Genomic DNA, 72,089 nt, shown 5'->3' with positions numbered 1-72,089 from the left:
AACAAGAATATTCCTATATCTTGAATCATGTTTGTGTTAAAAATAGTATAATATCACTTCAGTTAAGATAAAACGTTAGCTTTCCAAATTAATGCTTATGTTTATGGTATTAGATTCAAGCAAAGCAATCAAATGATTATGTTCTACAAACATCTCAATTTATGCCTTTCAAAATTTATCTAGTAAATAAGGAATTATAAAATTTTGGACAATGTGTGATCCATCCGAAGCAATAATCACAACAAAATTTACATGAAAATTGCAGACTCGGTTTGATTGAGTCTGTACATGAGGGATAATGTAAAAGTGCAACATCCCTCACGCCCCTAGCACCGGCTGAAGTTTGCCTAACAAAACGTCAATTGCTATAAATATTGGAAATCCTTACCCTACAAAATACCTTACATTTACTTGTCATTCATCATTCTAGAGAACAATTGAAAATGTTTACTGACAGAATAGCGAACAGTTCAGACCATGGTCAATGACAATGCATTTCACATTCGTCGGTACAAGCTACCTTTCGTGTAAAAATACATTGTTTAACGTGTCTTTGCCCTGTCCTTTTTATGTTTGGGATCCACCTGGGCTCCTTGCCATTGGGTTCTTGTTGCTTGGTCATATGGGGGTTGCGTTCATTGAACGCCGCCATTCCTTGTTGATCTTGTTTACCATATTCCAATTATAAAACTTATGTTTGCCCTATTGTTTCTGAGGCATAATCAAAATGCCTTTAAGAAAAACAAAACATGCTTGCCTCAGCCTCATTCACCTCATCAGAAACAATATTTACTCCTTTCTTTGAACTAATCTTGTAAAGTCTTGTCCCTGATAAGATTCACGCTTTATTTAATGGCATACATCACGAACATAGCAAGATAGTTACTAAAACAGCATTTTACGAGGGCGTTAAATGTCTAATGAGAGATCATGTAAAGTCTTAAAAGTGCCGTGTTAACGTGATTTATCGCAAAAAATGTTTAAGATGTAGGATATTTTCATTTTATAATTGGAAGCAAGACACAACATGAACATTAATAACATTTCCTCTGATGCTGTTTCACCGAGATTTTGATGTAAACATGTTTATTTGAAAGAGGCGGTTCAAAATCTACACACATTCATCAGTCTACCTTTCTTCTGCCATTGTTACAAAAAAAACCTGCAGTAAAGTTCTCCTAGACTAGAGTCCTTAATGTTTCTTGTTTTCTGAAGTATTCATAACTTCAACGTTTGGGACAAAGGTTTTAGGAGTGGGTATTAAAATTACGCACCTGCGGAAAATCAATTAATACGAGTAAAGACAGACAAAGAAGATGAATGATTTTAAATGTTAACCGTGATATATATGTAACCAAGTTTTTGTTATTTTCCGAGAAAGACTACTCTGTCGACCTTGTTTGATTTTTCTCTTAACTTTGTGTCATTATGTCCCCTTGACCAATTGGTATTTGTATGTTTTATTCATTTGTTTTATAAGTTTCAATGTCAACATAATTAAGCTTTGTTTTCAATTAAAACAGTTTTGGATTTATTAAAAGTTATTTTGGTAAATTTGTATTGTCCTTGAGTATTAGAATTCAAGATTGGACAGCATACTTTCTTGTCTTGCAGTTATTTCTAGAAATCACTTTTTCTATTTTTTGTAATTTACAGTAATTGCAGTACAAAGCTTATTTCACAGTGCGAGTGACAGAGGTATAGTTACAGAGTCTGGTCCCCAATTGGTATATTATATTATATTTATATGTAATTGTTAATTTATTTTCGGAGCTACATGTATATTTCTAAGTTCAGCATAATTATATTGTTTTATATTGTTTTATAAGTAAATGATTAAGTGGACACTAGATGCATGTTCAATATTATGTTAATACATTTAAGTATGTATTTTATGTGTACTTGGTTTTTTAGGAAATATTTAATGAATGGACTATTCATATAGACTGATCTATTGATAGAATAGATTAATGATATTTAAGGAATTGTAATGTATGTATATAACCAAATATTTCATGATAGTATGGAATGTTCAATATTTATACTTTCAGAGCTTGATGTATGATGTATTGTGTATCCTGTTTAGTTAGAACTATTTTGACTGTCCACTACAAATTAAATCTACGAACCAGTAACCCTCAGTTTTGTTTTTTTATTATTAATGGGAAAAAATATCGGGTCACATATATGGAACTGTTTTATCATTACGTAGTAAAAATATGCCATGCAACTAATAGCTGTGTATGGTTCCGAAATAAAATAATAATTGTGTCAAAAATTGAAAACGAAAACAAAAGACAAAAACAATCGGTGAAACTCAATTTAATAATTTAAGGGTAAGCCTCTATATTACATAGACATAATAGATAAAAAGAAGAAGAAAAAAGAACTAAATAACGTCCACAACATTATTGAAATTTTGTAGGCTCGGTTTGAAAGGGCTTGTTAGCTATCGTACACGCGTCTTGCACCGGCTTAAGCGGATCTGAAGTAAACATTTAACATGAAATGGTAAAATATCTACAGATGTGTTCATATGACGGCGGCTATCACCGACTCTCCAATGTGATACGCAGGTTAAAGAATGCGTGTATATACATATCAAGAAAGAAATGGGCGAAACTAAATAAAATTGAATTTCCAAAAGGAAACAGGGCTTCAAAAAAGTCTTCAGACTGTAGTTTTCAAAACTAGGCAACATATCCTAAGGGTGAGTTTTAAAATGTTTAAACTGAAATAACTTAGATACCACAAACACAACTTAATTTCATACTGAACGATTTCACCACAAAGAATTTCTACTTGTTTGCCTTGTCAGAAAATGCATTGGAATGGACATAAACTGATTCCCTTAGAACGCCAAAGCGACAAAATTGACAATTTTTTAGGCTCGGATTGATTAAGTCTGTTCCTGGACAGTACTGGAAAGTGCTGGCGCCATATCTGTAACATTAACGAGATTGATTATTCCATTGTCTGTCACAGTAAAATTTGAATTTAGTGTTTTTACTGTCAAACTACTGAGTCATTACAGGAACATTTTGTATCTAAATAGGATGCAATTGAACAATATACCATTTTATTGTTAATGAGTAGTAAAAATATCTGGAAAAAGCGATCCTTCGGAAGCATTAAAAACAGCAAAAAATTACATGAAAATTGTATTCTGTACATAAGAGATACTGAACAAATGCAATCTCTATTTGACAATAATTTATATAATTATAGCCAGTAACTTTGGCCTTTGGGCCATCATCCATAAATTTTGCAGCAGGTAAGAATTTTTACAGTTTACTTTTGTTTTAAGTAATAATAATCATCAATAATAAATGGCAGATAACTGTTTATCTCAAAATGCACTCTGTTGATCATAATAACTCTAACCAGTACCAGTGAAAAGAGAACATTCTGAACAAGGAAATTGTCTGCATAAATTTTTTTTTTATTTCCTTTATCCTATATAAAATGATCAACTTCCCTCGCTTGAGCTGCTTAAATCTGTTTTAGCTCACGCACGATTTATTTTACTTGATTTATGCCTGTAATGAGATATGTATAGCATATATTTTCCGGTTGTCTAGGTATGAATTACTTCAGTGGAAAGATTCACTGACACACCTATCATCGGAAAGGTTATTCCATTGTAACTCGTACATGTTAACAGAATACAATTGAAATGATAAAAGGGTTTACACTTTACTCTTAGCCGATAAATATTTTAAATGGACGTTTCCACCTTTCAATCTCGACATAACCATTCATTATTATGTACAGAAAATAAATATCTATACGAACAGTACAGATCATGGTCAGACAGCACGGATATGTCGGCTGATACCAGTCTGAATTGTTTGTATGAGCCAGTAGCAGGCTCACAGTTTATTTTTTGTTCAGTTATCCAAGAGATATGATTAATTGTTGTTTATGCAGGAATGTTAAGATAAAAACTCACTACAAACACTCAATAAATCACAAAATACAGATGATACATATACCTGTATAACTTTATGTTAAGTCGTAAAGGAATGTTAATTCATTTCATTATAAAGTCAGACAATTTTTATTGCAAGTCTTTTTTAACCGCAGAATAATAAGACGGTTAACAATGTTGGTAAAATATCGGTGGAAAACGAATTGCTATTATTATCAATTTTCGTTAAAGGCTCATTATGCCCAAGAAATGCCTTTGTTTGTTTTACTCATTGGCAAATTAATTACGTTAGCAATCATTTGCTTCTCTTGCTTTGTTTACAATTAGTACAGGTTAAATTATTTAGTACTTTGTAGAGAGTCAAATAACTACTTCCTTGACATTTTGCTACTTTTATGAGAACGACCGTATATCGCATTCAGTGCTACTTTTTATTTACCTGATGAGCATCTCACATACTCTATCATTACGGTATTGTAATTAAATGCATTTGTTAGTACGGGTGTCATCCAAATGGGTACACATAATTTCACTTGTTTCCCATTTTTCTTTTTCGTTTCTTCTGTATTCATTTTAGAAAACATTTCTTAAATGCTGATTTTTCAGTAAAATTCTCTGTTTAGTGCTGTATACTTAAATCATCTGCTTAAAACTTGTTTCGATGCTTAAAACGTGAAACAGAAATGCTGTAATTGAAATAATTTGTCATGCTATTAAATGTTATCAACGGAAGGAGTACTTAATTTTGACTTTAAAATTAAACTTTACTTACAGTCAAAAGGCCACAGCTGCAGCACACGAATCAGGGAAATGACCAGTATGTACCATTTAGAAACTCTTACAATTCAGACTGAGCAATTAAATTTAAGTTTTCTTTTAAAATTAATGTCCTTCTAAGACTAAAAATGAATAAAAAGTATTATCCATATCGGAATAGGAAAAAAAGAATCCCAAAAAGAAAGGCCAATACAGCAAAATTGAAAATTATACTGGCTTGGCTTGATTGAAGTCTTATTAAATAAAATGTATTCTAAAATTTATCTTATCAATCAACACTGATATCTTTGCAATGATACAGATTTTACAATGATGCCCTGCATTGTCTCAAATAAATGCTGCAATTGATTTTATTATTATTGTTGTTGATATTTTGATATTCTTGACATCAATGCGTGTATAGTTAATTTTGTTGTCTAGACAAAAACATATTTCATGCAAATTCGGCGAGTGATAATGCAGTTTTAACACTGTGCAATCGATACAACACATCAACTTGATTAACTTTGCGAACGTTGTCATATTGTTACTTTTGATTATCTGTTGGATATTTGTAATTGTCTAGTTTGTCAATATCGAAAACTATGTGCCAGCATATAGTAAAACACAAACTATGAAACACAGTCAGTACTTATTTATATGTTTGTTTGATTGGGTTTTACGTCACACCGACACAGTATAGGTCATTTGACGACGTTCCAGTGTTACTGGTGGAGGAAGACCTCAGGTGTCCTTATGTGCATTATTTCAGGCACGAACGGCACCTGAGTTGAACCACCGACGTTCCGTAAGCTAGCTGGATAACTTCCTCACATGAAAGATTCTAAAGTCCCTGTCGGGATTCGAACCCACATCGGTGAGGGGCAAGAGTATTCATTTGAAAGATGATAATTAAAAGCTTAGTAGTCATAATGACTTACATCTATATACAATAAAATGTATTTTAATGCAAAAAAGGGCCTTGAACAATCTAGCATTTAATGTGTTGTTACAATATGTCTTTAAAGATTCTGTTTGTTGTAATTAAAGTTGTTATCACACTTAAGTGAAATTTTATATAAAAGATATGCGTATAATTATACTTCTTAAACAATTTTCAAACATCGAAGAATATCTAAAGTATGTACTGCAAATATTTGTTCACATTACATGTAGTCATGAAAATGTATGCATTCGTTTTTTTATTGAAAAAATGGCTTAGACTTTGTAGAAAATAAATGTCTAATAACCTCCTTTTAGTAACACGAAAATGTAAATTCGGTAATATCTTTACAAATAATGCTTTTTGGAGCTTTCAATATTGATTAATCGTTATTTGAGTATTATATTTATATTATAAAACAAAACAAAATGTGTTACAGAATCTTTAAACTTGAATTTTGTCATAAATTACGTTAGCAAATGAATATTAGGGATATATATTATTTGCCATAATAATTATGTAACTGATCATTATTACTATAAACTTACTCACTTCGGTTTGATATTTAATGAGATTTCAAAATCAACGCGTCTTTTAAGGACAAATCACAGATAAGTCGGACAAATGAGGAAAATCAATTTGAAAAACCGATAGAAATACCAAATATATTTATCAGTATAACAGGAAAGGCTGTCAAATGGATACACTTTAAAATAATTTATAAACGAAAATTTTGAAAAAGGGAGCATTAAAACAACACACTCACAGACGGCATTTGATTGAGTCTATAGATGACGCAATGTCAAGTGCAATATCTTCATGTATCCCAGCATCAGCCATTTGCATTACAAAATCAAACATGTAGTGAACTCCCATAACCGAATACCTGACGTAATTATATTACAACGATTCGAGACATTTTTTTCTCTATAATCCGCTATACAATAATGCAGATTCTTAAAGCCCTATATAAAATATATAATACATAATATATATTATGTAGTTATTATTAACATTATTATTGAATGGTGAAAAATACAAATAAAAAGCCCGCCGAAATTAAAATCAAATAGACACATTACTTTTTGTTATCTCAACAAGGAATACGTTTGTTCTCACGGGAAATGCCACATAATTTCAATGAATAATAGATTCTAGCATAAAATCTGTCATATATTATGACAAATATGCATGTGTTTTCAACATTACAAGAGTATTAATTGAACAAAAACATAATTCAAACATTCAAGATTATTCACTCAAGGTATAGAATGCATATGCAATTAATTTAAGTACCTTTGATACCGCTATACAGCAAATATTTTAACTCAGTTTAAGAAAATGCAAATAAATATGTAACAACCGTGTTGAAAACACTGGAGCTATTGCATGACCCTTTCGTCGGCTTCAGCGATTGACATTCCTGAAGAATTAAAAATATGAATTTTTGAGGCATAATGCGTCTTTAAAGATTGTCAAATATATACCTGCTAACCCATGGATACTTTATCTTTTTGAGAAAACAATAATGCATTTCTAAACGGCAAGGTGCCATAAAGTAATCATTAAGGGGAAGCATTTTTTGCAGAATTATGCCACTTAATCTATAATGTTTTTTTTAAACTTTTAAGCACTGAGAAAAGTGGACACACTTCTCGTTTCTTTATTTACTTTGTTAGGATATCATGTCGCACCAACATTGAATGTTGAAGATGTCAGGTAGCACTCCATGCATTATTTCAGGTACAAGCGGACACTAGCGACGTTCTGTCAGCTAATTGGCTGGCTTTTCCACATGAACGAATCTAAAGTCCCTGGGGCAGGATTCCAAACCACAGCGATTTGGGCAAGTGGTTTAATGTCAAAAGTTCTCAGACGACCTGGAAAGTAAACCATTTATAAAAACTACTTTCTATATACCATAGTGAATTATTTCTTCTAAGAGTGCAATATGTTCAAATGATTAGACACGTGTCAACATTTCCTTTGAAGAAAACGTCTCATTTAGCATATGACAGCGCAAATCGTATAAACAAAAATAGTCTTAAGATAAATATTATAATAACAAAATTAGAACATGATTGGTAATATCAATTGACATTTCAATCCGATTAAGTCTGATAAAAGAAAGCGGTGTTCTGAAGTGCATTATGACCTTGAAGTAAATCTTATATCAATAGTTCCGCTAATATTGCTGATAACGTGTTTCTTTTCTTTCTTTCTCTTTTTATGTTATTAAAAGGGTGCAAATCACTATGCATCAAATTTGATAGTGTTCTAATGCTTCAACGTGTGTTATAAACGAACAGAAATAACTGCTCTGAAAGTTTTGATTAAAAATTATAATAATTTACACACCTCCTCTATTGTTTGTGACAGGTCTATATTTTTTGGGAGAGGTCTATCTTTTGCACGTGCACAGGTCAGTTCTATACTGGCAGACCCGGTCATGAAATACACATGAAAAAATAGACCTGCCTATGCGCATATAAAGAAAATATGAAATGCAATCAAATATAAAAACCCTTTTAACTAAGCAATTATTCCATCATCCCTATATTAAATCTTTTCAATAAAAATAATGGATAGCATATCAGAGTTAGGACACTTTTAACATTTATTTAATCGCGTATTTTTAAAGTAATTGTAATTCTGCCATTAAGTTCATAATATAACAAAATGAACGCTCCAAGTTCATATGTATGAAACTATATAGCAGAAATCACATCATACTCATGACCATTTTAAAATGCTAATAAAGCTATAAGTGATTTAGTTTAAAACATTTTATGATAAACGATCATGTTTTATTCAAGAACACTTTATAATCTATAAAATATAGTTTCGGTTCATGTATCTCACACTTGCCAACATATACATAATCATGTAAGTATTTCGTGGTCTATCTTAAAATGACAAAACATATCTTATCACGTGTATCCAAAACACAAGACAACCTCATTTAATCCAAACATTTCTTTTATGTTAATATTCGTAAGTGCAAATAACCATACCTTTTGCATTCAATACATCGTTCTTGTACATTCAAAAATAAGTTTATTAGTACGTATTTTCAAGATTAAATTAGTCAGGCAGGCAATTGGTCAGGCGCGGCACAAGCGTGCGACTAATTTAATTTCGTTTATACGTACGAATGAATTTTAAAGATCCTTGGTGTTGTTAGTAAGGTTACGATAGGTCACAATAAAGTGAAATTTGATATATGTATATAATTATGCTTCGAAAACAATTTTCAAACACCAAAGAATATCGAAATATTTGTCAACATTTTATGTAATCATTAAAATATATGCATTTATTTCTTTTGACTTAGACTTTATAGAAAATAAATATTTAATTACTGTATTCCTAGAAATGTTCGCGGATACAATATTTCGCGTTTTTCACAACGTCGACATTTTCGCGGAGAAAAACTTTCGCGGATTTGTAGTCACCGCGAATTCCGCGAATACTAAGTCGCTACGGCCTAAATTGAAGTTTTTGGAGGCTACGTGTTCGGTGTATGACCTTGTCTGTTGGGTACTTTTAATTCTTTTACTTTTTTATGACAAGTCGCGCCTAAAGCGCTACGTTACTCGATTCCTTTTTTATCATTTGACTAGCCGAACACGGACGGTTAGTCAGTGAACACTTTTACTTTATTAACATGAAATGTAAATTCGGTTACATCTTTACAAATAATGCTATTAGAACTTACAATATTGATAAAAAATCTTCATTTGAGCATTATATTTTTGATTTAAAGCATAAAAATATTGAGTTACGGGATCTTTAACTTAATATTTTAAATTTTGTTTTATTAACAGTCGATTTATTGTTGACTGGTTAACAGTTTGCCGATTTAACAAGAAAGTAAATGTGTAACAACTCACTTGGAATACTGCAATCCTGTTGGACAAAAATAATTTTAAACTGTTTGTATAATTGAACTTTGTGAGAATAAATGAACTTTGAAACAATAAAATTATTGTGACAACCGTTTGCTTGCAAATCTGCATTGTAAAATGTCATGTATCAAATAAATTTACGGAGCAACTTTAATAACCGAAATTTTGATGTAAACATGCTTTTTTGCTAGAAATGGTACACAGTCTTTATACATTTATCAGTCTGGTTGGTTTTGTTTTTTTCTTCCGTCATTAAAAATCCTGTTGTCAAGTTCTCTGAGACTTGAGTCCCTAATGTTTCTTGTTTTCTGAATTATTTATAACTTAAACATTTGGGATAAAGGTTTTAGGATAGGGTATTACAATTACGCACGATTGGATAATCAATTAAAACGAGTAGAGATAGACAAACAAGAAAATATGATTTTAAATGTTAGCTGTGATATTTATGTTTTATACATGTATATCATTGCGTAGTAAGAACAAATAGCTTAAACAAGAAACAGTTAATATAACGCTAGTATACATGTATATAACAAGACTGATAGAGAATATGTGAAGAACGGAATCCCTAAGGCAGCAAATTTGAACGTGTTGCTGGCTCAGTTCTATTGAACCTGTTCCTAAATGGTAGTGCACAGTGCAAGGTACGTCCCTAGCACCGGCCAGGGTAGAATTTAATATCTTAAGATGAAATCGTGATTTCTGGTATTAGGATGCATGCACAGATATGTTCATATGTCGCTAAGCATGGATGTTTTATTATATGAATAGGCTATAAGAATAATCACATGAGGTACAACCATATACATATATAACTTTTGTCTGTTTTGTTGAAGCGCGGGAAAAAGACGCACGTGACAGGCATGCAACAACTTCGCGAAACTTCGCGAAAGTTGCGCATATAAAAGTAATTCAAATTTATACTCATCATTGCGGTGTAACCTTTAACTATAAATGTAAAGTAATCATTATGATACTTTAATCGAGAAATATACCATAGAGATCAAAACGCAACAATTATTTTTAATAAGCACGCGGAATTAACAATCTACGGTATATGGTCATTGAATATGAGTCTCAATCTATTTTTAGACTGGAAAAATCCATTTCAGCCAGTGAATATGATACTTCACACAGTGAATATGATTTTATAAAAAGTTCTGATGACTACTGTTTCGACCAATGAGATTGCAGCTATTTTAAGATCATATTATAAACCATATTGATCATGGATAATAATAAAATTATTTCGCAATGCATTATATATAGCAAGTTATTAGGACCTTTAGGTCATCATCCATGAATTTTGCAGTGACTATGATTTTTGGTAAGAATTTTATATTAAGTAATAAATATTAATGAATGGGAGATAAATGTTTATCTCAAAATGCACTCTGTTGATCATACTAACTCTAACGATATTTATGATTATATATGATTAAATATTGTCGATGCAGGGGTGTTAAGATACAAACTCTCATTGACACTGCATAAAACACAAAATACAGATGATACATATACAACATTATGCTAACTGTAAGGGAATGTTCATCTTTTTATAATGTCAGACATTTTTCATTGCAAATATTTTTAACCGCAGAATAATAAGACGGTTTAAAGTATCGATTGCTTTTATATCACTTTTCGTTAAAAGCCAATTATCCCAAAGAAATGCCTTTGTTTGTATTACTCATTGGCAAACTAATTAAGTCAACCATCATTTGCTTCTTTCGCTTTGTTAACATTTAGATCAGGTTAAGTGATTTAGTATTTTGTAGGGAAGTCAAAATAATAATAATTCTTTGTTCACATTTTGCTACTTGAGAACTAATAATGCATTTAGAGCTACTTATTATGTAGCTGTTTCATATCACTCACTCTAGCATCAAATGCGTGTGTTAATAATGGTGACATCAAATGAACATACACAATTCCCCTGTTCTCCTTTTCTCTATTTCGTTTCTTTCCATATTCATTTCCGTGTTCAGATAACATTTTTTATCTAATATCTTTATTTATTTTATTACCATGAACAGAAACTGAAATCTGAAATTGTCAACTAAATCTAACTGTAACAAAAAACAACCAAGAGTAATAATAACTTAACTGTCCTTACCTCGCAAGTTGTAAGTGTGCTTGAGAGGTTATTTTTCTTTTTTTCTTAAGCAAATGATAATATCTACCAGTCATAAACATACAACCAAGAGTAATAATAACTTAACTGTCCTTACCTCGCAAGTTGTAAGTGTGCTTGAGAGGTTATTTTTCTTTTTTTCTTAAGCAAATGATAATATCTACCAGTCATAAACATACAACCAAGAGTAATAATAACTTAACTGTCATGACCTCGCAAGTTATAAGTGTGCTTGAGAGGTTATTTTTCTTTTTTTTCTTAAGCAAATGATAATATCTACCAGTCATAAACATATTTTAAGCTGTGTTTTATTTAGAAAACAAAACACAATCCCGTTTATACTGTTATAATCTGTGAAATGAGACCATTCTGTATCCAGAATATTCTTCACATGGTTTATGGCATTGTGCATTTACGAAATTACGATGATATCCTATATATGCATGCCATGTTTCACTGATTGAATTCGTTAAATAATCTTTGGTTGCATGCTTTAATCATCTCCGGGAGATGCTTTGGTAGTTTAGCGCGGAGGAAGGTAGTCTAGTACTGGTGTAACTCTCCAGGAACAATGGTTAAGAAACTACCCGCCTATATGACTTAAATATCTGTTGGGAAAAGGCATAAAATGAAACAAACAAACAAAAAACAAAATCATCTTGCATGTTCCATTTTGACACATAATTCTTCCAATTGCAAAAAACTTCTGATGAAAACGGATATTTACTTTTTAACTGTCACAGGTTCATTTATACGTACATTTATATATGTATTATTGTTTGTCTGTGTCTGTTGTCTTCCATAGTTGTCATGTGTTTGCTGTGAATTCGTTCTATTAAATCAATTGCTTTAATTTTCATCAAACGCTTTCATTTATCCCTATATTGATCATATACTAACCACCATTACGGGCCTCTCTCTTCATTGATTAACTACACTGCGCATGCTCACTTTTTTGAAAGATTCTGATGGCGAGAGCCGCGATTCTTCATTTCTAACAAAATTATTTGAAAATGCAGAATTTGTATTGTTCTTCATTGTCTAAACGAAATGCTGCAGTTGATTTTATTATTATTATTATTATTATTTTTATTTTTATTTTTATTTTTATTATTATATTCTTGAGTTCAGTGCATTCAACATTAATTGTGTTGTCCAGAAGAAATAAAAAGAAAAAAACTATTTCAGACTTATACGCAAATACGTCGAGTGATAATGCAGTTTTAACACTGGGGTGACACATTAACTTGATTAATTTTGCGGACTTACGATATTGTTACTTTTGATATTCTGTTGGATTTTGTTGAATTGTCTAGTTTTTAAAGTTCAAAACTATGTGACAGCATAAAGTAAAACACAAGCTATGGAAAACAGTGAGTATCAAGCACTGAGAAAAGCGGAGTGTGTTGTTCAAAGACAGGTGTCGTTTCTATTTTCATAGTTAGGATATTATGTCGCAGCAACTTTATATGTAAAATAAAAAGATCTCAGGCACTCCATGCATTATTCCAGGTACAAGCGGACACCCAGCGACGTTCCGTTTGGAAATTTAATAGCTTTTTCACATGAACGAATCTTAAGTCCCTGACAAGATTCGAAACCACAGCAATGAGGGCAAGTGGTTTAAAGTCAAACGGGCTCGGACGACCCATCAAGTAAACTTAAACGCAAAATTGAACTATTTGAACCGTATTATCAAAACTACTTTTATATAGGATAGTGAATATTTTCTTCTAAGAGTGCAACATGTTCAATGATATGACACGGTGTCATCTTATTTTATTTTATTTTCTGAATGCAGAAAACGTCTCATTTAGCACATTACAGCGCAAATCGCATTAAAAAAGTCTTAAGATAAATCTTATAATAACAAATTTAAAACACGATTGCTAATATGAATTGACATTTCAATCCGATCAAGTCTGATAAAAGAAAACGGTGTTCTGAAGTGCATTATGACCTTGAAGTAAATCTTAAATCGATAGCTTCGCTAATATTGCTGACAACGTGTTTCTTTTCTTTCTTTCTCTTGTTATGTTAATAAAAGGGTGTAAATCATAATGCATCAAATTTGATAGTGTTCTAATGCTTCAACGGGTGTTATAAACTAACAGAAAAAACTGCTTTGAAAGTTTTGATTAAAAAACTAGCGTTATGTTAGCATACAATGTACATTATTTATAACATCAGCGTAGCACAAATTGAGTATTTGCTCAACGTTCATCCTACCACAATTCTAAATACCCCCTTATAATTGATTATATATAGGAGGCTGACATTTTGACGAGTTTATAAATACAAATTGCCAATGTACAAGTAACCCGTTAAATATAGCACTGAACAAATAAAACAAGAACCATGGTAATAAAGGATTTGATTGATTACTTTCTTATTATAATCAAATGTTATACTATTATAAACAGTATAGCCACATTATTTCAACATTTCGGTGGCTACAGCTTTCAGAATGATAAAGTGGATATAGCAATTAGCAATAGTTACCGGTTTCTAATTTCAACGTGCATAGATAGTATTATATTACTTCTGTCTAACAAGAATAAAACTTTTTATCTTCAGTTTATGTTACCATAGACCCTTCTTAATATTACCTCATACATATTCAAAGATTTCTCAGAACGAGGCTAACAGGGCAAGCTGCGGTATCTGCTCTATGTAAACATATCATGAATATATGGCCGAAAGATTATTCTACAGTGTCAGAGATCTTGATAATGTTCTGTTTGCTACATACTTGTTGAGAACTATATTTAATATTAAAAAATCTCTTCTGGAGATGAATAAATCAACAAAGGGTTAAATTTACACTATATACAGTGAAGGACATACAAGATCTGATAAGTCAATTAAAGTTTATGATAATTCCAAGTAATTTCTAATATTCTTTGTCAGTATAAATATCAGGTTAACTCTTTGCAACTTATAAATAGACATTATCTGCATTATCAGTATTTTATTGCTAACCTCAACACATGTTGGTCAAGAGTGTATTAAGCAATTAACTGATAATAGATGTAAACAGTTAGATGCTGAATTCTGTACCATACCTCCCCTAAATTTAGCTTTTGAAATAAAAATGTTTTATTCACTTTGTATTTAAAAGTAAAAAATTCTGGATGACTCTCTAGAAACTGGTTAATTTTACAGACAGCCGTATCAAATCAAAATGATATTTTGTTTAAACATGACAACCCGTCTTATACATTTCAATGGATTTTCAGTATCATAACTCATGATGTTGTTTACAGCAATGTAAAAATACATTTCATGCTAAGTAAGGAACGTTAAACTTATAAATTATCAACTATTTAATTTATTACAGTATAAAAACGAAATACAATCATTTAATTGCAAATATCGACGAAGCTGAAGTATCATTAGCTTATTGCACTTGTCCAGTTGAACCGACTTGATCATGTGGTCATATTGTTGGAAGCCTGTACTACCTGGTATATAACAAATCATTAGGGGACACGGCACTTCCAGAGGATGTTGCCTGGACTTACCAACCCCAAATATTCCATGTACATAGGGGACTGAACATTCGCAGAAAACCTGCGCAATACCTTGCAGTTGTAGGGTATTAGGAAAGGCAGCACCGAGTTTTAGCGTTTCTTTTAACATTCCAAGAAATATTCTCTCAACAATATAATGCAATAAGAGGACAAAATATTAAATGTAATAAACATGTTGCATATTCCTTGCACCATATATGTAACAAAGCACAATGTTAAAAACAAAGCAATGCAATGATTTCTTTTAAAGTTTTTATTTAAATTCAAGGCGCAAAAGACTGAACAAATGGTCTTTTAAAATATGCTAAAAACATTTCGCCAGTCAAGCTGATTGTTTTGCTTGCACCATAATAAATGCTCTTAGTGTTTTTCCTATTGAAAACTATAATGAATATATATATAGTAAATTTTGTTGGAAATCCTGTATAACATTACAAAATATACAACTGTCAACATTTGAAAATTTGTTTGTATCAAATGTTCAATATCACTGTTTGTTTTCTTCCTTAGTTTTTCTGTAATTCTTCTATGAACTGTTTGATAGTTTCTTGCCACTGCCATGAAGAGATATTACAAAACTCAAAATGCGAAAACACGAAGGGACGACATATTTTGACTAATGTGTTCTCATGTCGGATCTATGTCTCTCTCGGAGTGAATCTTTTCACGTGTAAAATGTCTTTGAACATTACATTCCTAAGTTGCTATATTTGCAATTAAGAACTTAAATTGTCTTCTTTTTTTAGCTCACCAGAGCCGAAGGCTCAGGGTGAGCTATTAGTATCAAAGGGGGATACTCCGGCGTCCGTCGTCCGTCGTCCTGCGTCAACAATCATCTTCTTCTCTGAAACTGCTGGGCAGATTTAACTAAAATTTGGTCTGTAGCATCCTTGTGATAGTCACACTTAAATTTGCTCATGTCATTTCAATTGGCCCCTTTTAGGGTTCAGCAGAGCTAAAAATAGAAAAACCTTTAGACATCTTCTTCTACAGAACCAATTGCTGGATGATCACCAAACTTTGTCTGTAGCATTCTTGGGTAGTCTTTTATCAAGTTTGCTCATATTAACTTGATTGGCCCCTTGTAGGGGCTGCTATAGCTAAAAATAGAAATACCTTTAAACGTCTTCTTCTACAGAACTAATTGATGGATGATCACCAAACTTTGTCTGTAGCATCCTTAGGTAGTCTTTTATCAAGTTTGCTCATATTAATTTGATTGGCCCCTTTTAGGGGTCACTAGGGCTTAAAATAGAAAACCTTTAGACATTTTCTTCTACAGAACCAATTGATGGATGATCACCAAACTTTGTCTGTAGCATTCTTGGGTAGTCTTTAATCAAGTTTGCTCATATTAGTTTGATTGGTCCTGTTAAAGCTAAAGCTTAAATGCACTAGCATTTCTTTAAATTAAAGTTTAAAGATATTCTAAGCTCTAATTTTAATATAAAAAAATATTGACAATGGATACACAGTCTCCTTATAAATATGAATATGAAATATACGTGTTTTGACTTCACACAAAGTAGATATGTTATGTTTTAAACTCTTAACACTATTCGTGGTCACAGTATAAATATAATGATAGTGTCATTACAAAAACTTTTTTTTCTTTTTTTTTTTATAGAAAAGACCATCTTTACATTGCCTGTAATAGCATATGCAGTTTCCTGTACATAGTAAATTCATTCTTTTATCCAAATAAGACATTTTCAGCAAGAATTTCATAAATTTCATTGGCTTGGGTCATGACCTGTTTATGATGTGTAAATATATTTCAGCTCTGGAATTCGGACTACTGCATCATTGTAAGGTCAGTTGTAGGTCATTAACCAGGAAAAAAATTAGGCCTAAAGAAACATAAAATTTGTTTCTCCTGTACTTTACTATCAAAGATGAGTTTATCTGCTCAATTCTCTTATTGAATTTTGTAAAAAAAATTTGTTGTTGAATTAACAAGGGACAAGGGGTTTAATTTCTGTTTCTGAATTGATTTTTGATATGAACTGGCTTACTTTTGATATATTTGATATCGCTTTACCTACTTTTTTTGTCTTTTATGTACAGACTAGAAATTTGGACTATGGGTGTAATTTGTGTAATTTTTGATGTTGAATTCAATTTTGATACCAGTTGACCTACTTTAGGTATTACTGACATCATTTGACCTACTGTCTTGTATTTTGACATTCAGATTTTAAATGTTGACCAGGTTTGTAAATTCTGATGCCGAAATGAATTTTGATATCAACTGACCTACTTTTGATATTTTTGATATAATTTGACTTTCATTCTTGTGTTCTTGACATACAGCCTTGAAATTTGAACTAGGGGTGTAATTTCTGATGCTGAATTGAATTTTGATATTAACTGGCCTACTTTTCATATTTTTTACAATGTTTGACCTATTGTCTTTTTTTGAGGTACAGTTATGTTACCATACAGAATGTATAAAAAAATTGTCCCAAACTGTGAACTTCAAACAACTACACCTTATATGTTTTGCATGTGACATTTTGTGTTTTCATTCAAAAAAAGTTTTAAAAAAAGTTGTCCAATCAAAATTAATCCTGCTCTAGTGGTCAGTTGTTCAGCATTTATTCTACATAGTCTCATAGGAACACACTTGCAACATACATATTTTAACAAATCCTTTCCAAAATATTAGGGCAAAATATTACAATTTTTATAGTGAATAATGAAATGATGGGTTAGATGAGTCATCTAGGGCCATCTTTGTGGTCCTATTGTTTATTATGAAGAAAAAAAGCTAAAACAATCAGTGTTGTGAAAGTATATTACTAAAGGGGCAAGTTAAAGTTGATCGAGCTGAACTGCCGAAAGAGCTGGACTTGCCTTTCAGCAAGTTCTTTTGAAAAATAATTTCCAACACTGAAAAACAGTTGTTTCTGGTGAGCGACTAAGGGCCATCCCTCTTGTTTAATAATTTCATTTTTCTTGCGCAATTCTCTAAAATGAGACTTGGTTTTTCTATATGCGTTTCACAATTAACATTCACCATACCAGGTTGTAAAATAACTTAATTTGGTCCTTAAATCAGTTTTTACCACAACATCAAACTTCATTCAGAATTCATGTCACGTTATTGTGAGCAAAATTCTGAGTTTCCTTTAGATATGAACAAGATTTATTACAATGTTTATTACCCCCGCCGAAAAGACGGATATAGAATTAGTCTCCATCCGTCCGTCTGTCCTTCCGTCCGTCACTCTACATTTTTGTCCGGAGCATATCTCAAAAAGTATCAATTTGAAACTTCATAGGTGGAGGTATCAACTTGAAACTTTATTTGTGGATAAATCATATTTAGGAAAAGTGCAGTGCACAAGAATGATAACTCTACGCTGCATATTTTTTTCATTGTTGCCCTTTGTTATTCTTCAAACTCAATTTTTGTCCACAGCAAAAAGCCTTTGAGATATCAACATGAAACTTCATGTGGATAGATCTCATTCAGGAGGTGTGCAATGCAAGAGTGATAACTGTACCATTTCTAAATTTTGAGTTATTGCTCTTTGTTATTTTTCTTACTTAATTTTTCACCTGAGTGGAGCATAAATTAACTAGAAAAAACAAACTTTGAGATGTCAATGTAATCTTCATAGGTAGATAGATCTTTTTGAGGATGAATGTTGTGCGAAAGAATGATAACTCTAACCTTTATAATTTTTGAGTTATTGACATTTGTTATTTTCTTACTTTTTGTCCGGAGAATATCTAAAAAAGTAGTAGAGGTAACAACTTGAAACTTCATAGGTGGATAGCTCTTTTTGATAAGAAGTGCAGCACACTAGAATGATAACTAACCGTGCATTTTTTTCAGTTATTGCCCTTTGTTATTTTTCATACTTAATTTTGTCCAGGGTATAACTACAAAAGCCTTTGAGATATCTACATGAACCTTCAAAGGTGGACAGATCTCACTCAGGAGATATGAAGTGCAAAAGAGTGATAACTCTACCCTTCATAATTTTTAGTTATTGTCCTTTGTTATTTTTCATACTAATTTTTTCACCTCAGTGGAGCATATCTCTGAAAAGGTCTTTGAAATGTCAACATGAAACTTCATAGGTGGATAGATCTTTTTGAGGAGGAATGTTGTGCGCAAGAATGATAACTCTATCCTTTATAATGTTTGAGTTATTGCCATTTGTTATTTTTCAAACTTTTTGTCCGGAGCTTATCTAAAAAAATGTTAGAGGTAACAACTTGAAACTTCATAGTTGGATAGATCTTATTGGGGAGCATTGCAGCACACTAGAATGATAACATACCGTGCATTGTTTTTTAAGTTATTGCACTTTGTTATTTTTCATACTTTATTTTTGTCCAGGGTATAACTACAAAAGCCTTTGAGATATCAACATGAATAATTATATTAATATTATTAATAATTCATATGTCTGATTAGATCAGTCCTGTGCTTTTACTGTTTAGACCATTTTGTAATGTTGAGCTTTATAAACTATTCCTTTTAAAGATATTCTGGGTTTTAATTTTAAAAAAAAACAAAACAAAAAACGACAGATTATCATTAAGAAGAGTTTTCTAGGTCATAGCATTTAGAATATGTGTATATATATATGGTAAAGAAATTATTATAGTTTAGAACCAAAAAATAAGGAGGGTTTGTTTCTGGATATACAAATCAATGCCAAGTCATAATTTTGACACAACCACTGTTGTTATAGAACATGAATATTTGGGTCTTCATACAGTTTAGCACATTACAGTTTTCTGAACTATTTTGTTTATGATTAAATTTTTCAGCCTTTCTATGGGATAGACAGAGTAGTTTGAATTTTAACTTTGCTCAAATATGAATACCTGCCAAGATCTTTGAATTGACAAAGTTATGATTAAGAACAAACTCAGATGACATTTCATTTCATTTCTTTTTCTGTATATGTACATTAAGTGAGTAGTCATTAAAATATGTGATAGAGTTTTTAAGAATGTGAAAATGTATAGTTTTTTAATAGTCTCTAGCAAATCAAACATTTGATTGGTTTCATATATGTATGCCATGTGTTTTATCCTGTATTTTATATTGATTGATATGTACATATATGTTATTGAGACTTAAATAAATAAATAAATAAATAAATACAAAAGCATTTGAGATTTCAACATGAAACTTCATAGGTGGATAGATCTTACTCAGAAGGTATGCAGGGCAAAAGAGGGATAACTCTACCCTTCATAATTTTTGAGTTATTGCCCTTTGTTATTTTCCATACTAAATTTTTCACCTGAGTGGAGCATATCTCTGAAAAGATATTTGAAATGTCAACATGAAACTTTATAGGTGAATAGATCTTATTGGGGAGGAATGTTGTGCGCAAGAATAATACCCTTTATATTTTGTTAGTTATTGCAATTTGTTATTTTTCATACTTTTTGTCCGGAGCTTATCTCAATTATTATTAATTGAGCCTTGATTTTAAACTAAATGTGTCTGTATTTCTTACCATCCTTTACTGGTTTTAGATTATCATTATTGTTTAATAGGTTTACTTAATTAATGTTGTTCATTATGTCTTATATATATATGATTATGTTTTATCGGATTTATGTAAAGCACTCTTGAACATTTCTTATTTATGAAAAGAGTGCTATAGAAATGTGGTATATCATAATAATAATAATAATAATAATAATAATAATAATAATAATAATAATAATAATAATAATAATATCAAAAAGGTGTTAGAGGTATCAACTTGAAACTTATTAGGTGGATAGATCTCATTGAGGAGGAGTGCAGCACACAAGACATTTAACCTACCGTGCATTATTTTTCAGTTATTGCCCTTTGTTATTTTTCATACTTAATTTTGTCCAGAGCATAACTACAAAGGCCTTTGAGATATCAACATGAACCTTCATAGGTGGATAAATCTCACTCGAGAGGTATGCAGTACACAAGAATGATAATTATTCTGCTCTACTACATATAAGCATGGCTCTTGTAACAAGTTACATGATTATGATATTTTAATACCTTCTGAACAAGTTAACATGTCAATTCAAAACAATGCTATTTGGAGATACCTTATCAATATATTTAACTGTTTTTTTTTGTTGTTTTTTTTTGTGTGGGGGTTGGTTGGTTTTTTTTTGTTGTTGTTTTTCGCCGTGACAATCATATTGCTGCATTTCCCAGCAATTTTTTACTTGTTTGTTTACATTCATGCCCTGTTAGCCTCTCTCTGGTGATGGAATGTAAAGTATGCATATAATTTGAGAAAGGCCTATACAACCTACATCTACTTAGCAATAAAGCATACACATTCCGTTTAAGTACATATGTGCGGTAAATATTCGATAAATGTTATTTGTTGTCGTAAGTGAACCACATAATATATCGTAACTGGACCGGACTTAATACCAATACAAAACACTTTCTAACACGATGCATTAACTCACCTGTTAAAACGATACCTTGTTATCTGATATCTCATATGCTCCGGTCCTCTATTTTTTAATTCAAACCACAAACGCTGACGAGTTGTTCAGAATGTATGACGCAATTTGCGAATAGCGTCATAACGTTTACGTCAACAGAATAAAATAAAATAGCATTTATTGACGTGGTATCGTCTGCCTAGGCTAGATACTTACACATGATAATTTGAAATTTATTGTATATGCTGCGTAAACACTGATTGAAAATGAAAGTACATAAAAATAGATCTCTACATATTTTATCTCTTAAAAGTATTAAGCGGCAGGACAAGTTCAACGACATTAAGATAAGAAACTTCTATTATTGGAAATGTAATATTATTTATTGTGTCCCATCAATGCCTTAAACTAAATTATCTCTTGACAGAATCTGATAGAGCAGCTAAAATGCGGAAGTGCATTAAGCTAGTATTTGAGTTACAGTTTTATTAGATTTTATAGCCTTAACAGGAAATGCAGCAATTGTCTGGCGCCTTATCTATAACGATAATCGTAATGAGAAAGATAATATTGAACACTAGTTGTGATGCTCCTGGCGTCCACACAATATACACCGCAAACTAATCACTTTAAAAGTGCGCACTAGTGTGTGACAAAGGATAAAATAAACCAAGTTAATTAATAATAGCGTCACGGTAAGTTTTGACAAAATTATGTAAAATAAAGGACAGGAATTACAAAGTCTTCTACATTAATGTCAAATTAACCCAAAATAAGCTCAGCGATACAAATGTTTATTTTTTTTCGTATAAAAGGGTTTCTATTACCATATTTAAAGAATATGTGAAGTGAACTTTTTGTTTTTTTGTTTTGTTTTTTTTACATTGGTTTTATTCTGCACAATAACCTTAATATGTGATGCAACCATTCAGCCTGTATGTCCGTATGTAACTGCAAATCACAAATATATTAACTTTTACTTGAAAATAATATTACATGTTTTAAGTCACTTCTTAATATGCCTAGTGACAATGATGTTGTAAGCTCTATGAAGAAGGACTACCGAATAAAATACGTGTTCTGACTTTACAGGTTTAAAATATTTATGATGAGAAATATCACCCTATTTATGACATTAGACAATGGCAAGTCCGTTACACCTATAACAAATAATGGGAACATTAAATGTTACATGGGTATGCTTCTTTTAGCTAGTTTAAGGAAGTGACTATCATTACTTACTAACATTAAAAAGGTATTTAAAATCCATTAACCTTTATTTAAAGGCACATTGTGCCTCAGAAACGATTTTTTGTCTTTCTATAGATTTAGGACAAACATGATTAATAATGTTTAAAAAGTGGTTTCCTGCATGTTCATGATGTTAGAGGCGTATTACCTGAATAAAGTAGCCCTGAATGTGAAATTATTTGTCATTATAGTAACAAAGTGTAAACAAAGTAGTAATACTAAATCACTATAAGTGAACTAATTCTCAGAAAGCAACAGAAGCAAAATATAATTTAGTTAATTGGCAAATGAGTCATGTTTTGGAAAATATAACAGAACACAAAATATAAAAAGGTTTTGACAAATGAAATAAAGGCATTTCTTGAGCATAATGGGCCTTTAAACTTTAGGCTCTATCGTTGTTTTTACGCAAATGAGATAAGTTTACAGTCTGTATCATAAAGTCTATGCATTAAAATGTTAATTCAAACTGCATTAATACATTTTTGTTGTTTATATTGTACGGTCCTGTAATATTATTAATTGTTAAATTAATGATGACGTCTAAATAATATAGTTTATCATGGCACTGTTATCTACTAATTTACACTAAAATTGAATAAGATCGTCATATAGTGAAATATTTCATTTGTTTATAGATTGTAAGTAACTTATTACGAATAAGTAACTTATTACGAAATAAAGCTTTATCATTTGAAATGATTAAAATGATCTTAATATGTGAAGCAAATTTCTCGTTTATTCATATAATATTCATACGCGGAATACATATTAAAACAATAAGCCCATCGGGGAGCATTGCATGCGAGCAAGCTATCAATCAACCTTACGGAGCGTCGGTGTTTCTTCTAAGGTGGTACCTGTCCATGACTGAGGGACACCGGAGGTCTTCTGTAACCAGTAAAGCTTGAAAATTGCCATATGACTGTTGCGTTCTAAAGCCACTAGCCCCAAGATGGTAATTTGTTTTTATATATTTCAAGTAAACGGTCAATACTGGTCTAGTTAGATTCAATGTGTAGATCCATTCATTCAAGAAAGAATGTTTACAAAAACATCAATATATCGTGTTTTTTCTGTGCATATTCTACAGCGTTACTAACGCACTTGCCTATATAAGTAGGGGAGGTAATTTACTCAACATGGTAACCTGTTACAACATTGGCTCCGGATAATCTCGGGATCCGGTACGCCCGGCATCATATATCAATGTTCGTTAATGAGTAGGCCCTAATTATTAAAACTTCAAACCACTTGCCCCTAAGCGCTGTGGGCTCGAATCCTGACAGGGACTTAGAATTCTATCCAGCTAGCTTACGGGACGTCGGTGGTTCTAATCAGGCGCCTGTTCGTACCTAAAATAATGCGCGAAAGGGCACCTGAGGTCTTCCTCCACCAATAAAGATGGAACGTCGCCAAATGACCTATACTGTGTCTATGTGACGTAAAACCCAATCAAACAAAAAACAAAAACTATATTTAAAGCTGATGTTTAAATCGATATACTGATAATCATATATATGATATAGGTAATCAAGTATATTTTTAGTGCCACAAATTACTACAAATATCAAAACCAAGACAGATTATTCATTTCCCTCTAGATTTGATAGGATCTCGGATTCCGTGTGGTCCTGGACGTACAACGTGGTACTAGAAAGAAAAACGGATGAAAAAAATTCGTAGTATATATAATAAAAGAATGTATATCCTGCTGGATGAAAAGCGAATCTGATTTACGTTGTTTGGCGCAAAATATAGAATTAATATAAATTATATAACTTATTGGTTGTATATGTCAAACAAGCTGCGAAATGAAATATGGTCAGATACATGTACCACAATCTGCAAAGTGATAATTGTAAGGCAGCAATTGTAACAAAAAACAAGAAACATTTGTAACTTTATGAAAACGATCTCCTCACAAAATGGGAATATGAACAAGAAATTTGCAAACAAAACAATCTAAGATAATATAATTATTTCTTTAGCCAAATATCGTTATTTGAGGTGCTTCATCTAATAGTACACGGATTGGTGTCAGTAAGTAGATATTTGTAACAAAAATTTTTTTTTTGGTGTAATACAAAACTGTTCAAATAAAAAGAGTCAATAACATTCTGTAACTAGCATAGCACGTTTATTTCAGGTTCATTTTATTATATCATCAATCATGAATTCTCTGTACTGTGAGAATGCTTTTTACTCCTTGTCTCATTTATGTAAATATTTATATATTTTATGAAATTTCAAGAATCTATCATTTAATGTACAGGAACAATAACTAAAATAAATCATTCACATGGTGATTCTGATACTTCCCTGCTTGCACAGTCTCACGTACAATTCAACATAAAGAAATAAATATGTAAAGAGATGTGAAAGACAATTAAACATGTAAATAAAGCAGGACCCATATCATAGCGGTGATCATACAGTTTCAATTTGGAATATTAAAACAATTTATTAAGAGCAGGAAATAAAATTACAACAACCTGACAATTCTGTCGTGCTGGACGACTTAAGTATCTGAAATATCAATTACATGTGTCTGATATGATAAATTGTGTTCAATTTGATCTTATTGTTTACGTAAATTAATAGACTTTTTTCATTGAAATGAAACTTTTTTGAAAACAATGAACGACAATGTCGCTGATACAACCAAAAGCTTGTTTAAGTTATTTGAAAAGATAAGTTTACAGAATATGTACATTGAAATGTGAATGACAAATGCTAAAAATATATCGCCTGTGCAACAGGTTTAAGCGTTACTTCAACCGTTGTTTTATAGTAATATTTTTATGATGATAATTGCAATGCAAACGATTTTACATTGATGTTTGTGCATTTTGTCTCATTTACAAGTTAACAACATGTTTTAACTGAATGTTTAACAAGCATACTTTATAGAGTCTAGACGTAGATTTTAGTATGATTCAATCTAAATGGCGCAGACAACAGATCTAAAACGAGATTATGCAATCGCTGTAGAACGTCACACTGATTAAACTATCAGGAAATCTTCACTCCCTTTAATGGATATCAGGGTTGCTGTCTAGGTCACATTGCCCTAGTGTGTCAAGTGTTAAACTTGAATTGGAAACTTCGTGACATCCACTTTCTTAACAAGCATCGTTAATCTGTATAAAACTGGATATATTATCGAAATAATGCTGCCGTGTAACACCGCACTTTGGGGTCAAACGCACTTTGGGGTCCGACCCCAAAGTGCGTTACGTACTTTGGGGTCCGACCCCAGAGTGCATAACGCACTTTGGGGTCCAATTTTAACCCCAAAGTGCGTTAAACAGGTACATATGCATTTTTAAACATCAGGCAAACAACCGCACTTTGGGGTCATACAAAATTAATGTTAATTATGTTTTAAATAATATATTGTAGAAAAAGGCAATGGTAAACAAAAAATCAAAGTATTAAATAGACACAAATATGTCCTACATATTTATTTTTAGTTTTGCATACATATTTTTTTTTTAGTTTGCATACATATTTTATTTTAGTTTTGCATACATATTCTTTTTTAGTTTGCATACATATTTTATTTTAGTTTTTTTTTTGTACATATTTTATTTTTGTTACTTCGTACATATTTTTACATGACGCCATTTGCAAAGTAGAGGTTTGGATAATTACACCATTTGTAAAACACCATTTTCAAACACTTCGCCACTTCTGTAAATTACAGTACCTCGTTTGCAAATGCCATTTGCAAATACAAATATTTTCATTTTGAAGGTATCAAAAAATAACAACACTTTTAACATTTGTCACAAGGTGCCTTAAAATCCTTCATGGGGTTTCGGAGATAAGGAGCGGACATGAAACCCAAGTCTTTATCCTTTGACCTGAAGGAGTGACCCCGACCTTGAGCCGGCACATGGCATATAAGTTCTGCACATTACCTGGATGTGCTAAAGAATTGACCTAAGTTTCATAATTCTCAGTTCTCAGGGGTTGGGGTTGAGTTGTGCATATTCATGGAATAATAACTGATCACCAATCAACAGCCCTTTCCAAAATAGACACTAATATAATAGTATATAATACTAGTAATAAAAAACAATAATTATGTAAAATACATATAATATAAAAAATTGGCCGAAAAGGGTTGGTCGAAACCAGACTTGCCCGGCCGAAAACAACTTGGCCGATTCCAAAAATGGGCCGAAATGGGACCAAACCACTGTGCTAGTTTTATACTCACCTATGGGCTGTTATGAGATTTGAAGGCTGTTTTTATTAGCTAAAATATGTATGAAAAACAAAAATAAGATATGTACGAAAAACAAAAATAAAATATGAATGCAAAACTAATAAAATATGTATGCAAAACTGAAAAAAATATGAATGCAAAACTAAAAACATAAATTGCAAATGTCACTTTTATGCCACCGTAATTTTGTTACATGAACACAATTTTTAGATATTTCAAGTACATGTAGTAAAATTAATGAAACTTTTATCACTTAAGCATCATAACGTATTGACCGCCATCTTGAACTCCACCTCAAATATTCCAATGTCGCAGATAGAAAATAGGTCAGTACTCAGTATTAAAGCAGAACTCAGATGACGCCTTTAGACCTCTTGAACCCAAAGTGCGTTGATACGTAGCATATTAACGCACTTTGGGGTCAATTTCTCGATTTAACCCCAATGTGCGTTGGACCCCAAAGTGCTGTGTTACACTGCCGGAAATATGTTAAGGTACATCAATGCTGAAACATTCACGGCGGGCGAAGTATTGCTACATAAAAAGTAGATTAATTAAAACGCCCGTCAAATTTATTTATATTTAAATTTGTATCTCTTCCATAATGTTACTACAACTTACGTCATTCGTTGAAATGCAAGACAGATGAACTCGTTAATGGATATGTCACAAATCAGGATCAAAACAATACAAAAACTTAAAGCGTCTCATTCTTTAAAGCATCTATCCTACACATTGTAGTTTGGGCAATTTACATCAAAAGATAAAATTTGACCGCAGACTCGTACATTTATATGGAAGAAGATGGTTAATACATGCGTTGTCCGAAGAAAGAAATCTAAGTAATGTTTTTTTGCAATGTTTATCATTCTGTGATTTTAAACCGTTGCAACGTTTTATTTTGTGAATATTGACTTAAATTATAAACACACCCGTTAACTTATTGCAAGTAGATCCGTTGGTTGCTTGTTCGACAGTTGTGGAACAGTTAAAAACTTGAGATATTTTGAACAAAAAACAGACATTTTCACGGATCTTTTCAAAGCTGTCACTTTTAACCTGCTCAAAATAGCCTAAAAACAGGAAAAAACGAGTCCAAAATTACCTAATAGTATCTCCAGTCAATGGACAATAGTTTCGTAGCAATGAAATGGGCCGTATTTGTGTAATATAATAAAACCAACCAAATTTCTAACCTACCTGTACCGAGCGGTAAATTTCAGCTATCTGCCATCACTGCAGTGATCTGCCATCACTGGCGCCGGTAATACGGTGTATTACTGATAGCATGGAGTAGCCGGTAGTTTGATTCACTACTTATTTAGAGCTTCTGTAGATGTCATTGTAAGACAAAATTTAAGCTTCTGAAATACTATTCATGTACAAAACATGTAGTATTTGGTGATTCCGCGTTTTTGTTTAATGAAACTAGTAATGTCCTGGATTGTGATGTCTTATATTTTGATAATGAACTTTTAGAGAATGTCACGCATATCACATTCAGTACAACAACGCAATAGTTCGCGTGATTTTACGCGTTAAGGTATTTGTTCATCCCACTTTATATAGACCTATGCGCCGATTTTGTTCAAGAATTGCATTTGATGTGAAATGAGACATAATTCAATGGCTTGTAATTGCTGATTAGATGAAATTTATTGCAAACAAGTGTGACAAATCAAAATAATCCTATTGCATAATGGGAAACAGACTACTGAGTACAAAGGGTAAAATGCGAAAAGTTGTAGCACTTTGAATTGCTGCTTACATAATACCAACCGTTTATCGGATGTTAAAACGAAAGACCGACTTTTTTACCAACCCTGTTTTGTGCCTGGTACATGTATTCCTTTGCAATAAACCAAACGAACATTTCTCACAATCTTGGTTCCGTCTTAGAATAATGTAAACATAAACGTAAATTCAACAGGGTTTGGAATCATCATTTATAAATCGTGACTTGTTTGAAAAAATAAGGCAAGCCTGGCAGTTTTATTCTCATTTTAATCGACAAGAAACTCTTCTGAATTCCGAAGACTAAAACATAAAATTTGAAAATATTACATAGATCAAGTGGAGCACTTAAAATGGAAATGTCTGTCAAATATATTATGTATGTTAGCAATATACCGAGAATTAAATAGAAAATCGGTAGTTAGTGTCATTTTAGCCCGATTTGAGAGGAAATGATTGCAAGGCTTTTCGGTTTGGGGGCATTTTCACAATTGAAAATATTATTTTGGAAAAACGGTGTGAAAAAATGATATGTAAATTTGCACACAAGTTAAAAAAAAAGGTTTGAGAAAAAAAAAACAACATTTTCAATGTTCATAAATATTATTAAACACCCAAAGGCACGAAGGTATGACAAGAAAACGAAATACAAGATGGTGTAGAAAAAAAATATTAAAACGCCATTTAGCCAGCATTTGAAATACTTTATGTTTAGCCTTTAAGGTGATATTTTCAGGAAATGGAGGCGTTGGCTGGCGCATAATCTACTACCTAAATGAGACTGATAATGATAATGCCTGCAAATACAAAGTTATCTTCAAAAGATGACGTCATTACATTAATATCAACATGTGTCACAAATATGTGACATACTATTCACATTATCGAGATCATAAAATATCATGTTATTGTTCAAGAATTATAGACGAAACAATATAAAAATTACATTGCTTTTTACAAAGTGACGACCATCTTTACTTATTATTTCATCCGTGTATATATATTTAGAAATAGTTCTCATTTATTTTAATTGATCTTACATTTATTTAAATATATTTTCGACTTCATTTATACGAAAATATGAAAACACAACATTGTGATAAACAACGCTCTCATTTATGTACATTCTCTTCTAAAATATACATTTGTTCAATACAAAAGCAATTATTTACCCGTAAATCCGTTCCCCTGACAATAAAGTGAAGTAAGAACTGTAATTTATGAACTATTGTTTTAAAATGAAAACAGACCAGTGACGTCAGTAACATGTTACATTAATTGTGTATGTTTATGTCGTTTAAAATCGTGTAAAGATTTTAAGAATGTTGCGAATAATATCAGAAATCAGAAAAGTCAAATTAAGAATGTCAGGTAAACGAATGCGATTGTTAAGACAGGTAAATATCATCTATTGAAATGTCTTGTCAGTTTACTTGATTCTTTTTCAATGTCATAAGTAAAATAGAGAAAAGCAGAATCCATAAAGAAAGCCCAACACGGCAAAATTGTAAAAATGTTGCAGGCTCGCTTTGATTGTACCTGTTCATGGACGGTATTAGAAAGTGCAATTTACCGCCCACGCCCTCTATCACCGGCTTAAGCATAATTCAAAATTTAAACACGAAACTGGTGAAATTTCAATTTAGATGCATCCGCAGATGTGTTAAGTTTTGTTTCCGTTGCCATGTTTTCAAGGGGTCAATTCGGGGATAAATATAAAGTATTTTCGTAGAAATATATTTTATGAATATATGTTTATGACACGAAATCATGTGTATCATACTTTTGTAATTTGCTGATAAAATAAAGCATTTCTTTATCAATAATTCAGTCAGAACATCGGACAAGAACGTTTATAAACATTTTATATAATTTACAGAAGTGAAGTCTGAGGTAGATATCACATTCTGCAATAATAGAGCCATCTCCTTAACCAAGATTATTCGATACTGCGATTTCTTATTTGATAATCATCGTTTTATGCCACTGTTTATTCTATCATGTATTTAAAAAGATATTCGAACCAGAGCATTGCCGTCTTAAATGCGTTAAACATGTACTCGTATTTCAAACTATTCAAAACAATGGCTTATTGTTTTTCTTAAATGTTCAAAAATGTTAACTCTAACTATTGTTTATTTTTGTTACCGTGTTAATACCTCATGTTTAAATAAATCGTAATCTCCGGTAATTATAGTACGCCATTTGAACTAATACATAATTTTCCCAGAATAACGAAACAACAAATGTATGAAGTTTAAAGCTCACTTTTTTTAATGTTGAGGTAATATTGATCAAAATTTTATGTTTCGACCGCTGGCAACTCTAATCTTTTCAAAAATATGTACACATATTAGGGAAGGACATTTGCACTTCTCTTGTAGACAATTTTACAGAACATATTAATATATAAACCAGCAATTACCCACATCTCAATCAAGTTTGGTTGTATTACGTACTTCGACTTAGAAACATTAATAACAGAACCTGTGTTTATCAATAAAAGTTTGAAAGACATTATGTGGCGTGTTCAAATATGAAATTACCTTTGCTTTTTCCTACCACTTTTTTAATTTATATACTGATTTGAGAGATATATTGAATATGTCAATCATCCTACCCGTGTTTGTAGTAATTGTTTTTGTTTGTTATTATTTCCTTGTTTCCGAGTTAATAATTTTTAAACACATAATTGTCTTTAATAAAAAGAAAAGAAACAAAACATTATAGTATGTGACTCTAGTTTACAGTGAATACGTCCCTGGCAAGTTCCATTCATCAGAGTCACAATTAAAATAAATAGTTACTATACAGGTTTATTTTTAAACAGGATTTACTATTTGTGTTTACTATTTTTTTTGTCCATTGGCCCGGATTTGAGCAATAAATCCTTTCGATTTACAGCTAAAAGTAAATCCGCATTCAAGAACTCCTTTCGATTTCTATATTATTTTCCCCGTCGGTGATTCGCAGCATGTCATATTAATGAATGAGAACCGGAAAGCAGTTCTGCTGTTACATAAATTCGAAAGCTAAAAATAGCTATAAATGTTCTGATTTGTTATTTCCCTTTTTTAGTAGTAAATGAAATTATAATTTGTTACATTTTGAAATACATTTACACACAGCATATCAAGTATACTATTTGTGATTGAATTTGTCAATATAAAGAAGATTTCAGGCATAAAATTTTAACAATTTTGCTTTTGATAATTATTTTTAATTTATATTTATGAAATTAAATGTTTAATAATAACATGTTGATATATTGGTTGTTTTGAAATAATTAAACTTTAGTATATAGAAAAAGAAAAAAACGTTATTGGTATGGCTGGTGACATGTTGGCGAAAGCTGCATTTAGTAGCCTTACGAGCAGATGGACCCTTATTAAGGTGATTTCGCTTTGTCAGCCATGTTTGCTTTCACAAAGTCTGTGCAAAGGGAAAGTATGCCAAAATTCATATAACAACAAAGCTCACATTGTTATATGATGAGCCATTTGCAAGTACACTTCCAGTTCTATGTTTCAAAGACTATTTTAAACAAAAATAAAAATGATAACAATAAGAAATTTACCTTGAATGGGCTACATTTCTGAAGACCAAAAACATTCTGTTGCAAAGTTTTATGCACATTTCATGAATGGCAAAATCCAGTTTAAAGTCTATTTTAGTGCCAACAAATGCTATTGTTTACAGAAAATACAAAAAACTTAAAAAAAAACATAAATCTTAGGAAAGTAGTTTATCTGACCTTGAAAAAACATGGCCTCCATGACATGTGTAAAAAAGTAGTACCATGAAAATAAACATCATTTACCTATTTCTTGTGTACATGACAAACAGACACACTTCACTGTTACACATAAAAAGGTTAGATTTTAAAGTTAGATGGTGTTTTCATTTTAATTGTAGTTCATAAGGCTATAAATGATGATTGTTTTCTTGCACTACTTTTTTCCAAAAAAATGGAGGCCATGTGCTTAGAAGGACATGAGATACTGATTTATTTGGAGTTAAGTTTTGAAAGATTTTTGTTTTGTTTGTTTGCTTCAGTTTACGCCTTTTCTCCACAGTATTTCAGTCATATAGGCGGGTAGTTTCCTAACCATCGTTCCTGGAGAGTTACACCAGTACTAGACTACCTTCCTCCGCGCTAAACTACCAAAGCATCTCCCGGGGATCGAACCCACGCCAGAGAGGTAACTGGATTAGAAGTCATCGACTCTAACCCCTCGACCACGGAGGCGGTTAAAGATTTTTGTATTTGCTGCAAAAAAATAGCTTTTGTTGGCACTAAAACAGACTTTAAAAAGGATTTTGCCATTCATGAAATGTGCATAAAACTTTGCAACAAAATGTTTTTGGTCTTCAGAAATGTAGCACATTCAAGGTAAATATTCTTATTGTTATCATTTTTATTTTTGTTTATAATTGTCCTTAAAATATAAACCTGGAAGTGTACTTTCAAATGGTTCATCATTTTACAATAAGAGCTTTGTTGTTATATGAATTTTGGCCTACTTTCACTTTGGACAGACTTTGAAAACAAACATGGCTGACAAAGCGGAATCACCTTAAGCATAGGCTATAGATAGATATCATGACAACAACAGAAACTTTGATCTGCAGTTTGAACATGAAGTGTAATGTTTTTATGAATGGTTTTAAAGCAATTCAACAAACAATATATATTGATCTCCCAATAAATTAATTAATAATAGTTTTTTTATATATTACCAATGTCAAATAGCTTTATCTTTGTCTCGCACGCACGCACGCATATGATATTAGTGAATTTCCTCATACCTACCTAAAAATCAGGTAACAGTCTTATTACATTGATAAATACTGAATCACCATGTAACGCGTGTATAACAAACAAAAAAAATTCCTTTGGTCTTTTTGAAATTCATCCCATTTTTACATCCAGAGTGTGTTCTACTTTCAGTATTAAAATAAACCATTTTTTTAATTTGACATGAAAAATATGCATGTAATATTACTATATTATAATATTAGTCCCTTTTGTTACTATTTGTATATTTGTTACAATTATAACAGACTTTGATATTTCTATCATCTATTTACTGTTACTGACTACAGTAGTGACACAAACAGAACACAGTGCAGTCATGTCACATAACATTTACAAGTCTTGTAACTCTTGTTTGTATTCAATGGAATTACTTTCCTTAACAGGTAGGCATCAGTGAAAGCATTTTTTATATTAGATATTTTTCACCTCTTTTTAATTATGGACAGTGCATAAGATAAGTATAATTATGCAAAAAAATGGTTTACAAAACATTCGGAAAAAATCTACAATAGTACTTAATCTGAATATAACATGACCTAAGCGTAGGAATAATTTGGTAAGGTATCTGTAATGAGCACATTTTTTGCGCGGAGCTTCTCAATTGCTGCATTGCAGCAACATTTGTACTTGTATCTTGAAGATAAAACTTTCTGAAAATGTCAGGAGACATTTGTTAAAAATACTCGCATGCAAAATCATTAGCTATTCACTTCTACGAGATACATTAGTGAAAAAATATCTATGAATTACCTCATAATTTAATAAGTGTTTTTGCAACGATATGCTTGTATTTTGTTTATTGGGATATAAAGAATTTTACAAACGTTTGACTGATATCTAGTCCACCAAAATTATACTTGTTAAAGCAATATACATCTTACCTTTCAATTGAGTACGATGTCCCATTATTTTACCATTTTACAGAAAATGCTTTATTTCTTCTACCCTTCTTTAATTTCATACATTTAGGCACATTGTTTATTTCTTTGCCAAAAAAAACAACAACATTTATGTTATAAATATGTGTATTCTACAACTACATTTATTTATGCCGATATTGATATTTAACACAGTTATTTATATCCACAGCAATTCTAATGACGATAAAGAACCAAAAAGCAGAATCCTTAACACAGCAAGATTGAAAAGGTTGCAGTTTCGGTCTGACTGAGCCTGTAAATGGACGGTAGTGGAAAGTGCAAGTTACGATCCATACCCCCTAGCACCGGCTGAAACAGAATTCAACATTTAAACACGAAAATGGTGAAATTTCGAATTTAGAAACATCTGCAGATGTGTTCATACGGCGCTTATCATATACCTTTAACTCCAAGATTTGTGACCAAATTGAACTAACCTTACAACGTTCACTAATCTATATGTGAGTTCATGTTCTTTTCTGTTTTCTTTATCTTTCTTTTCACGTTAATCTACAAAAGAAAACTACAAATTGTTTTGTTTCAAGATTGTTTATTTATTTGTAGCTAGGAACACTCTTGATATTATAATAATAGAAAGAGTGTGAACCTCAGGTACAGGGATGTACAAGTTTAAATATCTTTTTTAACAATGTGAAAACTGTTTTTGCGAATTCAGCTTGTTTACTAAAACTGTTAGGTAAAGCGTCGCAGATCTGATATTCTATCACGCATAGGTCTCTGTTGAAAGTACTTATTGTTCTCATGCCAATGATATAAGTATTACGCTAAATTGAATAAGTTGCTGCAGAATTGTTATATAGCGTGCAAATATTCGGTTATTTAAGATATTCTATTACGTATCACGTATTTTCCAACTCTAAACAGTGCAGCTATAATAATATGAGATTTCGTCTAACATGGCTTTAGGATAAGGCATGCACAAGTAATTGAACTTTGATATACTCCCACAGTTTCTTGGAAAGAAGAGAGATGTCCTATGAAGACATACATTAGACAGTTATTTATGTTATAAATGTTCTCACAAATACGTGCTATTATCTGTCAGTATGGTAGATGTTTATTTCTATATAATTACTTGTCTTTTGCCAAAAAGGTGAATGAAATATGCACTTAAACACACTTATTACATTAAACATTATTTATTATCATAGATGTAAATTTACCTCTTACTTATTTTGAGATATTATAACTTCAAAATTGAGAGAAATTTGATTTGTGTAAAATATGTGATATATTATATAATAAATTATGTTTTCTATGATATGATCTGGTCACTTGTGAATATACACCGATACGTATAATGAACAATCATTGTTAGTACATGTATAAAAAGTATAACTGAGATTTAAAATATATGATATTGTTATGAGTACTCTATGACGTAACTTGGTTATTGGTAAATCCATTCTGGTAAGTTTTTTGAACTATCGATGATGATTTTGTTACAAATAATATTATAATAATATTTAGTTTAATCTTATGATAAGCGTGAGGAAAGAAAATTGATGTTAACTAAATAAGAATTCCGATACAAAAAAAACCCCAACAAGTAAGCATATACCTTGCTATTTAAGGTTATACCCTCCTTCAAGTAAGTAAAGAATCTAAATCGGAAATTTTGTCTAGTCCGTAGCCTGTCCGGTTTAGTGAGTTTTTACTATATTTACATTAATTTCATCTTAAAATTACCCAGCACAGAGTTGTCCTTGATAATTTCCTTGATTTAATATCAATGTCTTGTTTATTAAACAAATAATTAAAAATAGCAGACTAGATTTAATTTAGTCTGTGCCTATAGTAATTTTGCTACGTGTGGCTTACTTTCCCTTTAGAAATAGTCAGTCCTCACTGGTACCTTTTTGAACCTGGGATTATGGTCCATGTATTGCTTATAGAAATTGAATAAAGGTACGCGATATATTTTTAATTAATTATTATTACTTTACTTTTAGATTTTACCTATTAAATAAATCAAAATAATACACGTGAATTTAAAACTTTGAAACAATATTAAGCTTAAATCGACATATTATTTTCTTTGTGTATGCTCATTAGAAACTTTTTTTAAAAACTAAAAGGCAAGAACAATCTTAATTATTTTACTCTTATTTTAATTAACATAAAATGACTTTCACATGTAAACAATGTTTCATGTTCAAACATTTATCATGCATGGTGCTAAAATAATATATGTATCGGTCTCGCTTTTCAAGCACCGATTAGTTATGTATACCGTTACATCTATATTATGAATATTATTTTACGTTTGTTTTTATTCGATGGTACAAGATATTTGTGTAGGAAAAGAAAAATAATTACAATGTAGAAACATTTCGGAATTATTAATTGTATAATTATCCATGGCTGCATTCTGTACATTATTTTGACCAATTTAAAATAATTTATCATTTACATGTGTTAACGCCATTATATACTAATTCATGAATTTAAAAAAAGAATTTGATGAATACTCATGATGTTTTATATAAACAATTACTTATTGGCCCTATGTGCTTGGAATTGGTTCTGAATTTGTTTGTACGGTCTGCTTGAATCGCAATACACTATGATAAAATAAATAATTATTCATAATTGTGTTTTTCTATTTCTTCTTCACCTTCTAAATGGTCGTACAGGTCTACGCTGCAACATGATAGTTATTTTAGTGTGTGGGAATACAATCTTGGTTATAACGAAGGTCATGGAACATAACGTGGTACAAACAAATTAAGAAATATATAACTTCATTCCTTATGTGTAATGACATACATGTATAACGGAAATAGACTCTCGGGAAAGTGCTACTTTCACGCATTATGTGAAAATAATACAAATGTTACAATCACAGTCTTCAAAATACATCTTTCGTAAAAACAGAACAGCACAACTTGAGTATCTGTTATACCGTCCCTAACAATATCTTTGACTCTTGGTCAGGGTATCGCATTGTAACATGGCCAGCGATTGGCTGAAAAAAAGGTGCAGGGAAAACCGTATGACTCAATTTATACATGAGGTGATTGGATGAAAGTTGGGTATTTTTAAGTATAAAAACTAATTTAAAAAGTCACACTACATTGTTTTCTGAAGAAAATGAAATATTTCATGAGTCTCTGTGATAATTTTGACTTGGATATTTGCATTTATAAAAAGTGTATGTCAGTCCTGTGATCAGCAGAAAATTTCAAATGAAATGAAATGGGGGGTAATCCTCTTTGAAGTCATTTTGCAAAAAAATTGGTTGGCTACCCCTATATAACAGGAACATTTTTATGTGTCAGGCATTTCATTCTGCTAGAAAAATCACCTCTTTAGCATGAAAACTCAATTTTAAGATAGGATTAGGGACCATTTCTTATAATGTAAGTCTATGGAAATATCAATGTGAGTGTCTGACCTAAAGATTGTACAGCTGCCTATCATTTTGGCGGATTAATACGAATGGGTAAAGTAAAAGTAATCCATTAAAACTGACACTGAATAAATAAAACATGTATCACGGAAATATAGGATTTTACTGATGAATACATTTTGTTAATAAGAAATGTTCAACATACAGGCAATGTAGCTGCATTACATCAACAATTTTGTGGTTTTATTTGACAGAATGATACAGTTGTATTATGAAATCGTTGCCTGGTTCTCTATTTACTAACCATCAATATTTAATGTATATAACTTCTGTCAAAAAAAGAACCGAGCTTTCTACATACTTATTACCACAATATGAAGATATAGACTTCTGCTTAGCTATGAAACATATGATTTTGTTTGATGTTTAGGGATATTTGATTAATCTAATTTGTTTCTCTTCAGCATCATGCTAGTATGTTTATTTACGTTTAAAGCTGTACGCATCCATGTGCCAAAATAGTTCAAGAAAATCAATATTGAGAAAAATGTACTAAAATTTTAAGAAAGGTAACAAAATTCAATATCCAAATTATATTTTTAATGTAATGTGCTGTTAAAGACTGATTTTGCAGGATTTTATTACGATATTTCTTCTGCGTTACTAACGCAGTAAGGACTATTTTTGCATATGTTGACGATTTTTGGTAATTTTCCTTGATTGTAAGTGACGATTGCAATATGTAAATTTCTTTATTTGTTCACCTCACAATGTTTTACTTTTAAATACATTTCCAAAATGTTCATGAAAATCAACATGAATCTGGAGGCGTAATGCTTTAATGTGAACACGTCCATATAATTAACAAATTGACCCATTTTGTATCAGTTCACCAGTTATCTTACAAGCTGCTTACGAACGGTTTACTCTTTAAATCCAAACCATAACCGCTGCTGACTTCTTAGAAATGTTTGGTGCCATTTGTACGGTGTTCCGTTTGGACACGTTTGGACAATCGTGACATTTTATTTATTCTGTACCCGCGATGCACGATGGTACGATGGTGAAAACGCGATGGTACGATGGTGAAAACACGATGGTACGATGGTGAAATCACGATGGTACGATGGTGAAATCGCGATGGCGCGATAGTACGATGGTGAAAACGCGATGTTACATCGCGTTTTCACCATCGTACCATCGTGCATCGCGGGTACAGAATAAATAAAATGTCACGATTGTCCAAACGGAACACCGTACATTTGCGAATGGGAAAATTCCTGTATAAGTTATCTAGATTGACGAAACACCAGTCAAAGATATAGACACACTTATCACCGGAAACGTAATAATATCTATTGAGTCTCATCAACGCCCTTAAATGCATTATCTTTTGATAAAATATGACGAAGTGGAGCAAAGTGCGGAAGTGCATTTAGCCAGCGTTTCATTTTCAGTTGTATTAGCTTTTAAAGCGTGGACAGGAAATGCTGTCATGTCTGGTGCCTTAGCTATTAAAATACACGTAATGAGAGATAATACTGCAGACTAGTTGTGATCTTCTGAATACGGCTCAATTGAACATATATGTATTAAAAAAATCACGAGAAAATAAATGAAAGGCGTTAGCTGGATTGCGACCGTAACCAAGACATAAAAAAGATAAAAAAAACCTAAACAACAAATAAACAGACTTATGTAAAATGAATCTGCCATTAAAATGACAGGAAGCAAAAGGCAATTACATTGAGTTGAGTTCATTATTTACAATATTTTTGCTTACAATGTTGTGTTTCTGTTATCATATTTAAGATTGATCACACAACGTTTAAATAAATCTCATTATACAGTTTGCATTCTAAATAGTTAAGTAGTTTCAAAATACGTAAATGTTAATTTGTAAATGAATAATCATTCTTTTAACTGTTATAACGAAATGGTATGTTTTAAGTAAGAATTTATGAACCAAATGACAAACTACATTTTACCATACATTTTAAGCTCTTTTGAAATAGCATCGTTTTGCCTTCATAGTGGGTGGTACACAAAATAAAATAGAGAAAAATAGAATCCCTAAAGAAACCTCAACACGGCAAAATTGAATTGAAGATCACGGCCATATTTGTAATATAAGCAAGGTATGGCTTATGACAGCACTTTCCAGTACCGTCCATAAACAGGCTCAATCAAACCGAGCATGCAACATTTTTTCCGTTTTGGGTGTTCTTTGGGGAATCAAATTTCATTATTTTAAAATATTTATAATCTTTACTCCAATAAAATGCATAAATTGGTGCCGAAACGGAAGAACTTTTGTTATATGTAAACGAACGCCTAACTAAAAAACAAGGAAATTCCCAACAAAACGAACGGAAACACGTGTATTTCTTAAATTCACTGAATTAAATTGCCCTTTATCGCATATAATTAATGTCAGTAAAGATCTATAAAAATAATCTTATTACCCCTCACTGTTTGTGTAATATTAATTTACCATAGGCCACTGGGAGTTATGCAAGTGTACCAAGTGACTAAGACATTTATACTTAAACAAGGTAACAGTATTTTTTACAGTATAAATCTGGTCACATGATCTATTTTCTAAAGCAAAGAAAATAAAATCATCATAAAAAATGGTCAGTTATTGTTCGTGGTAATACAAATAATAACACATAGGCTTGTGAGTAACAGTAAAAATACCATCCCTCGTAAAAATACTGTTACCCTCGGCTAACGCCCCAGGTAACAGCATTTTCCTCGGGATGATATTTAACTGTTACCCACAAACCCATGTGTTATTTATATAATGTTATTTATATATTTCTTTGTTTTATGTACATGAGAACACATCTGCGGATGATTTTAAAACTCTTACTAATATATGTTTAAATATTAAATACAGCTTAAGCCGGTGCTAGGGGGCTGGACAGTAGCTTGCACTTTCCAGTACTGTCCATGAACAGGCTCGATCAAACCGAGTCTGTAACATTTTCAATTTTGTCGGTTTGGACTTTCTTTAGGGATTCTATTTCTCTCTATTTGTTGAGTATTCACATCTACATCTGATATAGGTAGCAGTAGTGCAACAAATATCTCGCCTAAAAATTTGATATAGGACCAATCATTATTATGTATAAAATTAAATTCTGAAACAGTTCTTTATAAAATCGTATCTGCCGCCTTGCGTTCCATTGCTAACATCATCGCCAATGCTGGCTGATTTGGTACACTTTGTGCGTTGCGTTATCGATACTGTCGCCTTGTCGTCCTAGGCGAGACACTATCATGAATAACATACCAATATTAGTCAGATTCGGTAATTCTGGGTTACGACATTTGAATTTTCGTTTAATGTTATCATTCGACACTTGGTTATGTCATTGAAATTATCATGGCCGTCATTGCATTTATCATATACTTACATAAGGAGTATTGTAAAATATATATGAAATAAAATGCGTATTTTCATTTTCCGTATTTTTACTGTAAAACTTTATTTTTCACTGCAGTGAAGTATATTTTCCGTATTTTTACTGGTGTCTTGCCGGACTACTTTCTTTTAAATTCAATCAATACACAAATTTTATGGAGAATTCTTCAAATTGAAATGTCAGAAAAGACAAAAATGTACATAATAAACAGAAAATTCATGCGTTTAATATGCCCGAAAGAATTTCGGGCATATTATGTTATACCCCCTGGCGTCCGTCCGTCCGTACAAACCCAGAGGTACTTGTGTGACTTGGAGAACAATGGGTAACAGTAAATTCTCTTTGATCCTATTCATTCCGTTTTTACTTGTGTGTCTTTTTTAAGCCTTGTGTGACTAAAAATGGCCAAAAAGATCAAAGGAAAAGTCACATAAGTACCATTTTGTGAGTATGTCCGTCTGTCTGCCTATCAGTCTGTCCTTCCGTCCGTAAGCAATTTAGTTTCCGGAGCATTACTTAAGTTCCATTTGGCCCGAAATATTCAAACTTCACAGGATGATTGTCCATATTGGGTAGAAGACTCCTATTGATTTTGGAATCACAAGGTCAAAGATCAAGTTCACTATAACCTTAAAACTTAAAAAGGTTTCCGGAGAATAAATTAAGTCCCGTTTGGCCCACAGTGTTCAAACTTCATAGGATGATTGTCCATATTGGGAAGAAGGCCCTTATTGATTTTGGGGTCGCAAGGTCAAAGGTCAGGGTCACTATTACTTTAAAACTGAAAACAGTTTCGGAGCATAACTCAAGTTCAATGTGGCCCACAATATTCAAACTTCGTAGGATGATTGTACATTTTGGGTAAAAGACTCCTATTGATTTTGGGGTCACGAGGTCAATGGTCAAGCTCACTATCACCTTAAAACTAAAAACAGTTTCCAGAGCAAAACTTAAGTCCTGTTTGGCCCACAGTGTTCAAACTTCATAGGATGATTGTCCATATTGGGTAGAAAACCTCTATTGATTTTAAGGTCACAAGGTCAAAGGTCAAGGTCACTATTACTTTAAAACTGAAAACAGTTTCCAGAGCATAACTATTGGCCCACAATATTCAAACTTTATAGGAAGATTGTCCATATTGGGTAAAAGACCCCTATTGATGTTGGGGTCACAAGGTCAAAAGTAAAGGTTATAATTACTTTAAAACTGAAAACAGTTTCCGGAGCATGACCTCAGTCCCTTTCCGGAGCATAACTTAAGTTCCATGTGGCCTTTCATATTCAAACTTCATAGGTTGATTGTCAATATTGGTAAATTGACCCCTATTGATTTTATGGTCACAAGGTCAAAGGTCCAGGTCACTATTACTTTAAAACTGAAAACAGTTTCCAGAACATAACTTAATTTCTATTTGGCCCATAGTGTTCAAACTTCATAGGATGATTGTCCATATTTGGTAGAAAACCCCTATTGATTTCATTGGTCACAAGATCAAAGTTCAAGGTCGCTATTACCTCAAAACTGAAAACATTTTTCAGAGCATAAATTAAGTTCCATTTGGCCCACAATATTCAAATTTTATAGGAGGATTGCTATTTGAAGGAGGTAATACTTTTTTTTGATTTATGTAATGTCTTACAAATGATTCATCCTTACTAAAAACAAAACACTTTCGGGCATATAATGCTCCGCCTAGCGTTGCTCTAGTTTGTATTTGTAAAAAAAATTGAATATCTTCTATCTAAATTGCATAACGCCGTGAGACACGCATATCAAAATAAGAAAAAAAACATTGTGAGCTCGCGTGGTTTTTACGCGTTAAGACTTTCTTTCATTACCGTTAATGCAGACCTTGACATGCAGTGTTTATTCAAGAATGCCGTCAGATATGTAATGAAACATCAGTTAATGTCTTTAATTTGCTGACTAGGCGAGATTTATAACAGATAAACAAGTCTGCAAAATCACAGAATCCTATTTTATAATGAATCACATGTGACGATGCGGGATGGCACAGTATTTTGAACTGTCTTTAATTAACCAGGTTTCTACAGGAGACTTTTTATGATATTCATGTTGAATGCGTGATAATCGTTTTTTGGTGAATGTTTTTTCTTCTTTTCAAGTGAGGAAGCTTTTTATCCAGATATTGTACTTCCTGCATGATTTTAGTGTTTTCATATACCGGTAAATCGCCAAATGGTCTGTGACGTAATACCCAAAATAGAAAAATAAATAAAAAATAAAAATAAAAAAACTATTTCCAAATGTGACATGCAATAGTTTGATAGATATTTCCTTTTTCATTTGTCGCAAATAAATAAAACAGGTTATCCTTTTAATAAATTCAAAATAACATTGCCTCCACTTTAAGGCTTACATACAGAATACATATTTCTTTAAACATTTTAAATCTAAAGATAAATAAATAATTTAAAAAAGAATGACATCAATTGTATCTTTGCTAAGATGAAAGTAACAAAGTGTCATTTTGGCCTTCCTTTGTAAGTACTGGAAAACAAATCTTTTTCATTTTTAGATTTCTTGTACACCGGAAAAAAGGGAAATACTATAATATCATATTAAAAAAAACACACACACAATCACCAATCAATTTCAAGAAAATTATTCATGGACTAACTAACTTATTCAAGATATGATAACATGTTTACAATTTACAATTGTCCAATTTTTGATGAAATAACGAGGCTGTTCATGTTAATATTAGGGAAAAGGAATAAATATTTATATGCCTTCATTTATATGTCATTGCATTATGTAAAAGAAAATCCAGGAAAATAAGATTTTGTAAAGGTCAAGGGGAGACGCTTGTCTGTGGAAACTACCTTCGTCATCTTAACCATTCATGTCTAAATGCATTAGGGGAATAACAAAATAGATGCTTCACTTTTTAATTAAATAGTCGTAGGTTTTTGCGTTCATTGAACGTCGACTTTTCTTGATGATCTTGTTTTTCATATTCTTTCTATTTGTATGATGTGGTCAAAAAATATTCTTAACCGTTCTCTAACATTTCAACGCTTATGAAAAATGTCTACAATCATTTAGAACTGATACATTTACGACTTCCCAATCTCTATTCTAGAATGCCAGTACGTTTTACGTCACGCCAAATAAACGTTCTCTTACAATGTAGCACCTTAGAGTGACGTCACAATTACAGATCACGTAACATGAAGTTGATTCTACCTAGAAGCCGTTGACAAATATAATTACGCTCTCTACTTTTTGTCTTTCGACTTGCACCTGAACGTTGCCTTTGAGCAAATGCTCCTGTGTCAACGTGTCCTGTTGTTGTTAAACGTTTAACCAATTGATTTAAACTGTATTGGTAATTGTTTGCTTACAATAGATTCATGAAAATGCAAAAAGGTGTTTTGGCTAACACATGTACACAAACGAATATTTTTACAAATTAAAACCGCATTATGTCAATACAAAGAGTGCACGAGCGATCGTGACAGTGACCTGTGTACTAGAGATTAATTCACGGCAGAGTAGGGCCAGAAGGTGATAATTGGCTAGCAAAATGAATAATGGCCCCGAGGGCATCATTCATTTCAGGGCCGATTATCACCTTCTGGCCCATCTTTGAGGTGTATTAATGTACAACTCTAACAGAAGCAGTTTTTTTAAATTAACATTGATATTGCTTTCGATGAAATTCCTGTATCTGTATCGGTACTGTATCATACATAGACTTGCTTCCCTTATTTGTATCCCACGGAATTTAAAAACACGAATTATTCTCTCGGAATGAAATTGTAGGTAGTATTTTATTTCTTTAAATTTTAATAGTAGAAATTACTCAATAATCAAGCTTATCGTGCTTCAATCCTGCTTTCACTTTTACAGCTTGATGACTTGATGAAACGTTAGATCCATTCGGTGTTCGGCTATCTTTTTTCTAGTATTTAAAAAGCGGTAGTTAAATATGTAGCGTTTTAATCACGTCAGTGTATTGCATTTAGTATTATAAATCATCGGAATTCTGGGTATGTCCAGGTTTAAAAGAGAGTTCCAGAAGGTTATCAATTAGACCATACCGCACTTTTTTATAGACTTGAAAGTGGTAACAAAAACGTTAGTATAATAATGATCCATAAATATGTGTTGGTCCATACAGAAGTAAAAAGAAAATAATTTGAACCACCTTGTGTATTGTCATACTCAAGGGCTGTACTGGATTATTTTAGATGGTAAAACATGATATTTAATGACAGTTTATCGTACACTACCATGATTGTGCATAAATAAAGAAATAATTTTTGTTTTTCTTTCTTTATAGCATTTTGTTATACCACATTGACGACTAATATACTTATAATATCGTTTGTTTACGAGACATTTGCGTAACCTATTAAAGGAGCTCCACTGATGTCCAAAATTTAAAGAAACATGAACATTCTTATATAGATCAGCTAGGGCAATTAAGGTATTACCACCCTAATAAATTACCCCCGCCTTGAAGAGTATTCAAATAGGCTAGAACTACTGTTAACTACATTGAAAATGAGGGCCATGGGTTCAATCCCCAGAAGGGTCAACTTTTTTTTCTTTCTTTTTTTCTTTTAACATTACTTATGTATCTCTCATGTCCCATTTGGAAAGAAAAAAGTGTTTATTTTTGATTTTTTAATTTATATAGGTATTTATTGGCTAAATTATGCTAAATCTAGTAATAAATATGGTACCTGATATTTTCAAAGTGTAATAAAATCAAAACTAGACGGTAAAAGTATTTCATATTTTACAAGATCAACCAAGATACTTCTTTAAAAATTTAGGGAAACTTTGAAAACTGGTACTTATTTTGGTAAAGTTTAGGGATTTTTTAAATTAGGCTCCCTAAGTAGGAAAATGGTCAGACACGTGGTAAAAATGGGTGGGGTAGGGTAAAATTTTTATACAGATTTCATAATTTTTAAGTAAAAACCATAATTTTGCTTATGTGGATTGTTAGCTGAAGGGTACTATTCGTTTCTTACCAAAATTAACGGGAAAACATTTTTCATTAGAATGTTATTGCAGACTATTTAAAGGTTCCTCATTTCTAAAAAAGGGGCCCTTATAACATCCTAGCCTGAGTTCAGAAAAGTGGCCATAACTTGATTTCCGTACGGTACTGTAAACTTTGTTTAAATTTTGCATACAGGTGTACTTTGAGGTATATATCTGACATATGATGTCAATTGTTTAGTTCCTTATAGTGCCCATTAGGGTGGTAATACCTCAAACAGAACGATATACAAAAGATAATTAAGAAATATACTGAAAAATTAATTGCAAATCGTACTTCTGTCCTGTTCGTAGCCCGATTTGGTAGCTTTTCAATTAGAAAAATAATTCAAATAACATGGAGTGAACAAATGATCTGAAATTTTACACTCAAGTTATTTGTCTAGACCTACATCAAATGGAACATTAATCTCGGAAATTTATTTCAAGTCCCGTCATATCAAGAAAAAAGTTAATGGAGGCCCTTAAAAGTTTGAAGTAATATTTTTAGTGACGTACGTCTCGCAAGGCAGTGCTTGTATATCATGGCTTTTTACTGTTTATATTAATTTAACCGTTTTCGATTGCAGTTGTTAACTACTTCAAATTACAAAAACAAAAAGGACATTTGCTCTTCTCTTGTATATAATTAATACAACATCATTAACTATATATAGTTATTTACATCACAAATAAGTTTAACATTGAGGAATAATAGGCTAACAAAAATAAGGCGTTAGTCGTCCTAGTTTCAGAAAATAGGTAGAAGGGTTTAACTAAACTACTGTTTGAAAAATAACTAAATTAAATTTAAACTTCACAAATGAGTTCTTTTAGTACATAATTTCTTTGAACTAAAAAGGAAACATAATATCGATGAAGCGATGCTCGCAAATCCTCGATAGTTAGATAATCATCTGCATCTTCAATTGTGTATTCTAATTTCTAAGTTACAGTACTGTACAAAATCAAAGCACAGAAAGCGCTGAATTTGTTTGGGTCTCAGAATGTCAGAAAGGTGAAGGTTGTGAAAATATAAATCAATTTGTTTTAGTATAGTGCCACCAATGCTTTGTGTTAACTGTAGTAAATTAGCTTTAAGACTAAATGCAACACTGATATTCAATTCAATGTTTATTTGACTTAAAAAAATGAGTAGCCTCAACTGGGATTTGAACTCCAGAATTCTCGATTCCTAAGCTAGCATGCAACCCCTCGGCCACGGTGAAGTTATATTTCAACGGCCTGAAGAAAACCATATTATTCTAAATTAGAGTTTGTAACTCTTAATATTTCGACGCTCAAGCTGTTGTTTAACACAGATGTAAATAATCATGGAGAGTTCTATAAGCATGTATACCTTTAAAGAATAAAACAATATTAGAAATCTTCGACCATTCGGGAACTATTTTGCTTGAAAATTAATGCGCCTGTCATTTGACAATCTTTACGCAGTGATCTCCCCCACATTTTTCGACGTTAGTGTACATATAAAGCGTAGTAACTGATTCTTTCGGCATTTGCAATTAACAGCATCAGGGTCTGAAATTTCGCTACCATTATATGTTTCGTCTGACGACCCAAATAAATAATCAAAGAAATATCTTGTTATATGACACGCGATTTTTTGTCACAAGTGATTAAAATTAACAACAGAAGATATGGAAATAAATAGGTCCCTTGGGTGTAAAATACGTTTACAATGTCAAAAAGTGTATCTTACTGACTCCTCTTAGTAAAGACTTATGGCTACATGTATTGCACTATTTTCCATTGGACAGAACTGAACTGTGTCATTAAAGTGACAAATGTATTGAAAAAAAACTGTATTACGTAATGAACCCTGCCTCCGAAAAAAAGTTCCAATATTCTTTAAAATCTGAAATTATCATGTTTTGTCATGATACATTATAAGTATCAAAATTTGTACATATTGCCACAAAGCGATTTAGAAAATTTTCTTTGAATGAACCCGTTTTTAAATCAAATCGTCGTAAAATAACATTTGCATTGTATTTAATAAAAATTGTTGTATTCTAACAATAAATATATCTTGTTAATGTATTGACTTTATTTCATGATATCTTTATTTTGATATAATCGAATGAATTGTTAATATATTAAATCAAAGATCGTTTACAATTTAGCAAAAGTTGCCTTCTTGATCTATCAGCGTTTTGACTGTTTGCATGATGGTAAATTGCAGATTTAAGAGCCATGTAAACACTAATTACAATGGCATTAACAAAACATACACTTTCATTCAACACCCCTACCATACACCTGTCTGTGCATAGGCATAGTCAGAACAAGTCAGCTTAATTAACTAAAGTAACCAATGATCCTAAAATGACAACGAAAAATGTAAAAATATTACATTCAAAATTGAAACGTTAAATTGATAAGTAGTGATCGGCCATGAACTGTCGCTGTATTTGTACATACATACTACAGTCTACGTCCCCAAGCATGTTTGTCATAATTAAAAAAAAAACATTTTAAAAGCCTTTCTCAATTTTAAAGAATATATTTATAAATCAAGAGGCGTGCTGCTTGAAGGTATGACGAGAGAATGAAGTACTAGATGACATAGAAATTAAAATGCAATTATATAAAGCCAGCTCTTGGTGTTTCTGCCTTTTAGGCTGCGTTCATTGAACGCCGCCTTTCCTTGTGAATCTTGTTTATCATATTTAATGTAATTTTCAGGAAATACAGGTGTTGTATGGCGCCTAATCTACTGATTAAATCCGATGAATTATCATGATAATGCCTGTAACTGTAAAATCTGTAATTAGTTGTTATCTTCCAAACTATGACGTCATAACAATGATATGAACATGTGCCAAGAATGTGTGACAGAAAAAACGCATTAACGTGATCATACAGTTGTTTATTTGATATAGAGTTAAAGACGAAACATTATATAAATCACCATTTTTACACAGTGAGGATCTATACTATTAACCGTCGTGTCATCTGGAAAGATATAACGAAATACTCGTAATTTTGAATCTGATTTCCATTTGTTAATTTTAATATATTTTTGACTTCCTGGTTAGTCAATATTTTACATTCTAACACGACCCGCATTTTTCCCTATTGAACATAGAAGAACCGAAAGTGTGTGTTATTATGCTATAAAGTCACTGTTTGACGTTCTATATTTAGATATGTGACGTAATCATTATACACGTGACGTAACCACTAAAAATGTGACGCGCTGAAAATGAGTACGGAAACAAATCAGGCGCAATTTTACTTAATATCTCGTATGGTAGCATTTATTTGTTGATGTTGTGTTAGAATCGAAATAATATATCCAAATCGGTGATTTTATCGCTTGATAACATCACTGTTTGTCGTTCGGATGCGCATCATTATATCACTCGGGCTACGCCCTCGTGATATAATTCGTCGCATCCGAACTTCAAACAGTGATGTTATTTAGCGATAAAATCACTGTTTGAGATATATTATATTTCTTCAACAACAACAACAACAACAACAACAACAAATACGACGCCAAATGACGTTCATTCAAAATACAAAGCCTATGCTACATGAGCAAAGTCTTGATTATAATAAATGACTTGATTATAACAAAAGCTTTCTTTTACTTGGGACCATACGCCGCTTTTCATGGAATGGCACTACTGTGTCACATTGAAGGTTCCATGATAACCGCCGTATGAACACATCTGCGGATGTGTTTCTAAATTCAAAATTTCACCATGTTCGTGTTAAATGTTGAATTCTGCTTAAGCCGGTGCTAGGTGGCGTGGACGGTAACTTGCACTTTACAATACCGTCCATGAACAGACTCAATCAAACCGAGCCTGCAACATTTTCAATTTTGTTGTGTTGGACTTTCTTTGGGGATTCTGTTTTTCTCTATTTTATGCTTTGTATTTAAAAAAACATTGTTTAACAACCAAAAAAGCACCTAATATTCATTTTAATTTTAGACTAAGATACATAATAATTGTTTTAAATTTAGAATAGACACGACATTGGTACGAGCAATGCTCAGGTTTTAAATAAAATAGCAAGACTAAAAAATAATTATATCTTATTGTTTCCTTTTAGAAATAATAATATTAAGTGTCTTTTGTTGTTTTTTTTTTATAATAAATATAAATACACTTGATAGATGGTGTGTTTACTTTTATCTAACTGATCTAACTTTAAATGACAGGTATAATCAACCATAAAAAATTATACAATTTTAGAGAATATCCAGGAATATAAAACTTTGTTATGGTCAATGAGACGCCTGTCTGTTATAATCAAACCTGAAGGTACATCTTCGTCTAAGTCATTCACGTCTAAATGAATTTAGGAAACAACAAAAGTGATGCTTCGCTTTCTAATTGGATGATCGCACGTTTTGTCAAGTTGTATTTGTATTATTGCACCAATTGGCAAGATATATTAGAAACTGAGCACTGCCATTTAAAGTTCAGTCATGAATCTTTTTTTGTGTGTACACTCCCTACAAAATGATACATTTCCAACTTCGTTTCACGTCAATTTAAATACGTATACTTACACTGATATTATATCTTTACTGTCAATATGTCACTTCTTAGAGAAAAAATAAATGATCATAAAATGTGTAGGCTGAGGAATAGTCTTGAAATGTTATAATAATAATAATGATTATAATGAAAATAATAATAATAATAATAATAAGAAGAAGAAGAAGAAGAAGAAGAAAAAGAATTATTATTATTATTATTATTATTATTGAGATCTTTTTAAGAGATATGAATGAAAACAAATGATTTGCAAAATTTGTTGAAAATCGGTTACTTATTTATCTTTGTAATAGATAAAATTTGAAAAGAAGATTAAAAATAAAATCTATTAACGATTATTATAAACTTTATTATTCTATAATCGCAATACTGGTACATTGTATAAATATTTTTAATATTCTATATTTTATTTGAATAAAATCAACATAAATACAACGGCGTGATGTTCTAAAAGTTTTAACAATAAAAAAATGTACATGTAGGTGACGTTACCCTTTAAAAATAAAATATAATTCTGGATCATGAGAAGTGTTTATAAATATTTATCTATTCCGATTGCTGGCAATTCTGATCTACCTTAAAACACATGCATTAAATGCATAGCGATGGTCATGCAAATTTCTACTAAAGATAGATTCATAATATTCTTTAAAGTGCAAACATAAATAAGACAAGGACATTTGCACTGATAGATAATTCAAACAGCATTATTAACTCAACTTCTTGCCATGTACTTAAAATGAACTGAACGTTGTCATGACAAAAGCACGTTATATATGAAAATATATCAGTAAAATAGAATGAACGGACTGTATTAAACAAATAAATACAATCCTTTAATTCATATTTCTGCATATTGATTCAAAACTATAGAAATGTTGTTTTAACCGGGAACAGCTCGGAATGAACAGCTGTATATATTGTTACTATTATTGTTGTAAAATTGTTTTTGTTCAGCATTATTCTGAGTTGCTCTATGCCATCACTACGTTTCTATTGTGAATATATTTACTTTATCTTATGGTGTTTCTTTTATCTTAATACAATATATTTCAATCAGATCTTTAATTTGAGAAATAACTGAAATAGGTCATTTAAAGTGATGCTTAAGTCGGAGCTATTGGGCGTTGGTTGTTGCATTTACATCTACAGTCATTTTACAGGCTAAATCAAACCAAATCCGGAACAGTTTTAAATCATTGCCAATAACTTTATATAAACTGGTTAATTTGTTAACTTGATAACAATTTGTAAACTAAGATACAATTTATCTTCGTTTAATTGAACAATCTTCTTGATAGACACAATTAGATGTCAGTCTAATTCTCTTTAAATAATAGTTTTTTTATTTAAAGAAATCATTTGGAAATGAATCTTGTTGTTGGCTAGTCTTTGACCATCATTGTTATTTCCTTTAGATTCTTATTTATCAGCATAATCAAATGGAATCTGATAAATTTATATTTTCTTTGATCGATTGTATGAAAGTACATGATTTATCCGAATTTTCGGATCATTGTTCAATATCGTTTAATCTCAAATGTATGCATATGGAAACACAAGTAGTAAATTTTAATTCATATAACAAAATTTTATGGGAAAATTGTGATATTAATAAATTAAATTCAGTTTTGAATTATAAAAGTGCTGTATTCGAGGAAATAACTTATAAACTCATGTGGAATGAATCTGATATAAATGCCTGTATTTATGACCTTTCCAATATTGTGTTTGATATTTCATTTCAGCTTCAAGGTAAAACTTGTTCGCTGAAGCGTACAATTAGACCAAACGTTAAGTTGTCACCATGGTTTAATAACAAATGCAAAGCTTGTAAAATTGAGTTTTATAGATGACCGTGAAAGACTATTTAGCGAAAGTCCAACTGATGTACGTAGACAATTATTTTTGAATGCACGTAAACAAGTTTGTAATGTAAACAAATTGCTAAAAGGAATTATTGTGATAGAGAAAAACAAACTTTGTCGGATCTTAGCAAAAGTAGCTTAAGAAAGTTTTGGACGGATATACGTAAATATAATAAAAGTTGTAATAGAAAAGGAAATGATATTAATCTAGTTGACTTTATTAACCATTTTCGAAATATTTTGAACACACAGCACGAGAGTACTTTTAATGATGATGATTATTTTGTAAGAAATGAAGCACTTCACATAGACAGTTTTGATTTTCCTTTCTCTTTAAATAAGGTAAAGGAAACCATTTCCAGTTTAAATCGTTTTACGAGCAGTGATATTGATGAAAATGTAGCAGATTTCTTTATTGATTCAAACGAATTTATTGCACCATATCTCGTCAAAATTTTTAATGTTATGTATGATAAAGGTGAATATCCTGAGGCATGGAATAGAGGACTAATTGTTCCAATTCATAAAGAGGGTGATTATACTGACCCTGCTAATTATAGAGGGACAACTCTTGTAAATGTTGTTGCTAAGATATTTTCGCTTGTATTACGTAATCGTATTAATAAATTTTGTGAAAATGAAAATATATTGAATGACAGTCATTTGGGTTCAGAGATAAGCGTAGTACTGCTGATTGAATTTTTCTTTTGCATGCGATAATCAAAAAGATTTTGTTAAACAAGTGCAAACTCTATTGTGCCTTTATTGACTACGAGAAAGCTTTTGACACTGTAATACACGAGGCTTTATGGATGAAATTGGGGCAGTCTGGAATTAGCTGCAAAATTATTAAAATGATTAAATCTATTCATGAAAATGTTAGGTCGTGTATAAAAAACTATGATAATAGCTCGAATGCTCAATTCTTTATATCTCACTCGGACTGAAACAAGGGGAACCACTCTCGCCCCTTCTTTTTATTTTATTTGTTAATGATATATCTTCTTATATTGATTTCTCACAATTTTCTAATGACGATATAAATTCATTGTCTATGTACATGTTATTGTTTGCTGACGACATTGCACTATTTAATACCAATCCTGAAAGTCTACAACTCCAGCTCAACCAGGTATATGAGTATTTACGAAAATGTGGTTTGAAAATTTATGTAAATAAAACCAAAATACGTATTTTTGAAAAGAGAAAATCTAGACATAATTATACCTGGTTTGTTGGTAATGAGCCTAATGAATTAATTTTGTTATCTTGGTATACAATTCTTTTATACTGGTTCTATGGTTAATGATGTAAAAGCTCTGAAGGCATATAACAATTTGTTGTCCGTGGTTAGTAGAATAAAACTAGACATTAAAACTAAAATGTCCCTATTCGACTCTCTCGTTGTTCCAATACTATTGTATGGATCTGAAGTCTGGGGAATATAAAACTGCAAAGAAATCGACAAATTGCATCTCCGTCTTTGTAAAATAGTCCTTGGTGTTCGTCCTCAGACTTCCAATGCTGCTGTGCTTGAAGAGCTTGGTCGCTTTCCCTTATCTGTTATATGTTAAGAACGTGCTCTTAAATACTGGTTAAATATAATGAAATATCCAGGATCATTAGTACAATATTTTTGGAACAATGTGCTTTGTTACCTTATAATACCATGTCTACTTGGCCATCGTCTGTTTAAAACAAACTTGATAGTCTTGGATATAGCTACTTTTGGAAGTCTCTAAAATTGATATGAATTATATGCCAATGTTAAATCAAAGGCTGCGTGATCAGTACGTTCAAACATTGAATTATACAATAATGAATCAATCTAAGTTATATTATTATAGAAAATTCAAATGTGAGTTTAAATATGAAAAGTATCTAAATATTGTTACTAATGAGCATCAAAGAAAAGAATTGTCTCTTAAATACTAAATTGTATATTATCTTGGCCATCCTGTTGAATATTGTAAATGGCCAAAAGTATATTGTATATGCCGATTTGACAATAAACTGAAACTGGCGATGGTTGTCGAGAGAATGACCTGTACATGGACAGAGATGGTACCGATTTAGTAGATTTCTCAAGGAAGGTGCTGTTACAGATATGCATGCGATGACTGATACATGTTGATAATAATAATGCAGTTTATGACACAAAAGCTATTACATAATATAAAAACATAGGCCTTGTTTTATCAATAAAAGACCTCTGTTCTGCTGTTAAAGAACGCCAATGGTAAACCAACTGGGGCATATTTCTGTTTGCAATACTAGTATCTTGAATTGTACTGTATTTCTTTCTCTAATTAAATTTGAAATTGGACATTTTAGGCACATATATGCGTCGGTTATACCTGATTTTCATTATATGAAAATACGTCAATGGCAGTTGATTCTATTCATGAAGTCATAAACATAGATATATGAAATATAACTACTGGAACCAAATTTATTTATTTTGTGTACTCTATGTACGATACTTGTTTCAGGAATGTAATGTTCATATTAAAGACTAGTTTATTGGCTAGAAATTATTAGAAGCCAAAATTGTAAATCACAATTATGATCATAATTATATATTATGGTTATATATTTTCTTAATTTATATACTCTTTATCGCAAGAATAAAAAATGTAATACAAAAAAAAACAAAACAAAAAAAACATGTACCTTGTTTATTGTCATATATTTTACTTTACGTATTTTTGAAAACAAAATGCTGATTAAATCATTAAACACTGCATGCAAATCATATTTGAAATGTTTATATAAACTAAAATTACCTTAGTCTGTCACTGGTTACGATTTTTGCAAAATAATTATAAATCAAATATTGAGTTATAATGAGTAGAAAAAAACATTGAATGAAATATTATTCAATATTGAATTTTAGGATGAGGAAATACCGGATTATCTAACAGTTTAAAACGTTAGAAGATGGCTGTTTGTAATAATCAAATGCAGATCATTTCCTTTTCACAACTATCTATGGGTTAGGAATAACACGACAGTTGATGTTCATATAGTAATTTTAATAAATAATCGCGATTTTTTTACTCGACGTATTTGCATCATGTGATCCAAGAGACATTTTCAACTGAATACTGTCGTGTAAAGTATACTATCCCAAACACTCCTTGTTAATGATTGTACTGAAGGAAACCCGTTGTATCTGACGCCTAGCAAATAAAAAGTACATCGGTAATATATAATTTGATTGATGGCCACAAATGAACCATTTCAGTTCCACAAACATACACAATGAAGCCACATTAAATAAACAATTATGTGGTTTCATTTGACAGAATGATAAAATAGACTAGATATATGAAATAGCAATCGTCGGCTGATTCCCATTAAGCATAAAGGTTTAATAATGTTACTTTTGTCAAACACAAAAGTGCCATAGAGATACAAATCAATGACAATACGTTTTTCATTTATTTATTATTATCATTGTTTCATTATTATTATTCAATAAAAAAAATTTACCTTAGCACGTTGATTTGATGTCAAAATAAATCTATAATGTACTATATCACTTACTAGGGACAGATTACTCAAAACATAGAAAGTTGCCACACAGTATTTTAAACATTTCGTTAATTTGCTTCAGTTATGATTCTTTCTAATCATGTAAATTTTATAACAATTATCAGCGCTATTGTAACTTTTACTCCTTTCCGTTTTTGATCACTGATTTGTCAGTATCAGACCTACATTAAGCAAAATTCAATATAAAGTATTCACTATCTAAAAACCACCCAAAGATGTGTTCACACGACAATTTTCATGGTAAAATAAAATATAATGGCATTATGAACCCTGCATATCACAGACAGGCGTGTAATGAACATATCGCTAAAAAAACGAAGTACTTAAGCGATACTAACAAATACATCTACATTGCCTGACGATTATTGTACTTTGTATTTTAATCGTAATGTTAACAATTTAACGATTTCACATTGATGTATACGCATTCAATCCCATATCACCTTTATTTAAGTGTTTTAATTGAATTTCAAACAGTCTTTATATGGTGTAGACGCAGTTTGATTTGATTCCTGGAGACACATTACTCTATTAAACATAGATCAAAAGGAAATTACGGTGTTTATATTTATGTTATTTTGATAACTGGTGATTTAACCGGAACGTTATTAAAAATTACCGAGATCGTATTGTTGAAGAATAATAACATTTTGTTACAAATCAGAGACAAATCAATTTTTATAATCAATCTTATAAATCTTAAAGGACTACGGCGTATGTCAAAGCACGGGAAAAGGTTAAGAAAACTATTCATACAATTGAAAGCAAAAAACTTTTGTCCTATTCTATAATTCCGCGTTTTTTTGGGGATTTTTTTGTTTTGTTTTTTGGTAGCAGATTTATGAGACACCAGACAAAATCACGGACAAAGTGATCGGCGGGTCGCAAGGCCAAACACAAAAATGTGACAAAGTGATCGGCCACCATTTGTTTCCTTTTTTTAAATTTTTAGTTAAATGGACACGGTATCGTCATATGAATGTGATGTCATGTTTTGATCAAACTATCATTGCATCCATTTTTCATGATACTTTGAGTCTCGCATAGCAAAATCAATGCAACAACATCAGGTGTTTGCGTGATTATACGCATTAAAGCATACTTCCTACCCTGATAATGTTAACCTAAGTGCGCATTTGTTACTCAAGAATGTCTTTTGATGTGTAATGAGACATCATATAATGTCTTACATTTGCTGATTAGACGAGATTGATAACAAACAAATCATTCTATTTTATAATTGGAAATAGACTATTGAGAACGCAAACAAGTGAAAAGTCACAGTATTCAAAAATATCGCTAATTAACCGTTCTTCTAAGGTTCAGACGTTAAAACGACGGTTTCTTATCATACCATGTTTCATGCGTGGTATTACGTTTTAGTGTAAAACGCCTTGTCCCGTCCTGACACTATTGGCGTTATTTAAGGCTGCTATCAGTGAATAGCGTTCTCTCTTGCTGATCTAATTATATATAGTTTTTCCCTATCTATCGTTTCATCGATATATTAAGTACCATAATATATCAACCTTTTATCAAATAGGTCGATATGAAATGTAAAGTCTTATTTAAAGATTATTATCAGCTAAAATAAAGATATTCAAATCAAATGGCCTTTGAGATCAGTAAAATCAAATCTGGATATTTAATGAACGTTTCTCGCGCTCCTAGTTCCAGCTTGAAATAGTGTAAACCTGAAAGTTTGGATTTAAATTATGTCATACAAATATTAAAAGTGAAATAATGACCACCCAAAGGTATATAGTGAGAGATCATGTGAACTTTTAATTTCAATTATGTAATTTACTTTTCATGAACAATAAATCCATCGGCATGGCCGAGTGGTTAACGCTTCGGACTAGTAATCTAATGATCGTTAGCCGCATGGCTTCAAACCTTCAAATATGACAGGGGCAAGTCGTTGTTTCCTTGAGCAAGAAACTTAACACTCATTGCTCGGTACTTGTTGGTTCCAGGAACGGATTCTAAAGTGTGTTTATAAGCTAATAGCTTCCTAAACAAACGAACTAAAATAAATTATGTATAAACCAAATAAACCAAATAGTTGATCTAATATCTGTAAATATACATCGAAGTTAACCATTAACGTTGAAACAATGTATAAACAAAGTGGGGCAGTGTTTTTACTTATTAAACCTTTATTACTTATTTAACCTTTTGTAACCATAACAACTGTTAGAATTTCACTTGGCGGGGATTCATTTTATTTACACTGTCTCGTTTATAGGAACATGGTGGGGCTAAGAGCGAGGTTTGGTGCACCATTAACCGGTTTAAACTCCCCAGCAGTCATTATTATGCTGCTGACCGTTCCAAGGCGGCGCCCCTCTGTGTTCCTCAGATGTATGTCTATGTTGTTTTATACTGTTTTGATGACACTTTTGCTCGTGTCTCTTGTTGTTTCTCGTCTACGGTAAGTATCTTCCCTTGTCCCTGGTTTATTTTTATTTTATTTCTTCCACCCCCCCCCCACCTTCCCCGTGTCTCGTGTCCCCTTCCCCTGTGCCTTTTGACATTGTGGGCCTTATATTAAATTATTTATTTGTTTTGTTTTATTTCCTTATAAGTTACTTATTATGTATTCTGATGTAGTGGTTTGCCTGCCCGTACTCTGCCTTGTGCCCTGTCCTGTTTTTCTTTGGGGTCCTCCTGGGCTCCTTGCCGCTGGCGCTTGTTGCTGGGTCGGGTGGGGGCTGCGTTCATTGAATGCCGCCTTTCCTTGTCGATCTTGTTTATCATATTTTATGTGTAGGCAGATATTGGTCAGTCATCCTGATGATAGTCACCCTTTTAATATGTTATCAATTCAACTCAATCACTTAACTACATCATTGAATACTTATGTGTTTATCATTGAATACCGGTATTTTATTTTGAGGATTTTAAGACTTATGGAACATATTGTGGAATTATATCTTTGACATTTGTTTAATACTCTAGACATTTGGATTTGTAAAAAATAAAATGATATTATTGATATGCATAAAATAAATTAATTTTATTATAAATGTAAAATTTGTGAAAGATTGTTATGTCAAAGGCTACAATGTGCTTGCTCAGATACAATAGGGAGCTGGATTGCAAAGAGGAAACTCAAAACCTAACAACGGCACATTATAACATTGAAAAACCTTAATCTGTTAAACTACAGAGGTGCCTGAGGAGGTGATTAATATATATTTAGATCTCCGGATAACAATAATGGAGTTAATTTTCAAATTCTTATCAGGAGCAATTTAAGCAATTTTAACGGTAACATTTACTATAGACGCAATGCTCTATTACATTTTGACAATTACACTGACCACAATACAAAATAAAACTATTTCTATAGTTTAAAGCCAGATACATTTATATAACTGTTACATCAACCAAAGATATGTAAAAAGGCATATCTGTGTCTATCTGCAATTTCATATTTTCAAACAATTTCGATGTGGTTGTTGTCATCAAATCATGGCTTTGAACTTTAATTGCGTCAATTTTTGCCTGAAAGCTATCACATCAAACATGCCCGCGCTCTAGAGGTAGAAATTACTTGAAAAACACGTAAAACGTCAGAGTAATAATGTTGCAACCTTCTTGTGCTTGGTACACTCAGTAGTAACATGACGCAAAATATCAGCGACGTAAGTAATATGTAAATAAGTGGAAATCATCGGAACCGACTGTTGACCATGAAATTACCGAAATTAATGTAGATAAATTAATAAAATGTTGGTAGGGGCTAAAGCAAAACATTATTTGCATATGATAGCATCTTGTGACAAAAACATAACTGAACGGTCAAACCGATACATCTTTACCTACAAACATGATAAACTGCAACAAGTGATTAGTGACTTTTTTTGTAAAAAAATAGAAACCATTAGAGATTAAATAACATCAAAAGTACTTATAAACCTAGTTGAATAAAAAAACAGGACAATTGAGAGTTGAAAATAGTTCAACACACTTCAAAACATCGTCTAAAGAAAAACATAAGACAATAATTAACAAGTACAAATGTTGCTGCAATGAAGCAATTGAGAAGCTCTGCGCAAAAAATGCGCTCATTACAGATACTTTACCAAACCATTTCTACGCACAGATCATGTTCTATTCAGATTTACTATTGTACATTATTCCGGATGTTTAGTAAATCGTTTTTTTTATCCGATACCAACATGGCTTTTAGAATTGTACATCGGTGAACTTTTACCAATTCTGTCAATTATAAACAACATTTCGCTCACCTCATGAAACATTCCGTCATATTTTAAAGGATCACATGTTAGACATCACGCTCGATCAAAACATTGTTAAAAAACTTTTGTCCTGTTTAAAAACACATTTGTATCAGAGATACTAGAAAAAGGTACTGGTTCATTGCATTGCTGAACATATATGAAATATAAATATGAAAGTGGGCGAGAGTCAATACTCATATTTGTTTTATGGAACTTCTATCTCATGTTTCTTTCAGCTTCATTTCTGACAGTATTTCAGTTATTCACTTCAATATCACTAATTATTTATAAAACATCTAGATTTGATATTATTTTAACACTATCAGAGATTTCTCTTATATAAACAAAGAAGGCCGGAAGCGTGATATATTTTCCAACAATGCATTTGCCGTTCTTATGTCCTCACTTTGACGGCGCCATTTTGTTTGAAAAATTTGACAAATAAAAAACAACTTTTGTTGATTGTTGTTCGGAAAACAATTTAAAATGAGAGAATATGGTCTTACTAAGACAATAAATCCAAACACAAATATCTTAAATTGAGTCATCAATGCTGTACAGACTTTTAAAGTGTTGTTTTTACGTGACGTCACAATGTAGCGCCAACCAGCGCGTGCAAAGACAGTCAAAACAAAAACGTTATTCAATGCCGGAAACCGATGAAAAATCATATTTATCTTTTTACTGTAATTACTCTGTATTTCACTTGAAAAAGATAAAGTGAAATAAAATAACCACAGTCACACGTACACAAAATTCATTATTCTCAATATGTTTCTGCAAACGCTAGACCTTACGACAGTATTTTTCAACCGACTGGAACAGCCATTAAAGTTCATTTCTATTAGAAATCCTGGGGCGAAAACAACACAAACAATTATGTTTTTAATGCGCATGTTTTACATAGTTTTATCTGTAGATGTTAATCTTTGAAGGTTATAAATATCGTATTTATACTCGCTGCATTTTCGTAAGCACGTATTTACCTCATGATGCGGTGTTTTGTCAGTAACAGCAGTTACATGTTTCATTTAAAAAAAAGGTTCACTTCACAGGCTACATGTTGCACTAAGGATAGGATTCTCAGTTGAGCAAAAGCTTTGTTTTGAGCTTTGGCCTATTTGATTTGTAAAGGTTTTAATCGTTTTCCTAAATTTCATTTTTGGTAGGAGTCACTGCCTTATAAACCCTTTTCTGTTTATTTCACCATTTTTTTATAAATTCTAAGCGCTGGATAGTATAATAGTCTAACAATATGACAAACAAGATCAACAATGAATGGAGGAATTCAATGAACGCATTCCCCAATAAATCATAGGTTTCATAGTTTGGCATCTGATTGTCCATTTGTAATCATTCGGCTCTTAGCATAGTCACCTTTATTAAAATGTACTTGTTTGTTACCATCATACTAATCATCACTATCGACCATATTTATGATTCGATTCACTTTCACAGTATTGAGTTTTATGGAAAGACGAAAAAAAAAGATCATTACAATGTATTTTTAAAAGGTAATCGTGGTTTCTCAATCATGGATTTTGAATCATGAAGGGTAAAGAAATACAAGTCAAAAATGTATGTCAATCAACATTTTATTTCTGTTTGCCATGCTATAGAACAGTTACAATATACAACTGGAATGGTTTGCAGAACTATCATGCCCTCAGACTGCATTACAGCCACATATATATAATATTGGTGTTGCCATGGTATTTCCGCTAATTGTACATTTGTAATGTGTTCTCACAACCTAGAAATTGCATTTGGAAGATTTAGTGGTTCACAAAGACACGAACGAATCTGTAAAATGTGTAATACAGAAATGATTGAATCAGAGTATCACTTTCTATAAACTTGTTCTGCATATGTTGATTTGAGAGCTAAATATTTGGGTAATTGTTCATGGTCAAATGTACAGAAATTTGTTATTATTATGTCTTGTAGTAGTAAATGTAATTTGTATAAATCTGCAAAATACATATATGAGGATTTCCTGTTAAGGAAGAAATGTCTAGCAACGGCAGCTGCTTCTTAAACTTTGAAGATGTACATGTTTGCTTTTATATTTTATATGTTTATCTTGCAACTATGTGTGTTATATGTCTTGGCCATATTCGTCAATTGTATTTGTTAAATTGGCCAAAGGTATGTTTAATATGCCGATTTGCCAAATAAAATTAAACTGAAACTGTAATCATTCGGCTGTTTGTATAGTCAGATTTATTAACATGTATATCTTTGTTACCATCAGACTAATTAGCAATATCCACCATATTTATGATAAGCTTGCACAGAATTGAGTTTTATGGAAAGACAAAAAAAAATCATTACATAGAATTTTTAAAAGGTAATCGTTGTTCCTCAATCATGGATTTTAAATCATGAAGGATAAAGAAATACAAGTCAAAACATGTACATTGAAATTTGAGAAAACCGGACGCTGAGAAAATCGGAACTCTCTAAATACTGGACGAATAATTCAGTCCCAAATTTTCCCTTCTTTAAACTATTGTATTAAACATTGACAATACCGGAATCTTTAAAAACCGAATATCGGACTGTTGATAGTGGACTACAAAGTCAATTATATAGACAATTACCCTGACAATACCGAAGGTGTGAATAGCCTTGTGTACTTATCAATTCGTTGTGTCTATACGCTAACTGAGCGGTAACGGAACAATGATTGTCTGATTTGTTAATTATGTCTCATCTCACAGTTTGATTTATTTTAAGGTATAGATGTTACTTTTTTTATATAAATGCCAAAATGCACGAGGAATTGATAAGTTAAAATCAGTTGACGAGAGCTGTCTATAAGTGACAAATTTAAATTAATTAAAGACAGTGAAACTTTGCCGAGACCTACTTTAAAAATCTTTATCTGACAAATATGGTATAGGCAATATTTACAATTGGGGCATTATTATAAACAAACAAAGTAAACTACATGTATGTTCGTTAAATCATTATCCATTACAAAAATGTAAACATATGCGGGTGTAATCGAACTTTATCGTTATGAGGTAACTGCTGTTCGTTTAAATCCAAAATGTTATTGTATTTACATGCAATAATGGGACAAAAACAATTAAAACATAATGTATAGTATCTTTATCATTTCTTTATTAAGCAATACACTTACTCATAATCATGAAAATGCAAATATACGTTCAGCATCCTTGTAAGTCCTTGTAAGTCATTGCTCCTGAAGGGGACATTGACAATACCGGACCGCTGAGAAAACCGGACGAAACCCTCGGTCCGAAAGCCGTCCGGTTTTCTCAACTTTCACTGTATGTCAAATCAAAATTTTATTTCTGGTTGTCATGCTATAAACATTAACAATATACTTCTCCAATAGTTTGCTGAAAGATCATGCCCTTGGACTGCCTCAGATATATAATCTTGATGTCGCCATGATATTTCCGCTTAACAGTTTACTTGCTATACTTTAATACATATCGTATGTTTTCTTCTCTGGAGTGTGAATGGTTAACACATATGATTTAATTATAATTTTAATCTCCGTTACATGTCCGGGGTTTAACAATAAATGTAAATAATCATTGACGTAGAATGCATACAAGTTTGTTTATTAACGAGAGAAAATTCAGCAAAATGAAGTTCAGTAAAGGACAAGAGATAGTTGCCTGTAATAATTAAAGGTGAAAGCAACCGTCGTCTCTTTAGCCATTTGTATCTTAATGGATTAGGAGAAACACAAAGTTAATGTCTCACATTCTTATCGTACGATTGCCACATTGTATTAATAAAATAAAATCCTGCTTTACCATTTAAAGTTCGTTCTTTCCTTTGAGTAAATTATCAACGTTAAATGTCTAACACTCCCGCCTATCATATAAATGTGTCGAGGTTTTAGCCAAGCCTTTTAGATCTTAATATAATTATTTAAAATGATAGTCTATTGGCTTTTGTACTGTAAATATGACAATGTTTAGAAATCAAAGCACTGAACGTGCTGTATGTGGTTAGCCCGAGAAGTGTAAAGTATAGGTAGTCAGACTATTCTCCCCCTTTTGACACCGAAGGTACTTAAATTAACTGTTAACCTACCGCCTGTCACACCATTTTACATACAATTTATACTGATAAGAATAGCCTGTCGTCTGCTAGTTCGTAATAAGGTTTATCGATTATTCAAATACCATGAGAAATTCAGCACAATTCAAATGCTATGAGGCAATCAGTGCCATTCAAATTCAATGTAAAATTCAGTGTGTTTCATATTCTATGAGAAATTCAGTACAATTAAAATTCCATGTGTAATTCAGTGCAATTCAGATTCCATTTATTATTCAGTGTAAATAAAATTCCATGTAAATTCAACACAATTTCAAATCCATGTACAATTCTGTAATTTAATATCAAATTTGTATTTATACCATGAGAAATTCAGTATGTTGCAAATCAATCGATCTTTGTATAGCAGAATACTGAACAAGGTTTAAAATGTAATATATTGCGTTGTATAATATGGAAAAGACAGCAGTCCAAAAAATAAATTTACAGACTTACAACTAGCAGCAACTAAAAAGTCCTGCATGAAATACATTTACCAGCCATAGGCTAACAATGTATCACACAGTAAAATGCAATCTAATATGCCTGTGATTATACTGATATGTAAACAATAACAAAACATCCTTTATCCTTCATGTAAACAAACCAAGCGAAAGTATGTCTCGTACAAGACAGTGATCGTTCAGGCTTAATTCACTCAGATACCGCTAAAACAGCATTGCATAATCTTAAACATATAATAACAATGCATTGACTGAACTGAAAAAAAAAATAAAATCACACCCTATTCGTGGAAAATTTCACACTTGTTGAAAACCCCTGTCTTCGTCTTGCAAGAATAATGTATGCAGATATATTCATGCGCGATACTGCTGAACTCTCAATTCTCACTTCTTCACGACAAATACTTAATAAACATTTGTAAAATAAAGTAAAATACATAGAAATAATTGACATATATTTATTTGTATAAGTTAAGCCTAAAACAAAATGAAATAACACTTGCACTTTTTACGACCTAATCACACGAAACCGCGAAAACACGATTGTTCACAATCTCCACGCAGTGATCTCCCCTTAATTTTTCGGCGTAGACTGTACTGATAAAGGGAAGTAACCGCTGCGAAGAGTTTGGATTGTTCACGGAATTAAGCGAAGTAACATCGGGCGTACTTATAAAAGCATATTTTAATATTTTAAAAATGTTTATTCTCACAATCTCATTCGAGTAATTAAAATCACATAAAATTAAATTATGATATAATGGCCCATCACATGAAAACGTTCGAATCATTGGAATTTGTTCGTTACATTTTGAGAACTATTTTGTACTGCGCAGCAGCAAATCAGAGTTAGTAATTTGTCTGTTTTCTCTTAAAATGATCAATTTCTCCAGAAATTGTTATAACTAAAGCGGCTATGCCGCCAAAAATGATAATTTAATTATTTAACTAATTATGAGATAATTCTAATGCAGTAGGTTTGAACTCCAAAATATGGTAGAAAAGTAAAATACTAAAACAATTCAAAGTCAAACTTTAGATGTAATACAAATGTATAACATATTATGGAATTTACTATAATATTACTCACTAAACTTCAAACGGAGAAACAGACATTTCTGTCAATTTCGACCAATAATAAATAATATTATAAATATCTTGCTTTCCTTCAATACGGAAGAGCACAATACATGTAACATACAAACATAAAATTGCAACATGTGTACATATCAGTCAAAATCAAAATATCAAATGTGTACTAAAGAATCTCTTAGTTGTCTAATCGACGAAAAAATATATCAGAAATATCAGACAAAATCTTGATTCATGGTAGCAATTAAGCATGAACATAATGCACTATTACAAATTTCTCACTTAGTGTAAAAATTACATAGTAAACAGTCTGACTTCCGATTTCGGACTATTTATATACGGAAGTCTAGACTGTTTACAATGTAATTTGTTAAATTTATAGTACAATCTAAGCGAGAGAAATATGGCATCAACGTATGACCATGCAATACAAAATACAATACGTAATATAATTTCAGTATGTCACAATAAATATCTGTAACTATTAACAATACTTTAACTCTATATATTACTAGTTGAACAATGTACAAACAAATATAGTAATGTATATGTTCAAACATATCTTTATCAATTGTAACCTTAGAAAATAATCGCACTGTTGACGGAGTTATGAGAACGAATGACAAGTATTCTCTGTGGCCATGAATTTATATTAACTTATTCCATAAACGTTCAATTTTCTGGGAGTTCACTTCACAATAACACAACAAATGTTGTACTTTGTCTTTAAACAAAGAATCGTAGCGCGTTGCTTTTCAGAATATACAAAATGTTCAATTCAATTTAAAGTGTTAATTTGTTTTCTTCTAGACTAGATGAAATATAAATCTTCATCATGATATTTACGTTTTTATTTTATCTATGTCGATTGTTGCAATAATATTCTGATCTAATTTAAAGTGCGTGGGTGAATTGGCGAAGGACGTTTGTCTCTTTCTCAATACGTCAACTTGTATCGCCTTTCAACACAGCCTTTAGCGTCCTATTAACAGAACGTGTACGACAATGTTTGATAAATATATATTTGGAATCTAACAAGCTCCCCAAGGAGATTATGTTGTACAATATATCTTTGAAAAAAAAGAAAATAGAATATCAACGATGTAAATACCTGATATTTTTAACTCATCATCAACAACTTAATTTGTATTCTTACTTGTAATACAACACATATAGTGTTAAATATAATTCGTGACTGGTTTTCGCAAATATTAATATAAAAAAACCTTCAAATGTACCGAATGTAAACAAATTCAAAATATTACGAACACAGTGTAATTGAGGCTAATCATCACAGGTATTACAACATCTTTCATTTAACTGATGAGAAAAATGAACGTTGTCATACAATAAAAATTTTATCGGAAGATGCATCTGTATTACGTCATGAAAGGATTGTGTTAAACAGAAATACAATCATTTAACATTTGATTCATTCTAGTTTAAACATCTGATGCTTGCCTTTTTATTTCGTGGTCCATCATACAACTATTCATATTAATAACACAAAACAATATAGTTTTTTTATTCTTACCACGATATCTTTAAAATGAGATAGGTCGTATAATAATTAGCATTGCCAATACTAGCTAGCATTGATGTAAAATTAAATTTTCATACATGATGCAGGTAGTCAGAATACGTGTTTTCATCCATAATGATATATTAAATTAATATGAAACAATATTGTTTAAAATTGATACATTAAATATCTTTGAACACGCAAAATGTGAAAATGACGATGTCTGATTAATAATAGACTGTAATAACACATACCGTCATACACCGTGAACACCCTTCAGCACCGGCTTTTAGTGTTTCAAAATGTTTAAAAAGGTTTTAAAATTTTCATGATTATAAGTCATCAATTTAGTGACATGATGCTTGAAGGTATGACCAGAGATTGAAGTATAAGATGATGTAGAAATGTAAAAAGCATTGTTTTAAGCCAGCAATTTATGTTGTGTCCTTCTAGGCGATTCAATGACATTGTCAGGAAATACTGGTGTTGTCTGTCGCCTGACCTACTATCCTAATGAGATAGTAACTGTAAATTTGATATTAGTTGTAACCTTCCAAAAATGACGTTATTTCATTTATACTTAAATGTGTAAAAAATGTGTGACAGAATAAACACAATAATGTGACCATACATATATTATGTAAATACAGGGTCATAGACGAAACGTTATAAAACTCAGTCGTTTCAAATAGTGACTATCATCTTTTAATAACCGCAAGTTCATTTGTTAACCTTTTCCCTCATATAAGAGTGTTTCGACGGCTTTTTGCCCCCCCCCCCTTTTGAGGCCTCTCACAGTGAAAAAATGCCCTATTTAGGCCCCAAACACTGTTTTTCGTTTGTAAAATGTTGTTCAAAAAAGTTACCACTTTTTCGGCGCCGTCCCTATATCCAAATGTTACATCACGGGGTTGCCAGAAGGGGGATGTGTCCCCTTTTGTTTGGGGGTTTGAAGAGGGACGGAGTCCCCCTAATCGCCAAGAAAATTTTGGACATGTGACAGGCTAAAAGTGGCCTCAGGTCGATCTTAGGGTAACTGGTAACAGACGCTGAAAAGCCTTTTACGCTATCTCAATGCATTGAGAAGTTGCAGCACTTTTAAATCAGTTTTGATGGAAAAAAAACAATGCAAAATAGTGATTTTTGGCAATTTTGAGACGTCTCCCCGTTGCCATGGTAACAGGAAATATTAGGTTGAGCATGCTGTTACAGAGGCTATGGTTCAGTTAACATTGTGGCAAGTTTCGTCAGTATTGAAGCATTTTTTATAGTTTCATAGCAGTTTGAACTTGTTACAGGAGGCTTTTAAATGAAAACGGCCATTTTTCGCAATATGCTCATTGGGTAAATGGTTAAGACATCACGAAATGCTCCTAATTTTGAATTTGATTTCGGTTTGTTTATTTTTTACTTTCACGTAAAGGCCACGTTAAACAACAATTTAATAGTAAACAATGTCAAATGACGAACTCTCTACACACAGGAATACAAAATACATTTTGTTGAAAACAAAAGAAAATGTAGAAATCAGTTTCACTGACAATAGAGCAATATAAAAACTGTAACCTTATCACTTATCATATCAAATGTAACGTAAGTCGTTTAATTCACTCGAGCACGTTTTACACGTTTATAGCTGTAAACCTTATAGAGTTGCGGATAATAAGAAATCAAAAAGTCAAAACAAATAAATGCATGTGATTGATAAAAAATTATCATCCCTTAGAACTGGAAATTTTCAATATCAGTTTTTGTCAGTTTCATTTGAAAGATTTTGTTTTAAAGGGGTTAAATTGAACTTTGCTTGAATATGTTTTTCATATTTATTTCTGAAATCCTGTTTTTCTCTACTTTGCTGACTCACTCAAACAATTATTATACATTTATGAAGCCAAAACGCCTGACAAAAAAGCAACAACATCATATAGCAATTTGGTATAATTATGTTATTTTTATTTACAACAGACGGAGGGCACTAAGGTAAAACAGTTTGAGATTGTCAGGAATTTTCTGCAATAATGCATCCGTTCCTGAGATGAATTAGAGAACATGAAAATAAGTTGATAATACGATTCTAAATTTAATAATTATTGTTGGTTTATAGATATTCAAACCAGAACACTGACATCTTAAATGCGTCTATTCCATTTGCGTAAAACTCACATTTTGCCTTATTCCTATCGAAATCATAGATTTCCGACAATAGTTCTGATCATTTGAATGCCAAGTTGTCATGCCGATTATGTAGTGAATCGTCTGATTTACGTACTTTTGTCTTGGACAGAGAAAGTGTAACTCATTTGAATATTATCTACTAGACAGAAAATAGAAGATTGCCTCATACCGAGCAGAAGATTGAATTACTAAAAGATGTAACGCAAGCGGAAAAATGTACATGTTATACAACTGTCATTGTACGGATTATACGATATGTAGATAATGTACGAAAGGGATTGCTTGATTGCCGGCTTAAGACCGACATTTCGTCAATATAGCATATGTTTAAAAGATCACAATTGTCCTCCAATTTACTTACAGACCAGATAGAAAACGATACAAACGTCACTACCAGAAAATTATATTGTCAGTTATACAAACGTGATTCTAAAGTAAAGAGAAAAAAATGCATCCTTAAGTCAATACAAACACCATATCATCCTGTCAAAATGGAGATATTTACTTTAATATTTTCAATAAGGTTTGTGAACTACTTAAACATTCACACGCATACACAATTATGATCTTTTTAATTATCCTTGCTGTCAAGATGAAAATTACCAATCAACCGAAGCATCTAACTGGAAGATTAATAACTAAATTAAATATTTTCCTTCGATTCTTTGTTGAACTTTCTTATTTTGACTCTTTATTTGTTTGTTTCTGTCATTTTTGCTTTCTTACTTTCTTGCTTTCTCACGTAAATCTACCAAACAAAGAGATGTATTGATTTTATTTCAAGATTATAAATTTAATTGCACCCAGAATTATTGTTGATATAGCAGCGGGAGAGTTAATCTCAATATCAATCACTAATCTATTCTATTTAAAGCATTACAGTATTTCTAAAATATCTTAATGTGTCTGACATGTTGTAAATTTATTTTAGCACAAGTAATCTTACTTGGAAGTACTGCCACCATTCTTTGGCAGGAAATAATGCAAAAGGAGAAATATTTCATTAGAGAATACATATTCATTAGATTATTATTCACTTATATTGTAAATTTTCTCAAAAATACGTGTACTCTTCTTTCAATAGGATAGACGTTTCTCTACATTTAATTACCTGTCATACGAAGACAATGAATGACACATGCATTTATTTTAATTTGCAAAGTTAACAATGAATAAGTAATAGAAAGAGCACCGAAACACGAGGTTATCTGATTTGTACGAGGGGGCGTAGCCCCCCGAGTATTAATCAGATTACCGAGTGTTTTGGTGTTCTTTCTCTTTTGTATCATAGTCAAACATAAAAACACGTTCCCTGTTGTCACAATATGAAACCCCGGCAAAAATGAACCAATGAACGAACATCTGAATATGATATTTCTGTCGCTTTCCCTTTCTCTGCCGTCACAATATGTAAACCCCAGCAAAAATGAGCCAATCAATGGGCATGCTCTGGAGTGCGGGTAACTAATACCCGCACTCCAGTTAACGCACTGTATATGTATACGATTTAACCCTGACACATTTTCAACAGAAAGGTCTTCAAACTATGATACAATTATTGATAACCACTATCCGATTGAAAAACTATGGAGATCGTTTCATCAAAATTGCAAGTGCATTACTTAATTTATATTCATATTTGGAGGCTTGTTTGTAATTTATTGACTCAATGTTGTGACTGTATGTGAAACTTATATATTTCACCAACGCAACTTTTTCTGAAAATTATCTTTTTGTAATAGAATGTGTAATGAAAATGTTATTTAATTGTATATGTATTTAATTTATATAGATTTATTCAAAACAATAATGTTAATGTTTAATTATTTTAACTTTATTATAATAAATCATATTTATTATCATATTCACGAACCTACATGTAGTTACATTTAACACGTGACTTTGTTTTCTTCAAATATGCTACAATAGCGTTACAGGTAAATGGTTTGAATAGTGTTTACATGCTTATTCTTTCAGATTTGTAATAAGACGCAACTGGCTTATTCTCGCTCAATCTTTTGCCATGCTAACTAATATCTGTGGTGCTACTGATATCAACTTAAGTGACCATCAATGTCTTTCAGGCAGAGACTTTAATAGCTTAATTGTTGT

Source organism: Ruditapes philippinarum, unplaced genomic scaffold, assembly GCF_026571515.1.
Source record: "Ruditapes philippinarum isolate M1 unplaced genomic scaffold, ASM2657151v2 ctg285_1_1_1_1, whole genome shotgun sequence".
Lineage (NCBI taxonomy): Eukaryota > Metazoa > Mollusca > Bivalvia > Venerida > Veneridae > Ruditapes > Ruditapes philippinarum.
Note: the sequence above shows the minus strand (reverse complement) of the source record.